This window comes from Mus caroli, unplaced genomic scaffold (assembly GCF_978045245.1).
Source record: "Mus caroli unplaced genomic scaffold, Mus_caroli_1 scaffold_13, whole genome shotgun sequence".
In the NCBI taxonomy this organism is placed as follows: Eukaryota; Metazoa; Chordata; class Mammalia; order Rodentia; family Muridae; genus Mus; species Mus caroli.
In genome coordinates, this window is record NW_028227268.1 from 51,148,605 (window position 1) to 51,219,941 (window position 71,337).

The 71,337-nt window shown below is 48.7% G+C and overlaps 1 protein-coding gene across 5 annotated transcripts; it reads right to left on the reverse strand.

Annotated features, from left to right (window-relative positions):
* Positions 1-2,201: 2,201 nt before the first annotated feature.
* Wscd1 (WSC domain sialate O sulfotransferase 1) lies at positions 2,202-41,473 on the reverse strand. Of its 5 annotated transcripts, none has more exons than XM_029484169.2 (9): positions 41,403-41,473; positions 31,309-31,997; positions 24,785-24,899; positions 22,890-23,074; positions 19,742-19,863; positions 8,471-8,630; positions 7,408-7,572; positions 3,928-4,128; positions 2,202-3,179 (listed from the first exon to the last, which is right to left on the reverse strand). In XM_029484169.2, the coding sequence occupies exons 2-9, from the start codon at positions 31,724-31,726 to the stop codon at positions 2,827-2,829; spliced, it is 1,719 nt and encodes a 572-aa protein (XP_029340029.1). In that variant the 5' UTR covers positions 31,727-31,997; positions 41,403-41,473; the 3' UTR covers positions 2,202-2,826. The 5 variants fall into 5 exon arrangements, with proteins under 5 accessions (XP_029340029.1, XP_021033566.1, XP_029340027.1 ...); XM_021177907.3 differs by lacking the exon at positions 41,403-41,473 and adding an exon at positions 40,604-40,670; XM_029484167.2 differs by lacking the exon at positions 41,403-41,473 and adding an exon at positions 40,200-40,421.
* Positions 41,474-71,337: the final 29,864 nt, after the last annotated feature.

The window sequence follows — 71,337 nt, forward strand, 5'->3', positions numbered from 1 at the left end:
CTGTTTTCTAAATGTGTTTATACTCATAGGCAAATGCTACTCTCAGTTTTGATTGGGAAACTACTTTGAAAGGTGACGAATAAAGAGACTCACAGCTGCTCAAGATATTGAGATTAAGTGATGGTTGTGTACTCAGCCCTAAGGAAGATGTTCAAACTACTTACCATCTCTAAGGATCAGAGAACAATTCAGAAGAGGAGATGGTAAGACTATAGGAACTGCAAGGTGGATGGAGGAACTATAGAGCTCCAAAATGCTGTCTTCTGCCATGACACAGACAATGGAATCATGATCTCACAGCTGCAGTGGTTGCTTACAATGGGTCAGTATAAGACTAGGCATGTTAATAAGTCAATCATAGATGGGTATGTGTCCCAAATGGCTCTACTCCTTCATGATGAACAATGGGATATTGATGGATTCCGAGGATGGTCAGATACTGTCTTTAGTTGTGTTCTCGTGGATGAGCTCACCATGAGCTCACCCAACAAACAGTCCCAAGCCTGTGGATTCACAGATGGCCCCGATTAAACTTAGTGGGTTACAAAACAAAATAAAAAGACATGGAAGTGGGAACAGGACTTATAGGCAGGTGGCAGAGAGTGATTTAAAAAGAATAGATTCTGCAGGAAGGACATGGAAGCTTAGAGGCAGCTGGGCGAGGCAGTTCTGTGTAATACCCCAACCCTATAGCCCCAGACAGGGACTCGAGCCCCCATGGTCTACATGATCTAGCCAGGGAGCAGGACTAGGTCTTCCCATGGCCATCCTCTCAACTGTCTACACTGCCGTTCCTTCTATACAGCTTTGCTTGGGTTGAGGGATACTTTCCTGGTGCCTTCCTAGAACACTATACCCTTCCAGAGTCACCTTACATGGAGAAGCCCTCCAGAGTTCAGGCTCACCCTGTCCTTCACCCTTGCACTCCCACTCCTGTACCTTGTTCCCAACCCACACCCATATCTGAGCCCAAGATATGCAGCAAATGTGACCCAAGTCATCTATGTTCAGAAGCAGTTATTTTGCCCTCCGGCTGGCAGGAAAGGTAAAAAGGCTGAGAGTGAAATCCATGTTTATGTCCCTCTTCTGTTCATATCTGCACTTAGGCTACTCCTTCACTTTACACGCACACTAAGGTCTCTAGGCCTCTGAGCCTCTGTACACGGGCACCTGTTGCTCTCCACCCACCTCTCCTTCTTAGCTGACACCATTCTCACTCAAAACCACCTCAAGGCTGCCATGAAGCGTTCTCTGATGATCCTGGGGATGTAGATCAGCTTTTCTGAGATCACACAACGCATATATTCCGCTGTGATGGGTTTCCCACTAGGACAACCCTACAGCTGGTGAGATGGGCAGGAAGGGGCAAGTGGGAGTTGTCACACCCACCTTCTTCCCTTTGAGCAGCAGAGGGCAGAGTGGAGGTGACCGAGTAAGACTGTATCAGTATTTTCCTATCCTTTGGTGAAAGAGAAGGACCAAGGTTGGGAAGCAAGGTTGGCTACAAAGATAAATACAGAGAGTGTAGCAGAGGTAGTAACATGGTAGTGGTGCCAGATTGAATGCATTTTCAGGGAGAGCTCTGTCAGCTAGGGAGAGGCAGCAGTATGCCAAGCTTCTCCAAGGGACACCTAGCACTTTTTTTTCTCTTTGTACAGACCAGCTAGCCTCAAATCCCCTACTTACTTGAACATGACTGTGAGCACTCGATTATACTGCTTCCAGCTCTCAAGTGCTCAGCATGTGGGTCGATGTCTCTGGGTGGCTTTCATAGAACTTTCTGTGTGACCTTCACAAGGCAGGGGCCTGCTAGCATGAGGGAAAACTGGTCCTAGTGGTCCCTGAGACTTACTGTTTAGGTTCTCCCCTGTCCACCACAAACCCCTCCTGCTGCATATGGTCTCCTGTTGAGCTTGGAGATCCCCAGAAGGCCAAGCCCCCATACCATCCTCTGGCCCTCGCTCCTTATGGGCAGGGCTTGATGCTCCAGTTTCCCAAAACAGTTGGACAAAGAAGCAAGTGGCCTGCTCTGAGCTGCTCTGATGTTGTTAGTTGAAAGAGACTAGCTGGGCTAAGCTAAATAGTAGTGGGTGTCCTAAAGTCACCTTTTGTGCTTGTTGGGGCTTGGGGGGCTCATGTTGCCACAATGTGGCCAGTTACCATCGACAGAGAAGAGAGAGGCAGAGACACAGTGTTTGCAGTGCCAGGATGTCACAGCACACACATTTATGGGATGTCAGACAAGCAGTCAGGGTCATACAGTACCCATCAGCAACAGTCTGTCTGTGCACCTCCAGTCCCCAGTGCACTACTCAGATCAATAGTGTCTCCCTAGCACAATATCCCAGAGCCAAGGGCCCCCAAAAGCCAATTTGTGCCCAATTGAGCCCAGGAAACCCAGGGCCTCCCAAAGCCTGGAGCGTGTGTGAGGCAGATAGCCAGTCTCTGGCACATTGTGTGTGTGTGTGTGTGTGTGTGTGTGTGTGTCCATTTCTGTCTGTGTGTGCAAAGCTGGGAGTGTCTGACCCACCCCACTCAAGTGGCTTAGGCACATTAAAATGGTCACTGTGAGAATGGGATGATGTTTAAGTGTGTCTGAGGATGCGGAAGTGTCTGGCAAGGAGTGTCCTGTGATGCACATCCCTCTGGGTAAGCCTTGTGCTGCCTCAGATCTCCTGCACACAAAGCAGCACCTTCAAGAACACCCTGCTGCCTGTGTGCCAGCCCCCATGCATCCCAGGGGTCCATGGATCAATGCACTAGAGCAGTGTTCAGCCCACTGATGTAACCGCATCTCAGCAGGAGCAGGAAATCAGGGTGGGCCTATCATCTGGGCACATACTCTCTGGGCAGCCCAGCCCAGTTGTGGTCACGCAAGGCCTGGTCCACTGTCCTGATATAGCCATTGATCAAGTCCTTCATCTCAGGGGTGAAGGGCTCCTGGTCATGAGGGCGCCGGCCACGCCGCCTGAAGCTGCCCTCTTTGTTGTTCTCCACACAGAGAAGCCGCTCCTCGCTCACGGACACATTGAGGAAAGCCACCATCTCCCGAAGTGTGGGCACCAGGCTGTGCCGCAGCTCCTCATAGTGCACGACCAGCAGCCGCTTCCCATACTTGAGCCAGTCTAGGACATGTGAGGACCACCAGGAGGCATAGCTATTCACAAAGTCTGGCCATTCTGGAGAGGGGAGAGAAGTATGAGTCAGGATTACCTCTCATGGCTGCTGGCTCTGTAGGGCCTGACTAGGAGCGGGGTGCTGCCAGTTTTAGACTTCTTACTGCCCACGGCTGACCCATTTGGGGATCCAGGGTGAATTCAGGGTTCTTATCAGGTTAGACTTGGAAGAGTCCTAGGTCTGCCTGGAAAACTGTGACCTTGGGTGCCAAGTTCAGATAAATAGTCTGCCATGTGACAAGCGAGAACTCTCTCTCCTATATGCTGTGAGTTCTTTGCCCTTTGCCCTGGGACTTTCCTGGACAGTGAGGAGTCTGGGTGAGCCTGTGGGACCTAGGGCTGATGCCATTGCAGGATAAAAGGATCAAAATCAGATGTCGACCCAAGCAATCCATCTCAAATCAGGACATATAACAGATATAACAGGATATATAATCCACCTCAAATCAGGGTGAAATAACACATATTAAAGTCCATAGACCCCAATATGATTGCAGAGCTGTCTCAGCTCTGTGCAAGCTCTAGTTGTACATGACTTCATCACACACCTGGGGGTGGATAGAGGAGATTTTTGGCCTGCCATCTGCATGGCAGTCATTTAAAAAAAAATCACACTGTGTGGACAGAGCAATCTTGGAGGAGCTGGGGAGGAAGTGTGAGCAGCCAGGCCTTCCAGAGCCAGGAATGTGTGTTCTGATCCTGCTTCACGCTGCCACATGTCGGTTCCCTGCCCAGGCCATCCATCCCTCACCTTTGCTCTTCCAGTTGCGGTCAGGGGCATAGCCCAAGTGTCCAGCGCATTTCCTGTTGAATTCAGCAACTAGGGACCGGTAGGGGTTCCGGATCAGCAGGATGGCCGAGTCAAACATCTCAATCTCTCTCCGGCCACTCTCGTGCGTCTTCACACAGATGGTGCGCCGGCTCCGCCAATGGTCCTTCTCACCCTTGAACCCTGCTCAGGAGGAATGAGAGGACCTCTGTGGAGGAAAGAACCCTCTCTCTCATATGAGGTGATCCTATCTATACAGTAACACAGGGACTTGGTGACATCCTGGGGGACAGGATGGGGACAGGAGAGGCCTCCACAGGAGTGACTCTTGTCTCAGGGAAAGTATGCACAGGAGGTTTCTTCTAATGAGAAAGATGTTCGTATCATCATGAGGCAAATTATTTCCTGAAGTCCCTAGGAGTCAAGGGGCGGGGTCCTGACCCTAGACCCAGAAGGTGACACACGTTGGACTTTCCTATTGTAAAGAATTTTATCCCGGGACTAGAGAGATGGCTCAGCGGTTCAGAGCTCTGGTTGTTCTTCCAGAGGACTCAGATTCAATTTCCAGCACCCACATAGCAGCTCACAAGTGTTTGTAATTCCTGTTCCAGGGCTTCTGATACCCTCACACAGACATATGGACAGACAAAATACCAATGAACATAAAAGTAAACTATACATAAAGATATCTTTAAAAAAGAATTTTGTTCCAGATGAAGACTGAGGCTCAGAGTCGGTGTGTGACCCGCACAATTTCACACAACATTCTGACAACTGTAGAGCTCTGTTCATATGCCCTTGGGTGTCCCTGTAAAGCCCCTATCTTCTAGCCACCTCTCACTGGAGACAAGGCAGCCATCATTGGTCAGTGGCTGACCTCATGCCATATCCTACCACAGGTTCCTGGATTATCATATGACTAGAGAGTCCCTTCTGTGGGCTCCAGGGCAGTTCTGTTGAAGGCGTTACCCACAGCATTTGAGGACCCACAACCCAGTATCCATGAATGGAGAGTTGTCCTCCAGACCAGCATCTCTGCTACCTGCATGCATCCTCCCTTGGCTCCTTAGTAAGTAAATACTGTGTACTCAGAACCTGAGTGACAACTGGTTGGAAAGACCAGACTGTACTCATTGGTCCCCAGAGACACAGGATTCCACAAGTTCTTATGGCTCCTCGTGCTGGACTTTTGATCATGTGATGGCTGATACTGTCAACTCAATATGCTTGGACTTGGCCAGGAAACAAACCTGAGGGTGGTAGGAAGGAATACCTGTGAGGGATTATGTAGCCCCTGGCCATGTCTGTGGGGGATTATCTTGACTGGGTTAATTGAGGGAAGAAGACCTACCCTAAAAGAAGGCGACACCATTCCCTGAACTGGGGTCCTAGACCCCACAAGAGAAGGAAACTGGCTCAGCACAAGCATTTGTTGCGTTTGTTCTTCCTGACCATGGATGGATACAGTGTGACCAGCCACTTCTGTCTCCTGCTCCCTTGACTACCCTGACGGACTCCATCTCAAATTGTCATCCAAATAAGCCCTTGCTCCCTTGAGTTGCTTTTGCCAGGTCACGTTGTCCCAACAACAGCAGGATAAATACAGAAGCACTAAAGGAATAAAAGCAGAGGCTATGGTCTAGAAGGTGGTGTGGCTCACATGCAGAGCCCAGAGGCTCAAGGGAAGAGAGCAGAAGAGACCACAGAATGGAATGCTATGGAAGGTCTTTCTGGAGAGGAGTTGCCTAGAGTTCCTGTCTCATAGGTCAGCCTCGTCCAGGACACCCAGCTCAGAGCACAGGCTCCATAAATTTCCACAAGCTTGGCTTAGAAGTTTTGGAAACAAGAGTCCAGATGCCCCTCTTTGGCAATGGTGGCAAGACACCCATTTCTACAACAGCAGGGCTTCCTGGTGCCTGGAAAATGCAACTCTTGAAACAGAAGTGAGGATTCTCACCAAAACTTGCTACTGCCATGGACCAAATACCAGAAGACTTTGCCTTGAGTGACCTTACCAAACATGCCAATTATGACTATGAATGTCAGGCTGCTGTCTGAGAGCCCACAGCCCAGGTGCCTCCTGGCAGCACTGAAGCCTGCTATTCCACACTTTGGCATCTGTCTACACGTACATCCAGGCAGCTGGTACAGGCCTTCAAGGCAAACATTGTAGGTCGTTGCAGCCCGGGTACAGGGGCCAACCAGACAAAGCAGGACCATGTGCTGAGCTGGCAACTGCCCCCATCCTTGTCCCATCTGCAGGCACCCCGAGCATCTCTGGAAGATAGGACTGGGTCACACATATGCACAACCAGTTTGAGAACTTGCTGCCAAGCATAGACACATCCATCCCTCTGGGTTGTTTTTGTTTCTGACAGTGTTGTAGGTTCAGCAAACCAAACTCCGGCTAAGAAACCCAGAGCAAATGTGCCACTTGACAGCTGAGAAATGCATTCTGCCAAATTTAGATGCCACTTGACTTGTCTGAGGGTCTTCCTTCTCAAGCAGCATGCAGACTTGGGCCATTTAAGTTAATTTACTCAGTATAACGAGGCCTCTTATTTCTCTAAGGGAAAGATTAGAAAACATACAGTTCTTGCCCATTTCTGGACCAATTTAAATAACTGCTTTTTTATTTTTTTTAAATGATGATGAGCTACCCCTTTGCCTAGGAAAAAAAAAGAACTAACAGATTAATGTTCACTCTTAATGACTAGGGGGTTATGGGAAAATCCTAGCATTCCAAGGAGGGCTGGTGTTGTGGATAATCCTGGTGCTGCTTGTATTTTGATGCTAGTTCCACTTTCCCAGGAGGAGCTTTGGATGAGGTGGAAATCTCATACACAGGTGCAAGTCATGCACACAGTGACTTCTTGTGAACCTTCTCCCCACCTTCACTTGTAAAATAAAGGCTAGAGCTGGTGATTGGGCAGGGGGAGGGAAGGTGGAGCTGAAAAGTTTGGGGGAGAAGGAGGAGAGGAGAGAAGAGAGGACAGGAAGAGAAGGAAGGAAGATGGAGGAAGAACAGGACGATCCAGATTCCACGTGGCTTTAACTAGTCACAGGTAGCTATGAATATCTTATAAAGGACGGATAATTACAGGACAACTTGTCTTACCTAGGTGGGCAATTTATGTCATTATCAATTGGCTCTGAAATTATTGTGTGGGCATCTTGTGAATTGAGAATTTACTGATATAAATCTTACTTCTAAATTACAAGCCTCTAGAGTTTTGATTTTACTGGGTTACTGGGATTTGAGGTGGCTGACCATAGTGGGCGGATGGCTGGGGATGTGAGCGGAATCTGCATCAAGAGAACCTCGAGATGGGCGGCCTCTGCTTGGTGCTAGTCATGGAGGCAGCGGGGTCACCAGGCCGGAGAGTAGCCAGCAATATCACAGGCTGGCTTGTGAGAGGGGTACGGCTTATCCCCACCCCCGCCACTGCAAGCCTGGCTTACCCTTGTTGTACAGGGTTCCATCGAAGTAGTAGCTTCCCGTGTAGAAGCCAGTGGCATGTTCGATCAGGTGCCTTGCCCATGTGTTCCCAGCTCCAGGGAAGCTTGACAGAGCCACAAACACCTTAGACTTGTTGGGCAGGAACTTCCTGTCTGTGCACCGGGTGTCTGAAAGTCCACAAGTCACCATGAAGTCCCCAACACTGTGATCTCAGATCCATTGTTGGAATCCTCTGGACAGGGACTGGTGATTAAGGGACCTGCCACCTATGCCTTGTTCGAAGGATCAGTGGCTGGTGATGTGATAAGGCCTCCCACCCCTGATGGCTGGGAATTGGGTGCTCTAGAGATCCTTGCCCCATTCTGTCTCTCTGGGATAGCCAAAACCTCTTGACAGAACACTGAGGACTCCAGATTCTGCTAGGGGAGGTGGACAGGGCTGTGTCTGGACCTAGCCATGCCACTGAAGTGCAATGAATTGAAGCTGAGTAATTTGAGTCCCACAACTGTGCTTATGTTCCTTCCCCAGAGCTGCTGACAGAAACGCTGGAGTATGATCCCTGAAGACATTGAAAAACAGTGGGAATGCTTCTCCTGGATGCCCCTCCCTATGAGGCAGCCATCCCCATCAGTCCCTAGGCCTCCCCATCAGTCCCTAGACCTTGCCATCAGAACTTAGTCCTCCCCACCAGTCCTTAGTCCTCCCCATCAGTCCCTAAGACCAGCACAGGCAATGTAATGACACCTCGGGGGAGTGCCAGCATATGGAGGCTTCTGAGATCTAAGTATTCTTTTTGTGGCTCTGAGTCTTAACCCTTGCATTATCCCACTGATCCTCCCTCTCTCTGCTCTTCCTCTCTGCCTCTTATGCTACCATTACCAAAGGCTCATATTTCCAAAAAGAGCCTGGTCTCATCCTACCTTCTCTCTCTCTCCCTACTCAGAGACTGGAAACTATATACCCTATACCCTGTGGTTGCACAGTCAGGCATACCTTTCCTTTCTAGCCTTAGAAGCTCAATGGACCTGTATCAGTGGCACAGTCCAGGAAGTATTCAGAGCTCACCTTGCACGGGTGTCTGGTAGACCTCACAGTAGCCAGGTAACCCTTGTGTCTCTGGGGCCTGACTGCACAGTGCTCCATCCACAGCATCCCGCAGGCTGAACTGGGGAGTAGGGTAAGCACAATAGCAATCCCAGCCTCGGAGGATGGCCAGAGGAAACTCCTGTGGAGAAGGAGAGGAGGAGTGTGAGGTGAAGAAGTGGCCTGTGCCTGTAGCTCAGGTGTGAGCTAGACGTGTGGAGGCGCTGCCACTCATATAGGGTCAGCAGGGATGACCACCAGGCTCTGTGTTCAAACCAGGGATAGTCAGCAGTGAGAGGTGACTTCTACCCTACAGGAGCTCAGAGTGGACGGTGACAAGCTGACAGTCACCACATTGCACGAGACATACCATGGGAGGAGAGGTGAACAAACTCCAGAAAACTGAGCAGGTCCTAGAACTGTGTCCCGGATGTGGCTTGGTATCTGACAGGAGTGGGAGGGTGGGTGAGGCTATCAGGGAAGAGAGAGATTTGCATGAGTGAAGATATCAGGGAAGAGATTCGCATGCATGTGCAAACTTGTGAGGACAGGAAGCCAGCTCTGCAGCCACGGGGCTCTGTGCCACACTGATAAGAGACCTCTTAGCTAGTGGTCCCACAGCCCAGTGGGGGCAGATCCCTATAGTCTTTTTTCCAAAGATAGAAGAGTAGAGAAACACAAGTCTTTTTCCTTTCTGACATGCTCAGATGATGGGGCCTTTCTGAAAATGGGAAGCCTCCGCCAGGCGAAGGGACTGGAAATACCTCCTTTGGAGGCACCAGCCATCTCTCAAGTGGGTTCTTGATCCTCTCTGGAGTGTTTGCATCATACAGCAGAGAGAACATTCTGAAGACCTGGATGTGAATTCTGGATCCCTTGGTGTGCAACAATGGATAAGATGCTGAGCTACTAGAATCTCACCATAGATCAAGGGTAATGAAATGTAACCGGTAGCCTGATGGGTAGATGAGCTGGGCCCCAATGCTTCAGCACGGTACCAGTAGGCATTCCACATAGGAATGGGCCATTTTTGGCTTCCTTATCCAGTTTAGTGTTAACCACAGCTTATTAAAAAAAACCCACCCACTTCCCTCACACATGTCTGTGAGCATCCACTATGTGCCAGGAGGTAGGTGGGACACTCAGCCCCACCCCCTCGTATCCCAAGGGGAGTGGCAGGCCTCTTAGGCACTGAGCCTGCATTAACAGAGGGAGGCAGTGGGTGGGTGTAGGATGGTGTTTGCAGAGAAGGGAGTTGGTGCTGCACAAACCTTTTTATTTTTTGCCCACAGCAAGAAATCTCATAAATAAATAAGGAAAATCAATAGCGTTTTCCGTGCGTGGCTTGGTAAAGCCGAGGAGCTGTGCGCTCGGTGTTAGACAAGAGATAGTGTTGCAGCCAGGGGAGGTGAAGCAGAGCCTAGGGGATACAGCCAAGAAGCAATGATGATTGCTGACCCTCCATGCAGAGTAGACCCTCTCCTCTGAACCCAGCAACCCCTGACCCCCACCCCCACCCTTCTTCATACCAGAATGGCACTGTGCTCACTGGCATAAGGGGCCAACAGATCCAATCATGTCTCTTGTGTAGATTCCACACTGGTTTATAGATGATAAGCCCCTTTGGTGGCTTGACTCTCATCACAACTCAGCCAGTTTTTCTGAAAGCAAGCTTCCCTGTGGGTGTGGCCCCTGAAGTTTCCACCGCCCCGCCCCCCCAGCACATCAGCATCCTGCCTTGTCCCTCAGTAGTACCTTCATCCCAGCAGGGACTCCCAGGACCCCCTGTTGCCCCTTGGAAGCATGCAGTAGTGTGGTGGTGTCCAGCTCCTTCCAGCACACATAGACTGTGAGGGTGGAGTTTCAGTTCAAATCTCCTTATACAGTTCATTAAAATGAAGCCATTAGGTTGGGATGGCCCTTTAACTGTGAATGGTTTCCTCACAGGCCAAAGCCCAGGAAAGACAAAAACCTAAAGACAAGCATCTAAGGATTGTAGGAGACGCAGGCCAGGAAGAGGGGCTTTAGGAGAAACCAAGGCTGTGGGTACCACCACCTGGTGGTTCCGGCTCTAGACTCCAGAGCTAGGTTAAGGTTAATATGTGTTGTTTAATCTGCCTGGTCAGTGGTGCTGATTCAGCAGCCTGAATCAGCTAAGACTACTCCTCAGCTATTGAGTCAGGCTCCCACCTCAGGGTCACTGCACCTGCTATCCCAACTGCCTGGAATGTCCCACCTCATACCCCCTCTCTCACTTTCTCCCAGCCACCATCTCAGGGAGGCCTTCTCTGTGTACCCCTTTCCAAACTGCAGTCCCCTCCCACCTTCTTCCTCACTGTGCATGGGTTCCTGATGAGACGCTCTCACCCCAAGTGCACAGCTTGGTCAGCCTTGACAGACAGACCTGGAGTCAGGCAGCATTTCCACCCACTTCAAGGTTCTACTGTCCTTTCTCCAACATCTTTCTCTCCCTCAACTTAAGCTTTCCATTACCAGAGATCAGCGGTATCTATTCTAGAGTGCCATATAAATAGAATCACCGGGTGCGTGATTTTGCGAGCCTGGCTTCTTTCATTCAGAAAACCATTCGTCTAGTCTGTCCTCGTTGCTTTACATGTTGGGAGCTTATTCCTTCTCCCTAGACCATACCATTCCACATGTGGATGGACTGTGTGTTGATGGCCATCTGAGCCATTACTCGATTTTAGCCTCTGTGAATTAAGCTGCTTTGAGGCATCTAAGGATGAAGATCTCATGTGCACGCCCCTGCCCTCCCCGCCTTGTTCTTCACCCATGTGCGTACCACCACACAGCATATTGCATACTTTACTTCTTTAACTGGCTTGTTGTCTGCCCCACTCGTAACAATGTGAACAGGGAAGGGATTTCCGTGTCCTGTGTGTGGCAATATCCTTGGGGTCTAAAACAGTATCTAGCGTGTGGCAGGAGTTTTAGTAAAAGTGTTTTATATATGAACAAATGAATGAATGAATGAACGAACAAATGAATGAATGAACATCCTTTTTAGATTCCACCAGCATTGAAAGCTCTTGGCAACTAACCATGTTGTACTTCTTCAGAGGGTATGAGGGAGGAGAAAGCGGCTATATCAGAGCAAGCCCTCCCAAGCCCAGGGCCCTGCTATCTCAGATTCCTGCTGAGGCCAGCAGTCTCTCTAGCCTAAGTGTTCTGCTGAGGCCCGTGGGCTTCGGGGCCTCCTCAGTGACACTGGTGCTGCGGTTCACTTCCATCGTCATATCCCAGGGCTGCCCATCTCATATGCCCATTGCTGCCCCCACCAGTGACCCAAACCTTTCTGCTTCCCTGAGTGGATTAAACTGTCAACTTTCCGAGTGTTTGCAGAGCAACGGGAGAGCTGCAGACAGTAATGCAGTTTTATTTACAACATAACCGCCTCGGCGACATCACTGGATTCTGAAAACACAGAACAATTTTCAGCCCCGTGGGATTTCGAGGACACGATTTCCATAAAAATTAAATATTGATGAATCTTATCTTTCTGCCAACTTCCCAGCTCTACCATGCCCCTGCCCCCACTCCAACCTTCAATGAGAGAAAAAGACGGAGGGATGGTGTGTGTGTGTGTGTAGGGAATTGAAAAAACCCAGGCAGAAAAAGTAAGCAGGAAAGCCAGAGCTGTGTGGGGCTGCTGGAGTCAAGCCGAGTAGGGAGAGCCAGTTAGGCCTGTATCCTAGGACACAGGATGATTCTGCACCTCTGGACATGAGCTAAGGTATCTGGGATGGGGACTCAGTAGGAGTGTGCACCAGGCAAGGATCAGGTCTTGAGACAGAACAGAGCTCTGTAGCTTGCCTGGAGCCATGAGCAAAGGCCTGGCCTCTGGCTGTAGGAATCTTCATTCACAAGAATGGGGTCTAAGGGCTGAAGTGATCTCTAGGTGCCTTTCAGAGAGTACTTAACAGCTGTAGTTTTGGGGGTGTAGGTACAGCTCAAAGAACAGTGCCAGAGGCTTCACCTGCAAGACCTCCAGCACTTTCTCAGTGCAAAGCCCTTTCCACATATCCAACCTCAAGATGCTGGCGGCTCACACTGAACTCCCTCCTATGCACACAGATAAATTTAAGCATGATGGCTTGGGGGAAGTCAGAGTGTCCCCAGGGGACCTACAGGTATCACTAGTATGGAATGGCTTTGGGAAGGCTTTGAGTCCATGGGAGATAGACAAATTAGACCAACTCCCAGAGAATACCTTCCATGAAAGTCAAACACCATCCAAGAGAGAGCTGGTGAAGATCCATCCAACCACCAGGAGCCTGGTATCCATCGACCAAGGCAAGATCTGGCTTCTCCCGAGTCAGTTTCTTAAATGTCCCACCATCTAAGGATCCAGGTTAAGCAATCACCATTGTCACAATCACTGCCTGCACAATGAGTTACTCAAGAGGCACCGCAAACATAAATCGAGACATCCCTGGATCCGTGACATCTTTGAGTAGGCATTCTCACCCCATTCCACACAAAAGGTGGAGGATTTAAGTGACAGGACCAGCCAGCATCACAAATGAGGATGTAGCCAGTAGGGCCTAAGACTCAAATGATCACAAGTTCAAGTCCTTCTCTGGACCAATTTGAGAAGGACAGAGCACAGTTGAGAAACATACCAAGAGTCTTCCATGCGTGCACCAATCACAAATCCTCAGCTCCCTTGTTAGCATAGTTCCAGGGAACAATTGTGAATGTGCTCATAGATAAGAAAAGAAAATAAAAAATACAAAAAAGAAAAAAAAAGGAGGCAGGTCTAAGATGGAACCATCCATAAAGTGCTTGCCTGGCAAGCATGGAGATGTGAGTTCCAGAACCCACATTTCAAAAGGGCAAATGGGGTGGTGCACACTTGCGATTCTAGACTTGGGGAGGGAGAGTCAGGTTGATCCCTGGCTGGGGCTTGCAGGCCAGCAAACTTAGCCTATGTAGCAAGTTCTAGGCCCGTGAGAGACCCTGTCTTAATAAAACCCAAGGTAGATGGCTCCTGAGGGATGATACCAAGGTTGTTCACTGGCTTCCAGGTCACGTGTGCACGCATGAGCTCCTGTGTGTGTGTGTGTGTGTGTGTGTGTGTGTGTGTGTGTGTGTGTGTGTGTAAGTGCATGCACACACACTCATATATACAAGACAAAAGACAGGAGAGAATGGAGGGAGGTAGGGAGGGTAAAGAGAGGGGAAAGGAATAGGGATGCAGAGAGAGGAGAGGGGAAAGGAAGGGGGACGGAGGGGAATGAAAGCCACACAGCCACAAAAATCACAGCACAGTGACAGAAATGCATAGGCCACAGTAAAGAGAAGATGAATGTAAGATGCAATGGCCCAATGTTTACATTAGAAAACAAAGTGCTTGCATATACAACTAGAATAATATCTAAAGACTGCGTATGTTTTTAACTGTTTTTTCTGATGCAATAAAGTTATAAATACGATTTATTTCTATTTTTCACACCTTCAACTTTTCTGTAACAGATACCTTTTTACCTTTGCAACCTCCTTAAACAATGAGAATTTTAAAATCACATACATGGTTCAACATCACAGGTTTTGTATAGACTTTTAGATGACTCTGCTTTGTGCAGTGCTAGGGATGGAACCAGGGTCTTATACATGCTAAGCAAGGGCTCTCTAAGTGAGTCGCATCCTTGGACCTTGCTCCTTTGAGATTACTGTATCATCCAGGCTAGTATTAAACTCACAATCAACCGGTCCCTGTACCTCTTGAGTGCTCAGATTGCAGATGTGTCTCACCCTGTGTAGCCTAAAGCACCATTCCCAAGTTGCTACTGGAAAGTACATATGCAACCCAGCAAAAGAAACTCCTTTTCTAATCAAGGCTCACAGATCCCAGACTCCCCACAGATGCTACTAGTGACAAAGACCCGAGTGCTGCACAGTTACTGGGGGTCTCCCTGGGGCAGGCCCTTCCCAGCCACTTGAGACGCAGGGGAATTTAGTCAGAGCAGGTAAACTGGGTGGAAACAGGTGCAGGGTCATGCCTGCCTTTCCAGTTTCCCAGGCATTACGACTTGGGGACAGCCACAGCTTAGTAACCTGCTGCAGACGGTGTCAGACTTCATTGCTTCCCATTTTAGAATTCTCACTCCCACTATAGTCTCTGCTCTTGCACACAAATATCAGTCTTCAAATTAATCACCCTAGACGGAACCAGCGCACAGCAAGTTATCTAACCTCCCCCACCCCGGCTGCTTCCCACCTTGTATGGAATGATGGAGGCATCAGGATTCTGAAAAGGAGCAGGCTTCCTTCTATCCAACAGGGATATCACAAATTACACAAGACCACCTTGCAGGGCTTTAAAAATGCACTACCTGGGGAGGGTGGAGAGATGGCTGAGTAGCTTAGAGCCCTTGCTGTTGTTCCAGAGGTCCCAAGTTCAGTTCCCAGCATCCACAGTGTGTGGCTCACAACTGTCTGTTAAGTACAGTAGGGGATCAGATGCCCTCTTCAGGCTTCTGTGGGTACTCACTCAGTGCACACAGCTAACTCAGACACACATAATTTTTAAAAAATATATTACTTTTTTCCCATGGTGTAGCCACTGGTAAGGAGCCCACGCTACCATAAACAAACCCTCGCTCAGGACCCTGAAAAGAACCCTAATGAAATTCACTGCGTCATCAACATAAAGATGTGAGAGCAGAAGAGATGCTAGGTGGCGAGAGAAAAGGGATCAACAGGAACAGGAGGGAAACAGGAGAAGGTGATGGGGTGCATTATTTGTACCGGGAAAATGGGGGAATGAAATCCATTATTATACATAATTAACGTATGCTAGTAAAAATGGATCATGAAGAGGCTGACTTTGCTCTCAAATGTTCTTCATCGTTCAGCCATCTTCCAGAATCTTCTTAAGTCCATGTTAGCTACTACGACAAACTAGGGATCTTTATCTATGAGGCCATAAAAAAAAAACGCTTGATCGCTTGATCGGATAGCTCGGAAGTGGGGGCGCTGCAGCGGGGACCTCGCTCCTCAACCTCCAAGCACCACCTCTCACACACCTCCTACTCTCACACCCTCTGGCTTAGCTCTGCCCCGCTGAACAGTCTGCTGTGAGCTCCCCACCCCAACTTGCTCCCCCAAATGTCTGGACACATTTTCAACGTCTGTAACACAGTGCACTCTATGGTTCTGGTAGACCTTGTCCATTCTCACTGCGTGTGGCATCTGAACTTATTTTCTGGCCCAGTGAAGAGGTGATGAGGTTGATGCTGGACAGTCCTGCCATGCCACTGCCACTGGACTGTCTAGGGAAGGAAGTCCTCGGTACAGCCAAGTGTGCCACTGCTGCTGTACCACCGCCCTCTCACCATGTACAGTAGAGAAGCCGGGATACGACTCCCTGCAGCAGCCATGGTCAGGCCAATTTCCAGTGTCTTCCCTACCCAGGCCTTCATGCTGAAAGTGGGATTCAGTACCATGGGGAAGGCACTGCTGTACATTCAAGTTGGCTCTCCAGGGCTGTGGGTCTTAGCTCCAGAGATCTTGGTCAGTGTGTGAAGTTTGAGTTGTGACCCTTGAGGGGAAAGCTGCTGTTGGCACCCCATGGTTGGAAGCTTGGGGTCCTTGCTAAATGTCCTATCAATGTTCCTGAAACAATGAAGTCTCCAAATCTCAAGAACCAAGGCTGAGGCCTTGGGTCCCATTATACCACCATGGAAGAGAGAGACAAAGGAGACAGGCTGGCATCCCGGAGAGCAGAGGTGTACTCTGATACATCCATCGATGGTGTTTCACTGGCTCTGTTCTGGCCACGGTTGGAATCCCTTACTCAAGAGCTCAATCATAGGCTGACCACTGCGGCAGCTTTGCCAAGCATCTCTGAAGCTGACCCTGAAGAATGTTGCCTCGGAGGAGGATCTATGGATCCTGGTCAGATCAACTCTCCACCCACATCACGCCTCCAGGGGATTTGGCTGGTGTAGCAGCTCTCACCCCTCCTCCATCAGCTCCACTCGCCTCTCTGGTCCAAAACATCCTGTCTACAGACTGAGTGTCATGCTACTCCTAGCGCCTCACCACCTACAACACCAGCAGCAGCTTCCTGTTTCCTGTTCTGGAAAATTAAAAGCCAAACAAAACCATACAAAACAACTCACTGAACATGAAGGTAGACATCCAAGACTCTTGCTAACTTTTCCCCACTCTCTCTGTCTTTCTCACTGACTCCCAGATGTCTCTTCTCCCAATGGACTGTCCACTTCCCTCGTCCATCTATCTACTTACACTGCCCTAAGTCCTCCAGGCCCTTCCCAGAAGTTGTGCTCCTCCTCGCCTTTAAGGAATCTCCATCTCCTTCAGACACTTGCCTCTCAGTCATGCACCTTGGCTCCCCACCAGCCATAAGCTTTCTCTACCTAGCCACGCACTGTGCCCCACTCATCGCTAGGCTCTGCTGGCACCCAGCACATGATTTTTACCGCTGTAAACACTCAGCCTATGCAATTTGGCCAAATCCTGCTAAATGTGGGTTGCTAAAAGCCATTTTCAACTTGAGCGCTGTTAAAGGTGACTCTACCACAGCTGCAAACCCCTGCAGCTCTCAACAATGAGACTCAAGGAAATGTCCCTTCCTGCTCTATCTGACCGGGGGCTGGGGCAAGAGATGAGTGGACTGATTCCCACGGTTGATGCTTTGAGGACATGGCCACGCCTGAGAACCGCAGGCACCTTTTCCATGTGGCTCTGATGAGCCATGCCTGCTGCAAACGCTAGAGCTAAGCCAGTAACTCGCCCTTGAGATGTATCTGCAGGGGAGTCAGACAAGGTGCTAAGGTGCAAAACGGCTTATGATACCGGGAGCCTGCGGGGATCTTCTGGCACACTCCACTGTAAAAGTGTAGCGATGTGGATTTGTGCCAGTAAATATGAAGGAGAGCTGAGAATAGCAAGGAGTTTCTCATCTTTAAATTATTGTCTGTAACCACCAGGCAGGGCTCTCTGGGCTGCCCACGGGGAGACACATCCAGAATACTGGAACATTTTCCTAGGACGCCCCCTCCCTAGAGGAGGAGAACCCTCCAAGAGTGGCTATGTCCCCTCCCACATCTCTGGAAGAGGTGTAAAGTTAGTACAACCTTTGCCAAGGGCAATCTGGCAGCCGAGACTGAATAACAAAGCTACCTCCTGAACCCAGCATTGCCTGGGAGAGTGTTTTGTTTTTGGTTTGGGGGGGGTTTTGGGTTTATTTTTTCCTTACAGATACACTCATACAAAATGACCTAAACATAGTCTTTGCGGCACTGTTTGTAAAAGCAAAAGACTAGACACAATCTAAAACCTGAACAGTAGGGGTTTGGTTAAATAAATTATAGGACATCTGTGAGGCTGGGAAAGACTGGAGTTCACTTTCTACACCCATATGGATTGATCTCTAAGGGATGGTGTGGTAGATCAGGGCCAGTTTGGAAGAGTGCAAGCACTGTGTGACCAGCAGCCCTGGGGTTTGTAATAGACCAGTCTAGGATGCAACTGTTTGAATATTCAGTTTCTGGAAACAGGCTGTGGGAAGCCAGGGCAAAGAGCTGCCTCCCAGGGAGAAGGCTGGGTGGAAGAGAGAGGGGTAGGAGAGAGCCCACTTGCCTTGGCATCTCTTTCCTGTGTCCTACAAAAAAGTGTTACTCAAACCTAACCCCGGGGTGTCCAAGCCCGCAGTCATGGCAACTGAACTTTCTCTTTTTCCAGTTCTTTTTGTCATCTCTCCCTCACCTTCTGTCGCAAGGAGAGGTTGCAGTGTGGAAAAGCACAGATGGTGGATTCAGGAGTCCTATCTCTGCCTGTGTACAAGCTTATCCCTCTGCAAACCTGAGCTGCCTCCTGCAGCTACCAGGGAGCTCGAGGAGGTCCCTTGCTGAGAAGATTAAAGCAGATAGGCTTTGGAAAGCCCCTGGCCCCTCCAAAGCAGGCTCTGCTTTTCTCTGGCTCTAAACCAGTGGCCTTCTACATTTTGGAGGAAGCTGGGGTTAGGGATCCTCTGGGGGAATGGCTCAGAATTTCAGGTGCTTTATTTCCTTCTAGCCACAGGCAGGGCTGGCACTTGTGTGGTTGTCCTTATTCCCTCCCCGACTGAAATCTGTTCCCACCATGAATAGGAGAAGAGAAAGTGGTTTCCCAGGCTGGATGCATAAACTGACCTCTGGGGTGACTGTAATGTGTGACCTATGGACCCTGATGGCAGTGGCTTTGAAAATGCCGGTGACACAAAGCAGAAGTACGTCATCAGTCAACAGTGTACTCAGGAGAGAGGATGCCTATAAAAGCTTTGTTAGTCTCCACCTTGCAAGGGAAGCATTTCCAGAGAAGCTGAGAAAGCAGGAAGAGGGCAGCACCCAGTGAGGCTGCAGGGGTGGGAGTGAGAGGATGTGGCCACTTCAGTTCACTGCAGCTGCCCCTGCTCCATCCACCCCAGCCCCCACTGTCATCATCATCACAGGCAATGCCCTCTCCTCCCCTTAGCTCTGTTTTGTCACGCTGTCAAAACCCACAGAGCATAGAGGCTACTGGGCCCTAGCACAACTGAATCAGCCCAGCTCCCAGCCCACCGTCACCTACAGTCACTTGCAAAAACACAGCACCCTCCACAGTTTGGAGATGACTGAATCCCAGCCTAATACCCCCCAAGCTCTGTGGACACACAGCTCCCTACCACACCTCACCCACTCCTGACTTTGAACTTTGCAATCCCCACCTGCCTTTGACAACTCCTCATCCCACCTCAGATTGAGTACACAGAGTGGGGACTGTGGTGCCCTGCCCAGCCCAGCCCTAACAGAGTTCCACTCCCTTCTGAAGCCTGGATTGAACCACCGGAGTGGTATGGCCCCTGCAGTCAGCCACAGCCCTCGGCACAGACAATAGAAAATCCATCAGCTGTCCGTAAGGGTTGAGCTGGCACCTCCCTGAGTTCAAATAAGGTCGATTTAACATGTGACGCTTGTGCCAAGAGTTTCCGTGCAGAAAGGCACACAGACACATTCTTTCAGCTTTACAATCTTCCCTAACCAGCCCCAAACCACAGTGGGTGCTACCAAAGAACTATCCTGTGTGATAGTAGATTTCTGGCCTGGCACAGCCCTCCTTCCTTGCCTCCCACCTGGGCTGTCAGAGAGGATGTGTCTGGTCGAGCATGCGCCCTGCCCATACTCTAAAGACCACTATGCACGCTTGTTGACTGAAGTATCACACAAAGGTAATAATTGTTCTTACTTTCTGGGAACAAAATCCAGAACACGTCTCCACAGTCATGTTGGCCTGTGTCATGGAGGAGGAGAAGGTGTGGGTGACGTTCTCAGGCAGTGGGAAGCACCCTCGGTAGGTGGCAGTGCGCCCTGCAGGGAAGGAAATGGGGTATCAATGAGAAGTGGCATCTGGGGTTGGCTTTGGGTTTTGCTACCTATGTGACGATACTCAGGAGGGGCAGAGATCACGCAAGAGAGAGGAGAGTAAAGGGTTCAGATGGGATTGAGCGAGCCTCTGAGAAAAACCCACACGGGAACCATGATCACCAGGGTCTCTGACAAAGGCTACGTGGCTGTAATGGCAAATTAAGGGATTGCTTTTCCTACCATATCTCTGGTTGCAGGGATGAGGGTAGGGGTGAGGGCAGGGGTGAGTAGATGCTTTTCTTGCCTTCATTTTCCATTTTACTTCATGATAGCTTCCACAGTAGGTGATCTGACAGGCTGATAGTCCGGAAAGTTCTATGATTCATGCATGAAGAAAAAAGTGGAGCTGCCTTCGTATCCACTGCCTCTTGCTGTGCTGCGACAGACAGAGCCCCCCGGAGCCTCCCAGCAGGGCTGCCCTCACTCCCACCTCGAACTTCTGCCTGGATTCTAGGAATACTCTGCAATCCTGTGTCACAAAGAAATCTTCTTGCCAAGTTGTTCTTCAACCTTCTGGTGGAAAAACTCAGCTCGCTCTTTGGTTCCCTTGGTACTGAGCAAACCTTCTGGAATGTTCCAGCACCAACTGCTTGGGGATAAGTTTCTTGAGATGGCATCTGATTCTCATCCCACGCTCCTCTTCATATAAGGTCTCCTGAGGCTTGGGATCGGCTCTCAAACTTGTTCTACCTGTCACATTTCCTAGCCAGCAGCACAAACTCTCCACAGCCTTGGGTAGCGTGGGAATAATTTTTTCTTATAAACAGTTAAATGTAGGTAAAATTTGGATGTGGAAGCCCATCCTGATTGACCACAGAGCAAGGGTTTGGGAATCAGTGCATAGAATTAGGAAGGCCACTTGTTGCAGAGAAAACAGCTAACATTGAGTCTTCAAAAACTGGGCTGTCCAACCTGTCACTAGCCCTGTGTCACAGACTAAAGGACCATTCCTCACTTATATCCTCAAATCTCTGATGACTGTTATGGAGACACTGTGTGTCCCAGTGCCAGCTGCTAACAGCTGTATCTCCTCATACACACCTGCTCAGGGATGGTGTGCCAGCCAAGGGCATTAGCATCCTGCCCCCGGAGACTCTGTGCCATCCTGTGCCAAGGTCAGGCCACAAAGAACAAAGACTGCATTCAGGCCACAGAGCTAAATCACTGGCATGGGACAGACACTGAGAGGCACATGGGAAGGAAGGGCCATCGGGGCAGACAGAGCATGGAGGAGAGTAACCAGTATTCTAGGGAGTCTAGGACATGCATGGCAGGGTGGTGGGACAATGCTGGCCATGAGACTCCAGAATGAAACTTTTCAGAAGGAGGCTGTGTGTGGTCCCTTGGCTCCCTGTGTGCAGCCTAAAAACACTGAAACACAGCAGGTGCCAAGGGGTGCTGAGTGAGTGAATGAATGAATGGGATGATGGGGTTCAGCATAACCTATAATAGGGGAAGCAACCCACGAGGCTTGGGAAGTCATGCAAGTGGTCTGTGCTCATCCCTATTATGACTGTAAGTGGATAATGCCAATAAGTGTAAACTGTTCTGTAGCCCCAGCTCTGTGTCCCCAGGTGAGAGAGAGCCTTGGGGCCATTTAGGGCAGAAGAACACTGTCCAAGGAAGACACTGATAAGGTGTGAGGACTGAGCCTGATCCCAACTGGAAGGTAAAAGAATGCTTTTGAATATGTCCCAGCAGCCGCAGTGCTGCAGTTAACAAAGGGTGGTCACCTGATCACCTCTGACAGCCTGTTAGCAGAGCTCCTGGAGAGGGCAGGAGAACGCAAAGGTCAGCCACACAGTTGGCTGCAGAAATGGCATCTCCGCCACTGCCAACATGAACCACAACAGCAGTTCCGGCCCACTCAAGACCAACGGCTGGCATGAATGACCAGACCATCTGTCCCTCGGCCAATCAGAAGGAAGCAGAGGCAAAACAGCTGTCTCCAACTTAGCGACTGAGCAGAGTGGGAAGCTGGGAGGGTGGCCCAGAGTCTACCTCAGGTCTGGTCCTGCTGGGGCTTGGGTGTGAGAGATCAGGGATCAGGTTAATCATCTGAAGTCAAAGAAATGAAAGATCTGAGAAGCTAGCATAAGCCAGTCCAGTCCTCAGGAAACCTGTGCAGGTGCCTAAGTGACAGGGTAACCTTCATGTCCGGCACATGCTAGGTACCAGTAGGTTTCTGCTGTGTTAATATACTCACTAGCAAATCCTTGAGCTCGTGTATATACAGTCAATGTCTTCCCTGCAGGGCACTGCCTCATCTAGCCCTCTTGGCTCCCAGGCACAAGTGCCGGAGGCAGGAAACACCTGAACAGCAGTCAGGAATGAACTCAGTCACTCTCCCTCTACTGTGGTCCTGTTCACAGTGGCTGTGGCCCGCCATGGTCCTCAGGCCTGGGCTAGTTCTTCTCAAGCTGTATAATTTGAATTGTTTGCTCATCTTTGGTGAGAGTTTATCGTGAAAACCTTCGATGTTGGCTGGCGTAGCTCTCCTGAGAGAGACTTTGTACTTGTTCCTCTAAGAACCTCCCAAACCCCAAAACTAACTTTTGTATTAACCGAGGCAGATGAACTCTCCAGTTATTCACAAATGCAGAGCTGTAGTTATACAGTCTCAAGTCTTCTGTCTCCTCAAACCAATTTCAGATGGTCCAGTCTACCACCCTATTGCTAGAGATCTAGCTCTATCCAGAGGAGTTAGAGAAGACTGGAACCCAGAGAAGAAGTGAAGCGAGCCCTCTGAAGCCACACAGCATGCCTTGCTTTCCTATTCAGTTCTGCAAAGGACAAGGGGAGGTATCTAGTCACAAAGCCAGGCAGTTAGGTTTGTATGGCCCTTACTCTCTATCTGCAGCATGCAAGGGGACAGTCAGGTGTGGGTGACAGAGAAAGAGGGAACAGATTCTGGCCTCTGGAGTGTGGGTTAGGTGAATGGGACATTGAGACGAGGTTGGTACACTCACGCTTCTTGGAGCCCGGCTGCTGCAGCCCCACGCTGTACACAGAGAGCCGCCGCACAGCCCCGCACATGGAGCCTTTCTCTCCCTTGCACTCCTGATTGCACTCCTTCAGGCTGACACGTGTGGCCGGCAGCCTATTCCCACAGTAGCACTCTGCACCAGCCTCCAAGCCAGCATAGACATAAGACCTGCAGGGACACAGAGTGTGGGTGAATCCAAGCTGGGCCCAGAGCTAAGGCTGGAGTCCAAACTATGGAGAGGTCAGAGTCAGGGGATGGTAGTTGGGTCTTTGGGATGGACTTGAAGTTGAAAAGAGGTCTGGGTGAGTGAACAGGGGCATGGCCTAAAGCAGTGGTTCCCAACCTGTGGGTTGTGACCCATTTGGGGGTCAAACAACCCTTTTACGGGGGTTGTATATCAGTATTCTACCTATCAGATATTTATATCACAACTCATAACATCAAAATTATAGTTATGGAGTAACAATGAAATAATTTTATGGTTAGAGGGGGTGTTTCACCACAACATGAGGAACTGTTATTAAAGGTTTGCAGCATTAGGAAGGTTGAGAATCACTGGCCTAGGGAATCAGGCTCCATCCAGAGTTAAAGGTCATTGAAGTGTAGGGATAATGTTTTCTTTGGAATAAACTATTTAACAACATTGATCTGTCTCATCAGGTTGGAGAATGAATTTCCATTCCATCTATGGCCTCAAGTTATAAAGGATTACACAGTGATGTGTGGGAACATGGTTCTCACGAGGTGTGCAGAGCTCTGAAGTACAGCATTTGCCCCTTGCTGTGGTGTGCACACTCACACAGATGACCTCAAGCTGCCTAAACACAGACCACAGGTGGAAATGTAAGTGTGCTCAGTGCCAGCACAGCACTGGCCTGATGCCCACACAACAGATGATCCTGTGTGGCCCTGTCGGCAGCCCCTTCTCCTCCTTATACTCACAGCATAATAGAACAACACGGGAAACAGAACCTGCAGGGTATCCTACAGGGCCACAGCTACTGTATGGGAAGAGCCCAGAGTGAAAGCCAGAGTAATGCAGTCCCATCCGGCTTCTGTCTCTCTACAGGAAGAGATGACAGATGTCGTCACTTGCTACCTCTGAGCCTCAGTTTCCTTAAATAGGAAGAGGCTAAAATGAGACATCGCCATCCTTATGTTCAGCCCCACCTTTCTCTGAGCTACCAAGCCTGGGGAAGGCAGGCCCTGTCATTGCTTTCTCCAGGTATAAAGTGGGAAATGAGTTATGACTACCTAAAAGAATAGGGTGGGACTTGACTTACAGAAAGAAATCGTAAACGAATCTATGGTGATTGAAATAGGTGAAGAGTGCCATGTGCTATGCTCTCTGCTTGTCTTCTGACATGAACACATACACACACGCACATGCACATATGAACACATATGCACATGTGCACTCGAGCACACACACGAGCTGTGATGGTCCTGTTAGAGACAGATGGCTGATCACCAGAAGGAAAGCTCATAGTATCTAGAAAGACAACTTCTGTTGTAAACACAAGGAGACATGGATTTTCTAACCGCTGGACTGGTACTCAACTTTATTTTAACTGAGGTCCATTTGTCCCTTTATTTCATTTTAAACAGATGAGTAAACTAGTTTTTGGTGGGTCTTCATCCTCATCTATAGCCTGCTCAAAGAACCCCCATGGGTCTCAGGGCATGTCCCTAGCACAGCAGGGATGGAAGCCAGGATAGCTGCTAGTGTGCTGATGCACTTTCTCCTGGAAATTAGAGTCTAATGCATGGAGGTGTAATGGCATCAGGATGGCCAACCAGCAACCATGATGTCCCTTGGTTCTGAGACGGTCTTCTAACCTCATGCTAGTGCTATCAACAGCCCAGCTTAACACTCACCGCTCAGCACAGGCATCCTGGCAGTGCGACACGGTCATCTTTCTCAAGTCGTAAAACACTGCTCCCTTCAGAGTTCTCTCCTGGCCCTCCTCACTGAAGCATCCCAGGTAATTGCCTGCAAGGTTGAAGCACAGCTGAGATCATAGGCCCAAGAGCTGGGGAGGGCCCTTGCCATGGGCTTCCATCCCTGGGAAAGTCTGCCCACCTGCTACCAGTGGGGAAAAGCTGGGATCTCCAGCCCTGCCTGGCCCATGTACTTCTCCAGAAAGTAGAGGGGATGAAGGCTCCTCTTCTACTTCCCCTCAGTACAAGAGCCAAGTGGGCAGCTGGGCAGCTTTCTGCTCCTTTGCTCAGTTAATGGCCTACTGTGTACATAGTTAACAGCCTACTGTGCACCCAGAGGTAATGCCAAGAACCCAGAGTCAGCCTGACTGCAGCTTGTCTCCACCACCCCTCTTTCCTATGCTTGGATCTGAGTTTTCAAAAAAAATATTATTCATTGTACGTATTGGCGGGGTACAGTGTGATGATAGATATGGGAATGATCAGATCAGGATAGCTGGCATTTTTACACATGAGTCCTTGCAACACTGGCTTAATGAATTCACCCTCCCTTCCCTTGCTAGGCACAGAGAGGCCTTCTGCCTCTACTATGGTCCCAAGACACAGATTTACCACCTGCACATGAGCCACAGAGAGCTTGGAATCCAGGGGAAGTCTGGAATTAGTTAACCTAAGAGTTCCCATAAGCAGAGGACTCTTTAAAACAAATCTGCCATGCTTTTCTAGCACTGGTAAACAGAGTCTGTCAGTTTTGAGGCAGGTGTCCACGTGGGAACTCATGCAGCCAAGTGACCGTGACACCCTCTGCCATACCCTCAGCACTTCTCCAGTCAGAGACACTTGGGGATGATTCCAGAGGGCAGTGTCACGATTGATCCGAGCACGCAGACACCAGTGGGAGTTGCTGGTAGCCCTACCCTGTCACTGACAGGAAGGAGATGCCTCCCAGACTTGCAGAGAAACTTGGAGAATGTGAGCGCAGCCCCCAAGCGTGTAAATGTCACACGCATCACTGTTTTGAAGAAATGGCATTTGGGAATTTGCAAACACACTCTCACATGGTCTGCGAACTGGGAAGGCACATCTGCAACCGCTATGTTGGGGACTGGATAGGACACCTGCACTGGGGCTGCACACAGCCTATGTGTGCTCTTGCTGCTCAGCACCTCTGAAACCATACCAGGAGTGTGCACCAGGAGCACAGGGCTCTTTAGCAGCCTCGTGGCTTCACAGGGCTGGCGGAAGAAGAGTGAGGTCATGATTCCTCAGAAGGAATAGTGGCTTCTGCTGCAGGGCAAGGGGAGGGGCGCCCCACCATTCATTCCTGAAGCAGGGAGGGGCTCCTCTGTCTGTGAGTGTAAAGGCTGCTTTGGAGTATGCTGGATCATCTCAATTGTCATGCCTCAGTCTCCCCAACTGTTAGGTAGGTGCATGTGCGCCTTTGCTCTGGATTAGTTCCCTCCTCTCATTTTGCCAGAGCTTTTCATCTATCCTAAAGCCGGAATCCTTCCCCTAACACTTCGGGTCTCAGGACTCTAAAATGTTGTCTTAAAAATACAAGCAAGCTAATCACTGGAATAGTCAGCCACACCCCAGCCATCAACTTGCTGTTAAAAATCTTCTAAACCTGAAGCCTCCTAGAGGGTAGGGACAATATCTTTACTCCAAGGGACTCATCAGGGTTAGACATAATATTGTTATCACTTATCTGGAAACTGGGTCACAGCTCCTACAAACCAGACTGGTAGTCCCAAGGCCTTGGGTGTAAGAGCAGAGGAGCCCCTCCACAAGGAGGGTGGACCAGCTGGCTACACCCTGATCCGAGTCTCAGGGGTCTGAATTCCTAGAGCAGATGACAACCATGAGAACAGGATGTTGCACCACCCAGGGCTCCAGGGAATCTCAGGTCAGAAGATGCCAGTACGAGGAAGCCAACAGTCACTTTCTTCCATATGGTCCCTTCTAAACTCCATGCCTCCTGAGGTCACCTCCATGGAGGGTTGAGCATCAATACATGTGTGCTAAGCACAGGCACCTGCTCCCAGGTAGGAGGCTGCTTCCCTGGTATGGATCTCTGTAAACTCTCTCTCCCTTTCATGAGTCTCAATGCCCTTGAATCCATTATATACGGCTGCAGAAAAAAAACCCACCGAGAGCAGTGGGCATGAATTATTCTCTGCCCATCTACTTTGCAAAAGAAAAGCAGTGTCTGAGAAATTTCCAATGTGTTGGTTGATACAGAAAAAAAGCCCATCATAGCTTTCAACTAAACAGTCCAAACACAAGGAGGCACAAGGCTCAAAAGGCTTGGTCAAGCCTTGCCAAAGCTGGGATAGAGCGAGCGTCCCTATTTCTGAGAATAAGATAGTGGAGATTCAAATTCCTGCTCTGCCAGGACAGGCCTATGTGACCTGGGATGTGCAGGTCCCCCTCTCTACGATGCAGGCTCCCCATCTACAAAATGGGGACACGGTATCAATTCCAGAAGCCGGAGGTTGTGAGAATTCCACAAGATAAGGCATGTCCAACATTGAACAAATGGCTGGGAGTGTCAGGTACCAGGAGCGACTGTTTTATGTTTAAGAGTTCATTTTTAATAATGAAGAGCTCTCAGTTACTTTACAGCCCCTGGAACTCAGGTCCTTCATTGTTAAAGTGGCGAGAGCACTGCTTACATCAGTAGGCTCTTTGAAGATTAAATTAAACAAGACAAGACGACAGATGGACATCTACACACAATGGTGCTCCATACATAACAGATGTTCAAATAAATAACATCTATTATTATTCTGATCCTATACTCTAACCTGGGACCTACTGGGGCAGTGAATCAGTAAATATTAGCTGAATAATTAGCACATTAATAGAAGAGAGGAAAACAATGGTTTCAACAGCCAGGCTGAAAGAAGTGGCTGACTACCCAGCATCCCTGTCTGACCAGCGGGCAGAAGAAGCCCCCACCCCAGCCCCAGTATCCAGCAGCCCCCATCTTGGGGTGCAGCCAGGGTTTGAGACACGGATGGGCCCTCTGGGTTGTGGGGGAGCAGAGGAGCCTTTTGTCACTTAACATAACAAATGACTTTTCTAAATCCCTGACAGAGGCAAGAATGTGCAGGAAAGCAAGAACTTTCGAGGGATGTGCTGGGACGCTCCTGAGGCGGATTTATTACTTTGGGCTGAAACGAAGGCGATGCATTACCGCCTGTGACTCTGCATCTGTTCATTTGCACATCAGAATGGACAAGTCGTGAGGCTATTAACGATGGCTTTGGAGATATTGGAATGTCTTTGGAAATTACTATCAATAAAAAAACAAACTGGCTATGGAGAAGTTACTATTTTTTCCCTAGTAAACTTACTGACATTTTATTCCATTATGGATGTTGTCCAAGGTATAATGAAATGCGCAGTGATTGATGGAGACTCCTGCAGCTTCCGTGGCTTGCAGGATCCCTTTCAGGGGATGGCGGGCTGCCCGGGCTGCAAAGAGATGCTCGCTTTGTCTGCAGTCCTAGCAGCTGGTCTAGGGCTACACTGTGAGGCACTCTCTAGACCAAGGAGGTTGCTTGGCCATGCAGGGCCAGCGAGTTCCCTAAGAGAAAGGCGCAGGGGTTCCTAGGCCAGTATTCTGCCTTCCTCTGGGCTCTCTTCAAGCATATCACCACGTCTCCCTCAGACACTGCTCTTTTAGAGTTTGTAGGGAGACCAACTTTATCTTTAAAATCCTGAAGATTAAAAATATTTAATCTCCCATGGTGTGATAGTGCCCATTGACCATTCAAAGTCCTCACTGCCATGCCCTGGGCCTGGACCTTGGATGCTGCATTGTACAACAGAGTGACAAGAGTTAACCCTTTATTTGTTTGGTAATTGGGGTACTCCAGAAATCACGAACAGGGGCTATCAACAGGTAAGGAGAATCAATAGGTATTTTTATTCATACCCAAAACCATATTGTTGGATAGCAGCTGATTACTGTCCTGCTTACATCTAACTGTGATTTCTCCTGCTTTTATAGGAGCCCTTCCACCACTACTGTGTCTTTGGAGATAACTAAATGGTTACCTTGGACATAATATATGTATGGCCAGACCCTGATTACCAGGCCACTTAGTCAGCTTCTCTGAAGACCAGCTATAAGAAGGTCTTCTCTACCTCAAGCTCCATGCCATGCCTTACTCATCCTTCAGGAAGTCTGTGCAGTAGTTATCTGGAAACATAACTGACTCCACCCCAGACAGAGCACTCAAGGGTCCAATGCAAAACACATATGGGGACTAATGCATAGTGAGCACATATTGAACACTAATGGTCCTCAATAAATAAGGGTAGGGAGAAATGAAGAGAAGACTCTAGGTCAATTTGTCCAAGGTCATAGAGCCATGAAGTGGCAATAGAAAGGGGGAACTCAGCTCTGTCTTCAGCAAAGATGCACTTCACAAAACTTCCTCTCAGGAAACCCACGGGCCCTCTCCTGGTCATTGGCACTTTAGTCTAAATTAATTACCCTAGTAATGTCTGCTTAGAGACCCAGTTTCTTGGTGTGTTGGAGAGATTACAGAAGGCACACACACATAAAATGAGCTATATCATCAGTCCCTCTGTCTCATTACATATAGGCCATGCTAAAGAACTCACTGCGAGGAAAATAGGCTGGATGACGTCTGGTCTAAAATGCATCCTTCCCTGGAGACAAGAACCCACAGCCTTCTAGTCTTTCCTTTGTTGGGCCCATTGAGTCATTTCCCCAAGGCAAAAGAAGCTTGGGTTTATTATTCTCAGAATAAATCAAGGATTGGGGATGTGACTCAGCTGTGGAGGATGTGCCTAGTACCCCAAGGTCTGAGATCTGAGTTCCAGCAGCACACAGATCAATCAATCAACCAACCAACCAAATCTTAGGCCTTCCCTACCCTAGGTCTGATGCTCCACTTACCTCATCTCCTACAGTCTTCTACTTAGCCTTCTAGGCTAATAACCCTGTATACTATGCTTAATACTCTGTGTGCTATGCTTAGTACTGTATGTGCTCTGCTTAGTACTGTATGTGCTCTGCTTAGTACTCTATGCTAAGTGCACTATGCTTATTACTCATGACAGGTGCCCTATAGACTATGCTCGATATTCTGTTTAGTAATCCATGCACTTTATTTTAGTGCATTTATTTTAGCACCACCTCCTCTAATGACCTAGGGCACAGGACCAAATAAGTTGGTGAGAGGATGATCAGAGAGGACTGAGCTCGGCTGCCACCCAGGCACACCTTTAACACTCACTGTGTGCTCTCCAGGCACCCAGCATGTTCCCTGGGCCCTGCAGAGAGAATCTACGGAACTCAGTGCAAAGAGCACCAGGCCAGAGTAGAGCATCTTGACTTGGGAGTCCCAGCAGTACGAAGATTTATCCCATCACCCCCCACCCCCAGGCCTGCCACTCCAGGGTGCCCCGAGATGTGTGTTCTGCTTTGCCTCCATGCCCTCCTCCTCAAGCAGGTTCCCTCAGCCTGCTCCTGCTCCAGGGTACACATTTCCCGGCTGCCTTCCTTCCTGGCCTTCCTGCTACTCCCCAGCCAGGGTTTCCTGGGGTCACCGCCCAGATCTACTCAACATCTGAGTTCTGGCTTCAGGCTTAGGGTCTAGAGACCCCAAACTGCGAGAATAATCTCGTCCATTCACTTGGCTTTCCCACACCTCAGTGTCTTCCTTTTGAACTGCGGAAGTGACAGCGTCAGACGTAGCAGCTTCACAACAAAGCGGCACTGGTAGACAAGCCATTTTTACTAAAGTGATAATAGCTTTCAGTTAGAGAGCAAAGTGATACATTTGCCTAGTGGTTCTTGGCTTATGAGTACACCAGGATGGCCTAGAGCAACAATTTGCAACCCCCTTTGGGGGTTGAATGACTCCATTACAGGGATCATATCCCAGATACTCTGCCTATCAGGTATTTACATTACTCTTGAAAAAAGTATCAAAATTACAGTCACGAAGTAGCAGTGAAATAATTTTGTGGTTGGGGGTCACCATACCATGAGGTACTGTTTTAAAGGTCACAGCAGTAGGAAAGTTGAAAACCAGACTCAGTAGATACAGGGATTGCTGGTGGCAACCAAAGTAGGAGATTCTGTTTTGTTAGATGTATTAAGGACCTAGGACTGTACAGCCACCAGTTCCCACAGGCAGCAGCTGCTGCTCTGGGACCACCCTTAACACCCTGTGACACGCTGCTCCAAGATACTTCAATACATTTGCACAGTAAACCTGGGGTCAATGTCTCTGTCTCTACCTGAGAGGACCCAGAGACAGGTGACATAATCAAAGTCACCCAGGAAGCCGTGACTGAGGCAAGATCAAAGTCAGAGCTCTGGGGGACAATATCACACCCTTCAGTTACCACAGGGCCAAGAAAAGAGACAATGAGTAAAACCCTGAGCAGACTTGTGGCAGAAGCAGAAAAGCTACCTCTGTTATGGTTGGCTGGTCCAGAGGCCTCCGGACCCAGGGTGGGAGGCCCCTGCGGGTCACTGGTGAGGTGGTGGAGCCAACGCCGCCGCAGTGAGCTGCGGTTCCTCCGGGGCCAGCGGATTCCGGGTGCTAGTCGGGCCAGAGGACTCCTTAGTGTGTCCACATCAAGTAGTAGGTCAGGACTACTGTGGGGATCACGAAGGCTCCTGCCGTCCAGTAGACCCACACCCAGTGCCACGGTGGCCACTGGTAAGGCCTGCAGGCTGCCGGGAGCCCGGAGGGCCTGTGGGAGGGCCACTCTGGCCCGCTGCAGGAGCAGCAGGCTGCCGGTCATCAGGTAGGCGGCCGTGAGGAAGAGGAGCAGGAACTGTGTTCTTCGGAGAAACTTCTGGAGTCTGAAGAAAGGTTTGGCCATGCCCCTGGGCAGCAGGGCTCCCAGCTGGAGCCTGGGGACGGCTCCTAGCACCTGGGCAGGAGGGACGCCAGGGCCTCCAAGGGCATCATCCCAGCATCCTGACTCTTGACACCGGTGGTGTCAGCACACTTGTGGGCTTCTGTCCCTGTGGGTTTCAAATGTCACCATCACTTCTCTGTGGCAGCCACAAGCCCCTTGTTGGTAGCTTCTGCCCAGGGGTCACCATTTTTCCCATTCCTTAGCTCTCCTGGCTCTCGTCAGTCTCAGGAACCTAGAAAAGTGGAGAAATAACAGTAAGGCGAAACAGGACTCATCCCTCTCTTCCCGGGCCAGGGTACTCCCCAGCCCTATGACCGATTTATCAAAGGGGTAAGCTCTGGGTCAGGAACACTGGACAAAGGGTTCAGATCCTACTTCTGCTGCTGGCCAGCTGTGTGACACTAGAGAAATTGCTGAACCTCTCTGGGCTTCAGCTCCCTCATCTGTGATATGAGGATGATACTGGTTTGGACAGTGGCAATGAAGGTCCAGTAATGATAATAGCAATAAGGCGGAGGAAGGAAGCAACCATGGCTTCCACTGAGTCCTCAGTGACCACTCAGCAAAGTGAGTTACAAAGTCACATCATTGTACTCTCATCAATATAGTGGGCTAGATATTGTACTGTCCCCACTATACAGAGTGAGAAAAAGAAAGGAAGAGTAACTTCCGGAAATGCCACAGCTGGCAAACACAAGAGCCAACATTCCAATGTCTCTCTCGAGGTCTGTTTTCTCAACTACTATACAGCGCGGCCTGAAACATAGCTTTACTATATAGCACAAGGATGCCCCACACAGGCAGGTGTATGCTGGAGGTACTTAATAAATACATACAGTGAGCTGCCTCCCTGTGATGCCATGAAGCTGTGATCCATATTCTGGGAGCAGCTTCTACAGAGGTTGGTTGGTCATTGACTCTCACCAAGACAGAGGCAGGCTTGCATGGTGCTCATGTTAATGTTAAGCTGTGGTTCCCACTGGCGGCATCTCTAAAGTAGCTATTACGGTGGTGGGGGCACTGCAGCTGCCAGGAGCTGGGCTGCTGTGTGAGGAGGGCCCTGAGCACAAGGACAGGCTTGTCCCAGAAGAAAGGACCCTGGAAGCGTGACTAAGCCGCTGGCCGTAACTAACATGGTGAGGGCAGCGTTTCAATGGCTGTTCTGTGCACAGGCACGGCCTGCTGGGTGTGAGAAGAAAGACAATGTTTTGGCTCTGGGGCCCAGCATTTCAGGCTGCAAGGAGGCTGGGGGCCCAGCAGACCATCCAAGAGCACCCAGACCAGCCTGAGCCTTCCTGATTAAGTTCTGAGAGCTAAGAGGGCTGAAACCTTGAGGAGGCTAGGGGTATGGTTACACAGGTCCTCATCAGCAAACGGCAGTGGAACCCAGCTGAGTGGGGAGGACTTTGCAGATGGTCTCAGAGCTTTTCCTTTCTGTCTAAACTGGTATGTCGCCAGACCCACCCCTGCCAGCCTCAGATTTGTAAAACCACAGAGAAAATCCCACGAAATCCGGACTGATCTGTCTGCCCCCAGCTTGGACTCCTCCAATCCACAGCACACAGGCTGCTGGGGCGAACCTCCTTAACACGCGAATTTGATCAGGGCTGGTGTTCTTTCTGCTTAAAACCTCTTTTCAATAGCTCCCCAGAGCTTGGGGATAAACTGCAAGCGCCTTAGCATGGCACACAAGGTCTTCTTGTGGTCCAACCCACAGAGGCTCTCAATGCCTCACTATCTCAGTATCTCCAACATGCACACATATAACATATGCACTCTGTGACTGCAGCAGGGCCTCCTGTATCCAGTGTCCCTGCCTCTGTTTCCTCCCTCTGTCTGGTTAATCTATGTATGACCCCTAAGGTTTAGCACTAATGTCACTTCCTCCAACCTTTCCCTGATCACATCCACCCACAGAGAAGGAGAGGCTCCCTGGTTCCCAACAGTCTGTGCTGAGTCCATCCCAGCATGCAGCATGCACCATTTTGGTGCAATTAACATTGTCTATCTACTTGTCGATCATCCCCAAAGGACTCTGATCAACTCAAGTAGATGCCATCCCCTATTTACTTTTTTCACTGTCACCCAGCATGAAGCCTGGCACAAAGTGACACCTCAGTTGTCTTTGCCAGTGGGATACATACACACACACACACACACACACACACACACACACACACACACACATATATATATATATATATATATATATATATGACAAAAGAACTATATGACAAAAGAACTCTAACAGCAGAAGTATGCTCTTGAGGGGTTTGAGAGCAGCCAAACTTCAAACTCCATTCAACCAGAGCTGAGAGGAAGCCTGAACTAGACAGAAGATGCTGAGCAACATGTGGGCCACCACTGGTCTCAGCATCACAGAGCTGATGTGTAAGATGTACTTGGATTATCAAGAACCCCTAAATGTCTGATCTTTCCTGTGCTTTAAGAAGGTTCTCTGGTACGTTTACAGAAGGGTTCTGGATGCAGGAGATCCTACTAGTATAAAATCCTAAAACCCAAGTAACAGTCGAAAGGTTAGCACATCTGCTGTGGAGAGAAAGTTTCTGGTCTAGGTGGGTGATGGTCCCACCCCTGTAGCCGTGCACTGTGGCTTGGCAAAAATCTGGCCACTTTTCATCTCTGCTGGACTGGAAGTCCAGTGGCTGGCCCTCTGTACCCCAGAGCCATCAGGCCTTCCTTATAGCAAACCTAATCCCAAGTAAGGACCTTAGACTCCTTGTCTGCACATGGGTAAATGGGAATGGTTGCCTAGACTGTGACACACACACACACACACACACACACACACACACACTGGCTATGAATGCCACAGAGGCCCACAGGAGCTGCTGGAGGATGGACACACAGCAGGTGTTCCCAGGAAACAGTCTCCTTCCTCCTGGGCCTCCTATTCCCAGAATGGGCCCAACAGCCTCCTCTTGCTTGAAGTTGATCTAACTGCTGTTGGCAACTGCTTAATTTTCAGTGACACCATTTATTAGGCCCTTGCAGTGTGAATAAATAGATTAGATGGCCTGTGTACCTCATGAGCCCCTGGATCCTCATGGGAGGCAGACGGCCTGCTTCCTGTCAGTTGAGAACTGTCCCCATACCTGACTAGAGAGTCAGTATTCACACCCAGACCATCTGCTCCTAGAGCTGTCCTGTGGCCCCAAATCTCCCTGCCCCTTTTCCCACTTGAGTTCTGGCTCTGCACGTGGTTAAGATTTTTTCTTAAAAACTTAGTGTGTCTCCATCATGGGTTTGAAACTATGCCAGGCAGAAGCTCCTCCTGTTCTGACCTTTCCAGTCAAACCTAAGAGGCACTGCCACGAGCAGGCTCTAAGACTGCCTTTGAGCTCTTTCCCCTCTTCTGGGAATCTTCCACCTCCCCTGAATCTTGCTTCACAGCTGACTTTCCTGATCTGGAACCCTTAGTAAGGGACTGTTGAGCATACTCCCTGTCCCAGAACCTCCACTTGAGGCTCTGTCCAGCTTGGATAAATGTCCATCTGCCACCTTGCTCAGTGTTCTCTACATCCTTGGAAATATTTTAGGGCTTAGGGAAAGGAGTCCCTGAGATAGCCCAGGAATGAGAGGAGAATAATTGAACCGAGACTTCAGGAGTCTCAGAGAAGAAAAGCAAGTTCCTAGTGCAAGGGGGACTCAAAACCTTGGCTCCAGAAGAGGGCAGGTAGCACCTACCTGTGGGCCAGGTTGGGGTGGGAGCAATAGGAGAGCTCACAGAAAGAGGAAGGGAAAAGACAGGAGAGGAGGGCTAGCTAGGACTGGCCCTTAGGGTTCAGTCATGTGACTCCACCTCCCTTCTACCTTCTGGCTAGCAATGAAATGCATTAATGCGAGAGCAAATGATCAGTGCTCCCCACACAGATCTTAGCCACTGTGGCCATCAAGGGTGACTCAAAGCTGTCTGCACATAAGGCGGCATCCTAAAGACAAAACACAAAGTCTGACAGGCTGCTCCTCAGGCAAGATAAGGACCTATGCTGCAGCTGCTCAGAGTCCCAGTCATTGACCAACTAAAAGCCAGCAGCTCTAAGCGTTGGAACCTCAGTGAAACTACAAGTGGGGCTGGGCTGCGGGTGTTCTCCCACCCCTCACTTCACCTTCTCCATCCTCTGATGCTCCGTTCAGTGCTCACCCCCTGAAGCCCATCCCTCTCCCAGAGGCTATGCCCTCCCAGCATCTCAAGAAAGCATCTATCCTAGTGCATAGCACTAGTTATGCTACAGCTTGCAGGGGCCATGGGACAAGGAGGAACTGATCCAAACGCCTCCATAGTCACTCAGTGTCTTGGCTTCATCTCACACCCAGCCTCCTCCCTCCCTCAGACTACTCATTACAGAATCCTATGTCCAAACCAGTGTCCCTGGTCAGCATGGGATGTTTCAAAGCTTCCTGAGGGTGCATGTTAGTCAGCCAGCCAGGGATGCTCTGCCCAATTCACAGACCTGAAATACTTCCCCACCCTCAAAGTTCAGCTCAATAACACTTCCTCCTTAAAACCTCCTCAACTCCTGAAGCAGAGTGGTTCTGTGGTACTGACAGAGAGGCTAGATACATGGTGACCTGTGGCTGGGCTTGGGTTCTACTTTGAGTCTGCCTGTGAATATCTTTACATTGTCTCTCAGCCTGCAAGCCACTCCCAGGCATTGTCAGTATCTCTGATGGCTTCCGGGAATACTGCCCTCACTCCAGGGTCACCTGCACTCCTGGTCTGCAGCTGAAAAGGGGGGAGGTAAAATACCCACAAAACACAAACCTGCAGACCCTTGCTGAAATGGGGTAAGGGCTCCATTTTTGAAGAGGCAAAAACTCTTTGAACTTCAGAACTCAAGGGAAAAAATAAAAAAACAAATGAATCTGGGGGCTTGGGGAGATAGCTCAGTGACCAAAGTGCTCTCTTGGAAAGCATGAAATCCCCAGCGTTCTGGCGAAAGCCAAGCACGGCCATGCTTCTATAACCCCAGTGTTGGAGAGGTGGAGAGAGGTAGATCCCAGAGACTTGCTGACCAGAGAGAGAGAGAGAGAGAGAGAGAGAGAGAGAGAGAGAGAGAGAGAGAGAGCGCAGCCTCAGCATTCTGGAGGTAGAGGCTGGCCTGGTCTGCCAAACGAGTTTCAACCAGCCAGGGTTGTAGCAAACCCTATATCAAACAAAACAAACAAAACCCAAACACAATAATGTGGAGAACAACTGAGAAGACTGCCTAACATTGACTTCTGGCCTCTGCAGATGCTTGCACACACTGATGTGCACACACACACACACACACACACATACCCCACGGCCACATACAAAGTTTCTTTAAAAGTATAAAACATAAGAGTTAATTAGATTTATCATTTCATATTATATACATAGGCCCAATGTCACAGGGTAGCCTTTTAAAATATAACATGATGATCTGTCAATCACAAATGGTAAGAATAGCATTGCTAAGGTCAAATTCCATTCAATGCAAATAAGTATATAACCTTCAGTGGACTCAAGGCTGAAGTCCTTATGAACACTAAAGTTATAGATGTCACATTAGAGGTTATATGTGGTTTCACATACAACCAAGTGTGTGACATGAATGAACAGATAAACAAATGACTGAGTGATCTTCCCACAGGCCCATGACGTTAATTTATAAGTCATTATCACTGTTACATAGAGGCAAAAGGTAAAACACTGGGGGCTAATTAACTGGAACAGAGATAAATGGCTAGTGCTAGTCGGAACTCCAGCTTTCTGATTCCAAGTGTGTGGCATCACTTGGCTGTCACATGGCCCCAGTGTCAGATGGAGTGCCACATGCAGCTTGGATTTCCTCCTCTCTATTTGGTTGACCCAGGGCCCAATCCCTCACAGCACAGCCAGTCACAACCCCTTCAAATCAGCACCCTACTTGGTTCATCTCCCTCCATGATTCTTCCATTGACGGTGAGTCCCTGAGCTTGGTCTTGAGCCTTGTGCAGAACGCAACAGGTTAAGTAAGTGTTACAACGTATTTCAGGGACTTGGATAAGTCTGGATAGGTGAGTCGGTTAGCCCTGTCTTTCTCTGGTTCCTTTCTTGCCAAAGGACAGGGACTCGAGTTATGGAAGATGGCCCAGACACCTTGTGCATCCCTGTCCTTCCTTACTCTTGGTCTCTTCAGACCAAGGCAGTCATCTTCTGGGAGGGAGCTCCCATCCCAGCGAAGAGGAAGAGCCTTGATACAGAGGCACACAGCATTGTAAGATTTGCAGAACGAATCCAGCCCAATTGCCATTCACTTCTATTCCATCCAAAAGAAAGTACACGTGTAGAGTTTCTCCCTGACCATGGCCCCTCAAAGGGACACATAGGGATTGTGTTTTAGATACAGGTTGACATGGTGGCTATTGAAATCAAGGTGTGGAGAAATTAGGGAAGAGAGAGAGAAAACAAAATTATGAGGTCCAGAGAAAGATTAGGTCATGCCCCCCAAATAAGCAGTGCTGACCTCCAGACCAGCCTGGGTCAGATACTGGGATGCCACCTGTGAGTATGACTCCCACTCCTGTTGTATGGACATAGACCCCCAAGGTTTAAATGCTGAGCTGCCCCCAAGTACTTGGTCTTAATTTCAAAGAGAGCTGGTCTCAGGAAAACTGGCCAGGACAGAGCCAGATGGGAGTACAAGCCCGGAGTATCTGCAAAGAGAAGTGCAGCTCTCCCATCAGACCCTGCTCACATATGGCTCAGCCTGGACCTGGAGGCTGTGGGTTCCCAGGCTCTGCTCAGTGACTCTACAAGAACCATCTGTGAGACTCGCTGACTACCGCTGCAGTCTTTGGGCTGTACTAGCCAGGCTGAGGCTCACATTTAGCAGCAGGCCAAATGATGGCCCAGAAGGTGCCACCTACTGTGGGAGGCAGATAGAAGAAAAGGACAGGGGTCTCATCTTCTGTCTAAATCCAAGTTGTTCTCCACTTCTGGCCAAAGCATAGGACAGTACTGTCTATGCCAGGGACTTCAGTGCCTGTTGAAAAGAGGGAATCTCCTCACCCCAAGATAAGTTTCCTCCAAAGATCTATGGGACAATTTTGGGATGGCTGGGAGTAGTCATGATGTCAGGGAGATAAGGGGACAGTTGCACCCACTACCCCCAGCTTGGTAGCTGGCCAAGCTGCCCTCAACCACTAGAAAGGAAGATGCCTGGCTCTTCCCTGAACCTGGGGGCTTAGCAGCCCCTCCCCACAGGCATCTTCTTGGGGGATTTCAGTTAAGAATATATGTGTGGTAGGAGGTCATGCTTGAAAGAAACCAAACCTACACAAAGAAAGCTCTCCCTAGCTCTCTGGCCAGCACGTGTAGTCATTCAGTTAGATAGCCACCAAGTGAGGATACTGTCGACAGAAAGAGCCACCCAGCCCAGCATAAGGCTCCTCTTATTCTTACAATCCCTACAGTCCTCACTTCCCGTATCTGATGTTGAGGTCCTGACCCCCACGTATGGGTTCCTACCAAAGCTGGTCCGGGTGTCTCCGTAGACATAAGAATACTGTCCCCGCAACAGGAGAGAAGAGGTGACAAAAGTACAGGGGAGTACCGAGTTTGTCCATTCTGTCTGGAAAGTAGCCTACAGCCTACGACGGAGAGTGAGGGCCGGGTCCCAAGGTAGGGCTGTGGGTGCTGGAAATTGCCTATCTGTCAGCAAGCAGATGGGGCAGAGGTCCTCTTCCCATTCGGACTCCCCGTGGACTAGCTGGTAGGACTAAGACAATCAGCGGAGCACAGACACCCAGAAAAGCAGTTAGACAGGTTACCCTGAAGCAGCTGACCCAGCCAGGGATGCTTCTGACTAGCAAAGAAAAACAGCACACAGAGCATCCAGCCACGAGTCTCCATCCACACCTTAGAAAGATGCAAAGCGCGACACCGGGTAATTTCTTCCAACAAAATACATACGTTTCTGTTTTGCCTCTGCCTGTGTTCAAGTTCATCAAGAGACCGGAGAAAACCCTTCACTGACCGGAAGCCTGGCTTGGGAATGGAACGAGAGAGGGGGAGCAGCTTCTGACGAACGTCTCCACCTAGGAGGGAGGCTAAATCCTGCACCCCAAATCCTGCCCTCAGCCCGACCAGGGACTCAGACCGGACGTCCCCGGGCTCCTGGCGGAGAAGCGGCTGGTGCAACTGCCTGTGCACATCCAGCCAAGACCAGACGTGGTGAGATGCTACCCACACATCCGCCACGGTCCTGGCGCGCCGGCCCCGGGAAGGCGCCTCGCCAGCGCGCCCTGCGCCCCAGCAGGTGCAACCCCGAGCCCCCAGCAGGTGCAACCCCGCGCGCTCCCAGTCGCATCTACACAAACTTGTTTGCCCGGGGCGGGGGTAGATCCGGCTCGCAGCCCGTGCTAGGTAGGGTCCTGGCTGGGAGACCTCGAAGACAGGACTCACCCAGCGATCACCGCCGGCTGGGGCACCCGCCTTCCGGGGCGCCAAGCCCGCAGCCCGCAGTGCCCAAAGCTCAGACGCCTGTAGCAAGCGCACCCGCGCTCCCAGGCCCGCGTCGCGCAGCTCCCCGAGGCTGCGGACTTCCGCGCTGAGCAGTGGCGGAGCGGGCGGGCGCCCAGCTGAGCCGCGGGCGCGGAGTACAGTGAGTGGCGGGCGCAGAGCGGGCGAGCGGGCGCCCGGTCTGCACATGCTCACTCGCGCGGCCCGGGGACAGCGGCCGGCCTCCGCCGGGTCCTAGAGGCTTCCGCGCACCCCCTTCTTCTAGGCTCCCAGGAAGGGTCGCAGCTTGGCTTCGTGGCGGGAGGTTTGTGGGTGATCTGTCCGGGCTTGCGAGACAACGCACATACCGCGGGTGACACGCACTACTCGCCACCGCCAAGACAAGACGTTGACCACTCTGTTGCACCCGCCCAGCCACAGCCGACCACTGCAGCCTAGCCGGCTCTAGCACGCACCATGGTGCTTACACCAGACGCACACAGGAATACACTGGGCTTCGCCACTCGCAGCAGTACGCCGCCACACTCAGATGCAGACGTGGTGGCAGACGCACAGTGGCTGATACAAATACACACTGAATCACCAGACACCCACACTCACACACTCTCTGCTCTGCTCCACTCACTCAGAAGCAAGCTAGGACACGGACAGGTGCACCCACATACAGAGTCACACAATTTGTACCACTCTAATGTAAATACCCAGACACACACTGGATTACTGTCCCATACTGGGGGAGCTAGGCACATTCACCTAACTCTCCTTGACACACAGCCACTCAGAAACAAGCACTTGCTAGAAACACACACACACAATTTGAAACAGTACCACAGAATTACAAAATGGCAAAGATACTCACACCATCTCCTTACACACCTGGGGTTCTGCCAGCAGCTTATCACTCTGCCCGCATTGACACAGGGGGACAGACCTTCTTGATATAGAGTGTAAAGGGACATTGCCTCACTGGTACACACACATACACACACACAAAACACAGAGAGAGGGGGGGCACATAGGTCTATATACAGCCCTCCTTTTAAATAAAGGCTTACCCTACTGGGAAGCTCCGCTCCCCCTTTCGAAGCCCCCAAGTCACAGCATCTACCCTGCTCTTCCTTAAACAACAGTGGGTATAGTTCTCACCCAAGACTGACAGCCAAGATGTTCTTGGAGGCTGCTGTATGCTGGGGACAGGATGAGAGGAGGCATCAGGAGCAGGTGGCAGTGTCTCTAACGGACTTCCTGAATGGAAGTTTTTTACTTCCAACTTCCGCTAGGGGCAGAGTTGCTCAGCCACTCAGAGAAGTGGGCTTTCAACAGGTGCAGGGCAGCAGTGGGACTTGGAAGGGGACCAGTAGAAAGCTTCTGGCGGTGCAGTGGAAAGGCACCCTGGTGGGGAAAGGGCTTGTTGAAGTATACACAGAAGAGTCTTGGGTCTGGGAATGAAGGTTGAACTCTTTGGAGCCTTGGGAGTTTTGGGTAGGAGCATAGGGATTTTGTGCTATCTCAGCATTCCAGGCCTGCAAAGAAAGTATCCTCTGCATAGCCTTTAATCATTGTTATCAGCTGTAACTCAATGAATCCTCTTACAATGTTGTCTTGTGTTTGAACCCTCTTTAGGACTGACTGCATAATTTATAGGGTCCAGTGGCAAACAAACAAACAAACAAACAAATTATCCAAGACACAAAGGTGTAATTTTAAAACAGAGTTTAGGGTTATTGGGAAACACTCTTGTGTCTTGCACAGGCCATAAGTCCATGAAGTCACCCATGACCCTCTTATATCCTTTGTCACACTTAATAGTTATGACAAACTACCTTCATTTGCATCCACTTCAAAGACAATGTTCTTGATGCACAAAAGGAGATGGTTGCCCAAGGGTTTGCAGTGAGGACAGCCCTGAGAATCTCCAGATGCATTCCTCGGGATTCTGGGCACTGCTCTGCAGCTGCTGCTACTTGGGAGGAGATGTCACCTAGAACAGCAGCCACCTGAGATGTGGAGCTGAGTTGTCTGTGTGAAGTGTGTGAAGGGTGGAGGGGATGTTAAGGGAAGAGTCCCGTGTCTGACTGCACCTGCAACGTGCAGCACGCCAAGAAGCACCTCCTGGTCTCCAGGTAGGTATGCCTGCCAACTTGACAAGAGACACTAAGAAAGGAGGTACAAGGAGGAACCCATAGAGTAGCGAGTTGAGAAGGGCATGGGAAAGGCAGTTTGGGTGTCAAAATGGGCATGAGTAGTTCTGTGTTGGAATAAAGCCTTCCTCTTTAGCACTGGTTGCAGATAAAGGTTCAGAAAGCCAGCTTGGGTAGCCCTGATAGCAACACCCTTTTCAAACCATGCCAAGCCCCTCCCTGTGCCTAGATCTCCTTGCCACATAGCTCAGATCCACTGGTAGTTCGCTCCATATCACTTCCTCCCATATGTCAAAGGCATCCTAATGCCCCATGGACTTCTATGGTGGTCCCACAACAGTGTTGACACAGATCCAGCTGCTCCTGAGTAATGCAGCCACCCCTGCTTCCCCTACAAGGCTAAGTAAGACTAAGAATTAAAATAGTCTCAGCTCGCACTACTCCTGTCTCTCTGGGTTTGCCTGTTTATTCCATCTGTCCCTGTTTGTGGACTTTAATCATTAGATCCCAAGTATATGTGTTGCCTTCAAACTTAAAGCCAGATCCTGGGGTTTTCCTCTCCCCTCCCCTGCCCACCTCTCCCCTTCCCTTTCCTCCCTTTCCTTTGGCTGGCCTCTCCTCCTTTCTCCTTTCATGTCACTGAGAGTGACGCCCATCCTGTGTTAGATTCCTGTTGAATACTGGACACTGCTGATTCAGTCCACTACAGAAGCATCTGGCATGGAAAGCTGGACAAGGAACGCCCCCTCCCCACCCCCAATCTGGACCAATATGTGTGTACACAAAGCAGCACCGGACATAGCATGCGATCTATTTTTGTAAATATTCCATGCAAGGGTTTTTCCTGAGGAGCAGAAGTGCCACATGCTGTTCAGTGTTACCCAGGCCCCCAGGTTTGTAGTGTCTGCCCCTTCTCCAAGTGGCTCATTGTCCAGGAGGCCAAAGGAAGTCCAGCTAGAGCACCCGCCCACTGTCCACTCCCCAGTCCTCAAAGATTGATTGCTCTTTCACTTTACATCTTTGCTGGCTCATTGTCCTTTCTTTAACCTTCAAAGGCCCCACAGCTAGAATTTGAGCCCCCCAGATAGCCAGGGGGAGTTTCTCTCATATAGAGCTATTGCATCCATAATCCTTAGTGCATGCTCATTCAACACTCATTAAGATTTATTTATTTGTGAGATAGTTTTACTTCATAGTACAGACTTGCTTGGAACTTACCCTATAATCCAAGTTAGTCTTGAATTCACCAGCAATCCTCCTGCCTCAGTCTCCCAAGTGTAGAGGTAGTGTTCTCAACCTGTGGGTCACAACCCCTTTGGGGGTCAAACCACCCTTTCACAGGTGTTCCATATCAATATCTGCATTTACCACATATTGACATTACAATTCATAACAGTAGCTAAATTATAGTTATGAAGTAGCAATGAAACAATTTTATGGTTGGGGGTTTACCACAACATGAGGTTGTATTAAAGGGTCACAGTACTGGGAATGTTGAAGACCACAGTGCAAAAGTTATAGGTGTGAACCAGTTTGTTGGTTAACACTATAAAGTTTATAAGCTCTCAAATCACCCAGCAATGTCCCTGGGCATACCTGTGAGGAATTATCTAGAGTAATTCTCTGGTCCTGGCTGTGTACAATTATCAAAATGATCTTGAGATGAGAAGACACGTTTTCAGTATGGGCGATGCCATCCTACCAGACAGAACAGTTATACAGAAAGGAGTAAGTGATCTGAGCACTGTATTCAGTGTTCTCTGCTAACTAAAATTGATACCATGACTCCATCTGCCTCAGGTTCCTGCTGACATAGCTTCTCCATCATGAAGAACTGTATGCCTCCAAACTGTGAGCCAAAATAAATCCCTTCTTCCTTGAGTTGCTTTTGTTCCATATTTTGTCTTAGTGGCAAGACAAGCCACCATGCCTGTCTCAAGTGTAATCAATTTCTAAGGTTCAATATGTGCAACATGACATTTTCCAGGAACCCTGGTAGGTCCCTAATGGATGCTGTATTTCTTCTGAAGAACTCAAGAAACTGCCTATTCTTGCTCTGGTTGCAGATATCTCTGTTGGTCCCCAGCCATCTTCTGATTGGCTCCCAGAGTCAACTAACCACCAGCGTGACCCTAGAGAAAAGGGGGATACTCACTCTATGGTATCCACATGTTGGGGTGGAGGTTGTGCCAAAATGAGAAACCAGTGCCCGTCAGCACTTGGAGCACTTGTTCGTGTCTGAATGCTTTCCTCTTTACCCATGCAGCTATTGCTCCACTGCTCTGGCCTTTAAGGTCCTGTGAGGACTGAGAGTCCTCAAGCAGCCTGTGAAGGTTGCCTTTACTCCCGTACATCTTCTGAGGATGTGACCTTCAAGGATGGGGAGACTCTTTGAGAACATCTCCAAAGAGAAGACCCAATTTCCTTTCTCCCTTCTAGTTTTTCTCACGGTGCCATGAGTGCTTCATGCTGTACCTTCAGCAGCGAGACTGGAGGCTGGCTCGAGTCGGCACTTTGCTGGGCTGAAAGTATTGATTTGCTTTCTCCTGTGAATGCAGCAGTGACTTAAATGTGCCTCTGCAAAGATACCAGCTACACACAGATGGCAACTGCACCCCCTGCAGAGATGGGCCTGCAGAAGGCAGAGCTGTGGGGGTGTGCAACAGGGCAGCAAGCCTGTGCCTGCCTGGCATCAGGCAGCCTCCCTCAGTGCTGGTCTGACGATTCCCAGAGAAGCTGGATTCCCAAGACATGGATCAGAAACCCCAGAAAGTTACAGAAATCCAGAGGTGTGAAAGAGGTGTGAAAGGGCACAATGCAAAAGATTTCTTTGGTTGGCGTGATCTGAGAAGGCTATTGTACTGGCTGGTTTTGTGTGTCAACTTGACACAGGCTGGAGTTATCACACAGAAAGGAGCTTCAGTTGGGGAAGTGCCTCCATGAGATCCAGCTGTGGGGCATTTTCTCAATTAGTGATCAAGGGGTAGAGGCCCCTTGTGGGTGGGACCATTCCTGGGCTGGTAGTCTTGGATTCTATAAGAGAGCAGGCTGAGCAAGCCAGGGGAAGCAAGCCAGTAAGGAACATCCCTCCATGGCCTCTGCATCAGCTCCTGCTTCCTGACCTGCTTGAGTTCCAGTTCTGACTTCCTTGGTGATGAATATCAGTATGGAAGTGTAAGTTGAATAAACTCTTTCCTCCCCAACTTGCTTCTTGGTCATGATGTTTGTGCAGGAATAGAAACCCTGACTAAGACAGCTATGTTGCCTGGTACAAGCCATGTCTCTGGATCCCAGTGTCTAGATGAGGAAAGTGTATTGCTTCTCTCAGAGGTAGTGTTTTAGTTTAGTTTGTTTTGCTTTCATTCCCACTAGCACAGTATCTAGTCTGCAGCTCAAAGATCTTAGAGCAATTCCACTGTCAGTCTTACCATTTAAGAATACTTTTCTTTGCCGAGCAGTGGTGGTGCACGCCTTTAATCCCAGCACTTGGGAGGCAGAGGCAGGCAGATTTCTGAGTTCAAGGCCAGCCTGGTTTACAAAGTGAGTTCCAGGACAGCCAGGGCTACACAGAGAAACCCTGTCTCGAAAAATAAAGGGGAAAAAAAGAAAAAAATAATAATACTTTTCTTTGAGGCTATGACTGCTCCAGCTTGTGTTATCTCTGATGGACCCAGGAAAAGTCAACCGAGGACCTTCTAGAAAGGATTAGTGGTTCTAGATCCCACTGAGCATGTTAAAGATTCACAGAAGAGTTCACAATAGTAACATCGGCTAGAGTTTGGAAGGAGTTGTTCTACATCTCGTGGATGACTTTGAGGAGTTTAAGACAACAGTAGTGGTAGCTGTGGTAGGAAAAGTAAGAGTTAGGCAATGAGAACTGGGCAAGGAGCTCGAGGATGGACAGAATTTTTCCACTCTCATGATGAATGACACAGTTTCTCCAGATGGAATCTGCTCTGGTGACCATGATGTGAACACTGCTGAAATGACCAGGGATCTAGAATGTCACATCACCCTGGCTGACAGGCAGAGGTGGGATGAAAGAGGATTTGCTCTGCTTTGGAAGGAAATTCTCCTGTGGGGGAAACACTAAGGCATCATGGTGCAGGCTGCAACATGGGGAAATGTTTGATGCCCAGGTTGTGCTTCTAGAAGAGTACAGAAGTAAGAGACCCTCTGATGATTCTTCCAAGTCCCCATCCCAGCACGGAACCTAACAGCACAGCATGTACTGGAATGAGAGTCCTTAGATGGGGGTTACAGATGTCTGGTTCCATCTTCTATTTTGTAAAGGCAGAAACTGGGTGAGTCAGAGGAATGGAAAGCCATGAAGAACCACAACGTGCCAGCGTGGGCTGGAGTAGGCATGAAGTCCATGGTGTCAGCTGTCAGCTAGAAGGTATAAAGCTAGCAAGCAAGCCCTGGTACAAGCGGATGGTGCAAGTGCCTCCACCCTGTTTTTCTCTCTCTGCCTATCCTGTCTGCCCATCAGACACTGATACTTAAAGAAGCAGCAGCTCGGCTTTGTCCCGCTTTTATAGATTTCCCTGTAAGTCTGTCACCGAAGGCCTTGAACCTGCAAATGATCTCAATTAAGCTACTGGCATACTTCTCGCATACAGCACTGGTATAAAAGACCAGGTTTCAATTTTTGAATAAGTTAAAGCTCACAGTCAAGTTGCACAGAGAATGGGATTCTCCCATACCTCCATTCATTTTCCCCGTGGCCAGCATCTTGTATTTCTATGGTTGCTTTTGTCAGAACTGAGACCTTGGCTGACATTGGTACATGGCTGGTAGCTAAACTCTGAACTTAATTTGGATCTCACCAGTTTCTCCATTAACATCCCTTTTCTGCCCCAGGGTGCCATGCAGGGTTGCAGAACTCTACGAGCTGTCTTGTCTGCCCAGTGAGTGTCCTCTGTTGATGGTTTCTCATGGTGCCTGGGCTTTGCATGACCTTGACAGTCTCAGGACCACTGTTCAGGCAGAATATACTTCAAGCTTATTGCAAATCACTGGGTATCTCAAACTAAGGTGGTTGTAGAAGCTCCTGGCATCATGTGCCCATAGACACTGCCTCTCAAAGCATAAGGCTCTGGCTCCAGGAAGGGAGAGCACGACAATGACTTGAGAAAAGGCAGGGAAAAAATGCTTCCACAGAAGAGGTTCTAACAGAATCAGGGAGGGCAGATGGCTGGAAGTTGAAATAATATTCTGGAGATATCAAGTTCTGAATGTGCCACTGGCAGATTATCAAGAGACAGAGCCAGGATACGGGGCCACGTCTTCATTTCCCATGCCTCCTGCATCCCAGGCATCTTTAGGACACAGGTGGGGATACTCATTCTTTCCCTGTCTCCTCTGCATCTTATGTGACCCAGGGATACTGGGGGGCCTTGTGATAGGAAGAGCAGCTCTCCCCAGCCTTCATGTCTAACTCTGAGCCTTCACTCCCCGTGGAAAGATCCATCCATTTCCTTAGTGATGGGGGCTCATGTTTTTTCTGTGTATCTACCTGTAGTCCTCCCTCCATGAATACTTCCTCCTCAAGTCTCCTACCTGTGAAAGACTTCTCCTAGTGGACCAGGGAGATGTCCCCACTCCATCCCTCCCTCAGACATCTAATTGACTATAACAGAAATTGTCCCCTTCTTCTCTAATGCTAGTCAGAGGCTAGCCACTCCTTCCTGATTCCAGTCCAGAGAAATTTCCTCATCTTTCTCCACACTCTGTAGTGGGGTCACTCTGCTCTCTTCAGCCACATGAGGCTCCAATATCCTCCACTCCCAACTTGTTCCCTGTCTCATCCACAGGTTCCTCTTCCTTTCTCATTCATAAGGATGATCCTGAAAGTTTTGTCCCTGATCCTCTTTTCTGTTTGCTTTTCTACACTAGACCTATTCTCTTCTCTGCTTCAACTCTACCTTCAGCCACAGCTGGCTACCCAGGGTCCCTTCTAGAAGGTTAACTGGCTTCTAATACCTCTCATCCCTAACCTTGCAGCAAGCCTCCCTTTTCTGTCCCTGAGCATCTTCTATCCCCTGAATGCCTTCCCTGGAATCATGGCTCTACCATCCTCCAATGGCCTGACGTAAACTCCGGAGTGTTAGCTTTCGTATTTCCTTCTCTTTTGCCCATTATCTCATCCATTAGTATACCCCTAAACCCTATTTGGATACCTGGCACCTCAAAGACCTCTCCAAGGTGCTGCCTGATCAATATGGATGGGGACTTGACAATTCCCATGAACCCATGTGGTGCTTTCACTGTGCACAGGTAAACTCAGCCTCAAAGGCTGGGCATCCAAGGCCTTTGACCCCCAAGCTCATCTGAAGTGGAAACTTAAGAATTCTTTGAAAAGTTGGTTGGATGGTGTTTTGCTGGGGCAAAAACAAGAAGGAATGTTTTGTTAAAGTGGACATGAGTGTGAAAGGCTAAGGCAGACTTGTGAAGGAATGTTTCGCTGAAGCAGACACAGGAAAGATGATGTTCTGCAAAAACAAGCAAGTGAAAGGACACGTGATGGAGGATTCTTTGTTAACGACACACGTGTAGTAGTCATTGTGTAGTTGAACTGCATTTGTCAGGATGCTGTAGAGAGAGAGATGCACCAAAAAAAACTTCTGGTGGTATGCTGCAGTTTGTTGCCACTTCCAAGGACTCAGACTGATTGGATGCATGTGCTGAGGCGAGACCCATTGTGAGGCAAGGAACATGGAGGACACGTGATGTCTGGAGGGTACGTATAGGACTCCATTGAAGTGACAGAGACAGAGCTTGGCTTGCTGGTACAGCTAGCTGTGCAACACTTGTGGGTCTCATTTCTTCTCTGATCTTCACTTCCCTGAAAGAGAACTTCTCCTGGTGTCCCTCTGGGTCTCTCCTGCTGACTTGAACGGAAGCTCAGGCCTGGCTGTCTCTGCTAGGTAATGTCACCACCACTGTTGCTAACCCAACTCTACTGAACTGGACTGCTGGTATATCTGTGAGGTGTTTGTGAGTGGATTGAGCTGCCCCTGCCTGCAAATCTGTGAACTGACCTGCTGATTTCCAGACAACACAGATGGGAGTGGCTGGAAAGAACCTTTCTAAATAGGTCCACTTCCACCATATCCTTTCTTTTCCACTACTTGTGGTGGGTGGTGGGCTACAAGGAAGGTTAAAGCATTTAAGAACCATCATTAAAAATAGGATTTGAAAAAGTTAAAGTTACACTCATCCTCTTTAGTCCCTAACCACAGAATCCTGTGTCCTTTTTTTCATTTTCTTTGAAACAGCTCACGATGCATGATATCCATTTCTCACACTTTAACCCCCTGCTCCTTCGGCCTGAAATCCCATTTCTGCACTGTCTTGATCTCTGAGACTTTCATCTTTCAGGGTCCTGGGACACATTTATATCTCCATCTTATATATAAACCCTACAAGATTCTATACCTGCAATTAAATCTCTGCTTCTCTGTCAGGGTTTTGATGGTTTCATGCTTAGGCTAAAAACCAAGATGGAGAGAGATACAGATATCAATGCAAGGAGAAATGAGGTGTATGTGTGCATCTGTGTGTTGTACAGATTCAGTGTATGTGTGGGCGCACATGTGTGCTTGCATTGTGTGTGTGTGCACGTGTGCGTGTGTGTGTGTGTGTGTGTGTGTGTGTTGTAGTTGGTGCCGGTCTTTCTATTTGATTTCTCCTCATGAAGATAGGAGGTGTGTTATTAGTTAGGACGAATCTGTGGATTGCTGGGTTCTATGAAAGGTGTTTTCATGTCATTTTATTTAACTCTCCCCAACACTTTATGCAATGCATGCTGTTTGAATTCCTCTGTGCAGACGAGAAAATTGCAGCTCACAGGAGAGGGGCTAAGTGACTAAGCCAAGACCGCACAACTAGAAAGTAGAAATGCTGTGTAACAATTAATGTGACTATGAATGTATGTAGGAAATTAATACAATGGCAGTTTTTCTAAAAGCTAACTAGTTTCCAAGTAACGACACGACATACACACACACAAAAAAAAACGTTATGCCTACAAATGTTGGGAGTAGAGCGTTTGTGTATTTGGATCCAAAGGATCCTTTCCCTATGTGTTCAGCCTTAGTTGCCGTGTTTATCCACATGCTTACACCCCCAGTCCCATCACCACTGCCGCACAAAGGGATCCTTGTGGCAACTCCAGAGAAACCTCGAGCTCACTCCCTGTGTAGTTAGCTTTCAGGCAACGCAAACATCTTCCTCCCCATTCCCCCACCAATCTCAGATTGGGAAAGAACTTCAAGGGAAAAAGGACAGCTGAGTTTTTACTAACCAAGGGCATGCCAATGTCACTGCCAGTGTACAAAGGACCTGGAGGAGGGAGCTACTGGTCTCTCAGAGGTCACTGAGCTGTTCTCTGCACAAGCTGTTCTCTGGGAAGAAGGAGAGAGGAGCTGCTGAAGGAAGGCATGCATGCGGCTCCTGCTTCATATCCACCAGGTACCCAACCCTAGGCAAGCAGAAGCTACCCCACAGCTGAACATAAAGATGCTTGCCCGAGAGGAGCCTGCCCCTCCATTTCCCCTCTGACTTCTCTGTGTTCCCTCTGCTTTTCCCCAGAACAACAGGGAAAGGCAGTAAGGATGAGTGGAAAGGAGGTGGCTGAGGCCGTCCTAGGGTTACAGCAGACCAGGCGACTCTGCTACTCCAGAACCACATGACAGTGTGTCCTCTGCCAAGTGTCTTCTCCTAGGGAGAAGCTCCCTCCTCCAGGTCCTTTGTACACAGGCTTTGTCTCCTCACCTGAAAGATGAGGAGCATGAAGATTAAAGGGAAGGGGGTTGGTCGGGTCCTTGGCACTCACTATACTGCCAGCCTAATGTGTGTGACTTTACTTGTTTCTATTCTTGTGAACATTGTATCCTACTTGTTGGCTTTATTTTCATTTGGAAACCTGCTAATTAACGTCTACTTCTGACCTTAGGCTGCCTTCCTGGAAGAGAATTGCCGGGTTCACAGCACCTGCTCCCTTGCAACCTAGGGCTGCATCTGCAGAGATGGGACACATGGACAACATGTCTGTCCATAGCTGGTGCTGCAAGGATCTCCCCTCTCTCTATTCCTGCCCACACAGGATTATATATGAGGCAGAGATGGGTTCTCAGTGCTGCTGTGAGATTTGAGCACCTGCTGGGTACAGAACTGATAGTGGGCGATGGCTGGTGGCAGACAAGGGACCTGGGGACACAGAATGTGTCTGTGTTAATTTGGGAGAGCCTTCTGGTCTTGCTTTCATTAGCCTGGGCAGTCCAGAAGAGAAAGAAACACATTTTAAAGGAAAAACAGATTTAGCGAACATTTACAGTAAAAACTGTCTGGAAAATGAATTTTTTTTCTTTTTTATTGTGTGTGTATGCGGCGCTCTCTCTCTCTCTCTCTCTCTCTCTCTCTCTCTCTCTCTCTCTCCCTTTCCCTCTCCCCTCCTCCCTCTCTCTCTCTCTCTCTCTCTCTCCCTTTCCCTCTCCCCTCCTCCCTCTCTCTCTCTCTCTCTCTCTCTCTCTCTCTCTCTCTCTCTCTCTCTCTCTCTCTCTCTCTCTCTCTTGTGTGTGTGTGTATGTGTGTGTGTGTGTAGATAATGTTTGGTGTGTGGGAGTCTATTCTTTCTTTCTACCACATGTGTCTGGGGATTGAAGTCGAGTCATGGGACTTAGTGGCAAGCATCCTCACTGCTGGACATCTCCCTGGTTCATGGGAGTGATTTTAGAGTGATTCAAGAAGGTGTGGGCCAGGTAGAAATGGGGAAAAATTACTGTGTTCCCAATGGAGGACAGCTGTGGCCTGAAGGCAGACCAGGAAACAGTAGGGGATTTGAGTTCCTCCCTGAGCCTAGAGCCTCAGCATGCCTCATGATAGTGGACAGGAGCCATGATCTGGAAAAGGGAAGGATGGTGGGTCCTGAATATCATTCCTGGGCCTGTCTGACTGTTGCCATGACAACCAGTTGTGGGGCACATGAAGAAATACCTTTTGCTTTTATATGAGGGTGATTCTCACAGTCTCAGGCTGAGTTTGGGACCAATATCTCAGGCACCTGCTTTTCCCCATGAGGGTTTCTTGGGTTAGGAGCAGTTTCAACATCTCAGTGACAAAGCCCTGGGGTATGGGCACAAGGCCTCACTTGGTGTAGGTCAGGAATGACAGGGCTCCTGTGTAAGGTCAGACTCTCTGGCCAGTTTCTACCCAGTTCTATCTGCCCTGCAAGGAGCAGGGAAATGAGAAGTGACAGAAGGTGCCAGAAATCACCAAGACTCTGTCACCTTGATTTGCAGGTAGACAGAACTGCTCTTAGTGAATAAGGCACTTCAGAGACACCGTGTTCCTGAAGGATCTGCCTGAGACAAGCAAGACTATGGTTCAAGTCCCTACTCTGTCTCTGTGCCACCTGCTCCTCTCACCCACCTCTGCCATACCCCCTTCACCTGGCTCAGCTGTTTCCTGGAACACCCCTCCCCTGCTGCCACTGTCCCTGTCCCATGTGGCTGTCAGCCACAGTCTCCTATCTTCAGAACTTCTTTAAACATCATCACAGCCCTCTTTTATTATCCATAAAAACATCTGGCTTTTCTGTGGCAAACCCCAAATACCCTTTTACCCATCTTGAGGACCAGTCCCCTAGGAATAAATAACTCTCCATTGTTTGTTTGTTTTTTTTTAAGATAACCTTTACAGAGCTTGCTTATAATAACATCTAACAATTATGGGGTCAGACTCCCAGGAATAATGAATTACTCCATCTGTGTTCCATGTCTTTGTTGCCTTTTATTTTCACTGACAGATTGAGAGGTTTTTGGGCTGCAGCATCTATCTCCAAACGGCACTCTGTCGCTTTCTGAAACCGGTTAGACAGTGCCCTGCTTGTTACATGACAGACCTGGGAAGCAAATGTTCCAGAGGGAGACATTGGAGAAAAAGAATTTCATCTTGTATGTAGGCATTTACAATAGTCCCTTCCTAGTACAGCCCACCTCACCCCCAATGTTTTTGCTACCTTTACTTAAGACATGACTCTCAGCCCTGCATTAAATTTGCTGAAACCTGGATTGAGTTTTTTTCAATCTAATCAGATAGAGGCATAAGTGTGTATATACACAGATGCGTACACATGCTGTGTCATGCATACACATACAGGCATGTGCACCCATGCATATATAAAAATACACATATGCATGTTGGAGCTGTTCAGCGGTTGAACAGGAGCAGACAAGCTAAGGCACATACCCATGTGCATGGTATAAAAGTTACATGAGTACATGTGCCCCCACAGGCTTGTACACATGTATGCACACATGCATGTACATGCTCCTTTGCTTATGTGCTCATTGTCATCCTGACACGACTGTATGTGACATTTTTTTTCTTGCTACAGTGGTTTGGACCTTCTGGTTTTGGTTTTTCCCTCCTCAACTCAAGTCCTGGGCCCTCAGGGTCGAGGCAGTCACAGCACCTAGTTTCGACACTAGTGGGCACTGTAGCCAGGGAGGAAGCAAGACCTAATGCTGACTCTGCCGCTGCTGCTGTGCCATAGGACATGGCCAGGATTCTGCTCCTCTCTGAAGCTCAGCTTCCCCCAGGCCACAGTGGGTATGAGCCAGCAAGGGCAGGTGCTGCCTTTTCTCAGCTTTTGAGATCCCAGGGGGAGTAGGCTCAGGTGCCTCCGGAGGGGGCAGTCACAGACCACTCTAATTCCTGCCACAGCCAGCACATCTCTGTCTCCCAACCCAGCTTATTTACGATGCTTTTAGCTCCAAGCGGACCCACTTCCAAATTCTTGCCCCAGACATAAATTACCTTAAAGGCCCGATTTGTATCACTGTGGTTGGATGGCACCTAACCAGAAAGCACTCTGACTTCTCAGCAGCTTCAATCCAGGCATCTCTATGGAATTTTTTTTTCTTTTCTTTCAACCCTAATTGAGCATTTCAGAAAGGGGGAGGGCGTCGAAATTTTTCAATAGGTTTCATTTTTAGGGAAAGCAATTTTGACTTATTAGGCACTGTTGGCTTCAAAAAAAATGTGCTCACTAATGACTTCTATTTAAATATTTTCCTCCAGCTGAGACACTTTAAAAAATATATGGTGTTAATGGATTCAACATTCCCTAAATGAGGATTTTCCCACTGTGGCCTCTGAACTTTCTTGGCCAGGTCGTCTCCAGTGATAAGAAAGTACCAAGCAGGCCACATGAAAACACTTTCTATTGGAAATCCCTGGAGGATAGTCGATGGCCAACTTCTCCTCTTTGTAGCGATTGCAGCCATTTATGCTTTGCTACCTGGAGGTACAAGTTGAGATAGGATTCCCCTGGCTGCCTGTCCCTACAGGTTTAAGTCCAAGATACTGAGTTCATGGAGAAAGCCCCAGCTTCCTTTACCTTAGATCCTTCTTCTCACTACAGCACCTCTCAAGGTCCAGGCAAGAAGATGTGGTGTTGAAAGTGCTCCAAACTCCTGTCTGTCTTCATAAAGTGGGACTGGTTTGGACTCATGGGTCATAGCACCAAGAGGCCCACAACTGCTTCCATCTTCAAATTCTCATGGGGGTGGCAAGTGAAGTCTCTCACTCTCAATCTTCACTGGGTTCTGCACATCTCATAACTGCTCCCTTGGCCAGGCTCAGGGTTCTTCATGACCCCCATCTTCCTCTATCTGTATACGCAAAGCCCAGCCCTACTGTTTGTAGTTCACACGATAGACTTTGGGAAGGGTATAGTGGTGGACAGGAGAGAAGGCAAAGCCTAGGGCCTGAATGACATCAGAGACCAGAGCATCAACATAAGCACGGACAACCAAAAAAATCCATCCGAAAAACAAAACAAAACAAAACAAAAAAATGCAGACATCTTATCCCTGCTTCCTAAGTTGTCGCAAAGCCTGAGGGACAACAGGAGAGTGCATGGAAGCGGCTAGCACAGGCGGACTGGTTGACACTGTCTGGCACTGTTGCGGTGCCTTCAAGACTGATTTCAAACTGACTCTTTATGAGGCCTTTCCTAGCTGTCTGGACTCCTTCCCGTCCAGGTAGCTGGCTCCTGTCTGTGTTCCCCAGCCTCCTTTCCTGTCAGTACTACAATTACATCAGTGTGTAGCAACTGTCTGCCAGGAGAGCTTAAGATCACTTTTGTTTGCGAGCGCCAGGAGCTCACTCCTACTTGGGCCAAGAGAGGGAGCCTCCTTAGAAAAAGGGCATCTCATAGAAGGAAGGCTGAAAAAATTGCCTGGCCTTAGTGAGCCTGGAAGCCTCCGGAGGTACAGGATGCACCCGCCTCCATCTAGGTTCTTGCACTCAGTCTTCTTCATGGCTCCCTTCCTCCTCCCTCTCTGCCCTCTTCCTTTCTCTTGCCCTCTCTGCTCCTTGGCCCCCTTCCCTTGTTCTGATTCCTCTCATCAGTTGCCTTTTCATGGCCTTCTGATTCTAGACACTGCAAAGCCAATCCCCTCCTGACTCAGTTTCTGGCGAAGGCCTAAAGGATCCCAGTGGCTTAGGTCTCATCAACAACAGGCAGGCCAATGTTGCCCGCCAGCCTGCCAATCCCGCTACACCTGCTGCTCTCCACACCAGTCTACCTTCCCTTGAAGAACCACAAACCTGCATCTTTGCCGTTTACAGTATCCAGTCCATGCCTAGACTATAAATTGACTTTGAATATGGGAAGCTATTAATGATGGAGGAGGGCTTGACTTCTAACCTGGAACGTAGCTTGATCTCCTAGCTACTGTGCTTCTTGTGGGAACCCAGTGTGTGAGGCTTCTTCAGAGACACTCCTGATGACCTTTTCTTTAGCCCCCTCCCCAATTAAATCTGGGCTCAATCTTCCTGCATATGCAGTGTGCTGCTTCAGGATTTAAGTTGATTTCCACAGGAGGGAACCTGCTCACTCAACAGAATCTATACTCTCGGAAATTATTAAAGGAGCAGAATTAAATTCACTGGGGTCAGAGGTCCAGGAATGCTGGAAATGCAATCCCAGCAGAACTGCAGTTAATTGGCACCCAGGAACATATTGGGGGACCAGAAATGCAGCTGAACTGTGTGCGTTCTGAGACCAAAGCCAGTGACAGACCCTCCTCCCCTGGTATGGCCCCCGAACTCACAGCCAGTTGGTGTTTGAGTGGCCTTCAGGACAATCTGCCCCTCCCTTGCATCTTTGCAGAACAGGATTTTCTCCTTTACAGAAAGGAGAAAATGGCATGTGGGGTTGGATTACTCAGATGAAGAACCTGAAACAGAACTATCCCTGCTTCTAGGAAGCAGCTTCATCTTCCCCTTCCTGAGTCCTGTCACTGACAGCATCAAGAATGGCTTAGAAGGAATGCCTTCTCCCCTTTCTTGGTTTCCACATGGCAGGCTTTTAAAAGCTCCCTCTAGTCTCTCTCTGCCTCTGTCCTCTCAGGAACGAGCTTGCTGAAGGCAGTGGGTGCTAAGCTGTTCCAGGTAGCAGACCCAAGTGAGGTCTTTCAGCCTGGCTCAATACGTGATATAGAGACCTCCATCTTTGCTCTTCTTTCAACTTGTTCGAACACAAGGTTGCACATACAGGTGCTATTTGCTGATGTGGGCTGCTCAGAAGCACCAGTTTTTGCAGCAAAGGTCAAAAGCTACAAATATCTTCTAAAGTCAACATACTGCTTGGTCTGAGTCACAACCTTCCAGTCTTTAACACAAGAGCCATTAAAGAAAAATCACAAAACTGCAAGGCACAACTGTGCCCTCCTTCCAGCCTTGAGCAGGCTGAATCAGACCTTGTCTGTCTGACCTAGGTAAAGTCTTTTGTCCTGCCATCTGCAGCTTCCTGCAAGAAGCCACTACCTGCTGAGCAGCTGAGCTTGTCTTCCTGATGAGATCCTGACAAAGCAACAAGATCCTGGCATAGTGGGGGATGGGTTCTCCCCATTTAAAAATCAGACCCTAGAATTAAAGTTGAGGCTTGATTAGAACTTTGTCTTGGCTTGTTATTTCTCTCGCTGTCCTTCCTACCCATCCCCAGCTTTCCTTTCAGGAACCCAGGAACCTGTGGCCACTGGTGGCTACACACAACTGGTCTAAATTCAAGCTTTTAGAAACAAAGGTCAAAGGTCTTCCCAGGTGTTATGGTTGAATAGCAAATGTCCTCAAAGCCCCAAGTGTTTGTCACTGGCGCCATCTTCGGCCACCACTGGGGAGATGGGCCCTAGTAAGATGTCTTCTGGCCATGTCAGGATGTGCCTTTGAAACTGAAGGAACGCTCCATCCTCCTGTTTCTCTCTGCTTCGTGACCACCATGATGTGAGCAGATTGCTTCACCGTGTATTCCTTCCATTCTGCACAGCCTTGCTGCAGGCAAAAAAACAATAACGCCCATGAAATCCCAGAAATTATGAGACAAAACGAAGATTTTTTTTCCTTTTTAAGTTGATAACCACAAGTATTTTATTACAGTGACAAAAGGCTGGCAGACAGGACACACAGCCACCACCTGCTCTTTTTTCTTTTTCTTTTTCTTTTTCTTTTTTTCTTTTTCTTTTTCTTTTCCTTTTTCTTTTTCTTTTCCTCTTCCTTTTCCTTTTCCTTTCCTTTTCCTTTTTCTTTCTCTTTTTCTTTTCATACTCAAAATTGGCTCCTGAAACCCAGTTTTGTTTCCGTTAGTGCCCTGAAGGTTTAGAAACTCTGGGCAAATCCTTAATAAACTATACTGCACTGCCCCTCTTTAGGTTCTGAACACACTGGAAAATGAAAAAGTCAAAACAGAGGCCAAAATGTCAGGCTATGTGACTGCTGGAGACTAGGTGGAGAGTGTGGCCGTGTGCCTGCTAGACAACTGTGTTGCTAGCACTAAACCCTGAAGCTGGCACACATCTTCACCATGGGAGACTGTGCCAGATTGCAGCAAGCTTCTACATGGGGAGGGAGGGTCACGCCTGAGAGAGACTTGAAACTGGGAGAAGTTGAGGAAAGCTACTGTTCTCTCTCTCTCTCTCTCTCTCTCTCTCTCTCTGTGTGTGTGTGTGTGTGTGTGGTGTGTGTGTGTGTGTGTGTGTGTGTGTGTGTGTGTGTGTGTGTGTGTGTGTGTGTGTGTGTGTGTGTGTGTGTGTGTGTGTGTGTGTGTGTGTGTGTGGTGTGTGTGTGTGTGTGTGTGTGTGTGTGTGTGTGTGTACATTCCTGGGTACCACATACATCTATGTGTGCAGGTCCATGAAGGACAACAGCCAACATTGGATATCTTTTTGCATTTCTTTCCACCTTATCTGTCGAGTTAGGTCTCTCATGGGACCTAGGGCTAACTGACTGGGCCACAGTGGCTGAAGGTAGCCTCGGGGATCCTCTTGTCTCTGCCTTTTGACACTAAGATTACAGGTGCAGGTGCCACATGTAGCCTTTTCTGTGGGTGCTAGGGATTCAAACTCAGGTCCTTGTGTTAATTTGGCAGGCATCTTACTGACAGAGCCATCTCCCCAGACTCAGCTTTTGTCTTTTGTGGTTAGACTTGAGCCCTAGTGGAGGGGCAAAGACCAGCAGAGAACATGCTGTCATTCAGGGAGAGAGGGAGAGAGGGAGAGAGGGAGAGAGGGAGAGAGGGAGAGAGGGAGAGAGGGAGAGAGGGAGAGAGGGAGAGAGGGAGAGAGGGAGAGAGTCCCTGGGGACCAGGGTTTCCCAACCACCTTAACCAGGGCATCATTCCTTCTTCTTTCTTGCTCACTAAACAGTGACTAAGTCCTGTTGCCTTCACATTTGCTTTCTAAGTAAGCCTCTGACCTGTCTTCCCTGTAGCATACAATTGACACTGGTCCGCCGTTCTCTCTGTGCCCCAGGAGAAAGCAATAACCACTTCATTTGCTGCCCCCTTCCACTCTAAGTCCAATCTTCATCAAGCAGAATACACCTAGGATGAACGTCTGGTCACCTGGGTTTCCTTCTTAGGATCTTCTGCTTTCTACAGCTCTGCCTTCATCTCCACCCTTCCCCGACTCCGCCCCAGTTCCTCATCATATGGTCCCGTTACAGTGGTCTCCCTCTCTGGACCTCCAAAGTATCCTGTCTTTCATTCTCTAGAAGCTTTAAGATGTGTAGTTTGGGGCTGGAGACATGGCTCAGTGGTAAAGAGCACTTCCAGAGGTCCTGAGTTCAAATCCCAGCAACCACATGGTGGCTCACAACCATCTGTAACAAGACCTGATTCCCTCCTCTGGTGTCTGAAGACAGCTACAGTGTACTTACATATAATAAATAAAATAAATCTTAAAAAAAAAAGATGTTTAGTTTGTTCTGTTGCTTTATGTCCTTGGTTTTCATTTACTTTTTCACCTGGAAATTTTAAAAAATCTTTCAAGGTAAAAAAAGAAAATGTAGGAAGCTGGGCATGGTGGCGCACACCTTTAATCTCAGCACTTGGGAGGCAAAGGCAGGTGAATTTCTGAGTTCAAGGTCAGCCTGGTCTACAGAGTGAGTTCCAGGACAACCAGGTCTATACAGAGAAACCCTGTCTCAAAAAAACAAAAGAAAAAAAAAGGTAGGAAGTCCTAGTCGTATGGTTTGAGTCAGAAATGTCTCCCACAAGCATGGCCCCTCTGTCGCCAGCTGGTGACACAATTTAGGGAGGTCATGTGGAATTGGGACCCAGATAGCAGAAATGGTAGCAAAATACCCCCAAGTCCTGTGAATTATTGGTTAAGTGAATGAAGTGAATATTCAAATAAAACAATGTAGGCGCCTACAGTGAGAGATGTGGCTGTGGGCAGTCCTGCCCGGCCAGCTGTCAGCAGAGCTCCCCAGAGAATTGGGTCCACAGTTTGAGAGCCTGTGCAGAGACAGCACTGCACAGATTTCTGGAAATGCTGAAGGAACTGGAAAAGATATGACACTCTGTCTTCATAAAGTGTGTCTTAAATGTCTGCCAGGCTGTCATGGGACTGAGGAAACAGACCTATTCTGGAATCCCCACCTAACCCCTGGAATGGTATTCCATAAGGCAAATTTCGTCACCATTTAAAAATTTAAAACCTCTATGCTCTGTACACCAGTCATGCAGAAGGTACTTGGCAAGTTTTGATTATCCATTTAGTAGTTCTCACACCTGCCTGACAGAGGCACGACCCCTCCTGACACACACACACACACACACACACACACACACACACACGATAGGAAAGAGCACATGGGCTTTGCTCAGAGTCAGTTGTGAGAGGATGAACCAGGACAAACACTTAGGAGCAGCTCATTGCAGAGCCTGCACTATTAGGAGCTGGCCCCAGGGGATACATGTCACCTGTAAAGTAGTGAGTTCCCATTCCTGTACGTGTTCAGTGAAAGGCTCGATCCATCTCTTAGCTGAGAAGAGAGAATAGAAAGTGCTTGGGAGGCAGCCGAATGGCACTGTGAACTGAAGGCCCTCTGATCCTGGGCTGCGAGCTCACCTATTCTTGTTATCCTAGTATCATAAAGGTTATTACAGCAATGGCTTTAAGTAAGATCTACCTGTCCTTGGGTGTTCAGTGTTTAAAGAACTCGCTATGGTACAAATCTCCAGAACCCATTCCTGCGCATTAGCCTAGTGGTCATGGTAGTTTACCTGTCATTCCAACCTCAGAAGGAGGGCCCAGAACAAGCTGGCTATCTAGACTAAGCATTTTGGTGAGCTCTGAGTTTGATTGAGAGACCCTTCTCAAGGAATATGGAAGTGAGCTTGAGAGTGATTCCTGACATCAATCTCAGCCCTCTATATGGATGTGTTTACATGTGTGCATATAACCCCATAGTACATATGCCTACATATAGGAAATATGAATACATATGCAATACACACATAAAAACACATGGAAGGGGGATGGGGTCCTACCTGTTCTCTAGGCTGTCCCTACATAGTAGACCACATCTAGATCCTACTCTACAAAACATTCCAAAACTTCCAGTAACCTCTCTATAAAATGGTACTTTGATTAGTGATGTCTGTCAAGAGCACAGAGTAGTAGTTAGTAGATCCTTGCCACCCATTTGTCACCCTTGTTTGCTCCAGAACATACATTTAAGCTCTAAAGAGGCATAATTGGATAATAGCGGTAAAGTCACATGCATGGAAGACGAGACCAGAGAACATCCTCTTAGAGCCAGAAAACGGATTAATTTCAACATGGAGATTTGCAGCCATCCAGATTCCAATTCCCCACATTACTCAGCTTGCTTCCTTGTGGGCCTGTCCTTTAATTAGGAGGCTCTGCAAACACTTCAAAGCTAAGCAGCTCCCTAGCCCAGTGCCTGTCCCTGCCAGCTCCCAACCTCCCCCCCAGCAGCACCCCAGAGAGTCAGACTGGATTTTGATCACACAAATCAGGATGTATGTTTCCCACTGTGAAATAAATAGCCATCCCCCAACCACATCTTTATCCCTGAAGCCAATTAGAGGCACAGCTGGCTTCCCAAGCAGAACTGGGAGGGAGCCACTCTGTCTCATCTTCACCTTGGTGCCAAAGCGATGCTATAGCCATACATCTTCTTTGGCCTGGCCTCCAGAAAATCAGGGTTTTTGTTTTGAACAAATGACCCACAGAGGGCTTTGTGACACCCTTGAAAGTCCAGTGACACATCCTCTTACTGATGCCTCAGATTTAACATGGCGGGGCTTGGAGACTGGTCTACTCAGGTTCAAAGGATAATTCTACCATGAACTTGCTGTGATGCTTTGGATAAGTGGCTTAATCCATCTGAGCTCACCTTTATTTCTGAAATAGGAATGATATTAAAACCCTCATGATCCTTTTGTCAAGACGATTTCTCTTTCTTCATCCCTCCCACCCTCCTGAACAAACCCCTATTCTGCGCATCCTTTCCCAGCTCCTGCGAGGCTTCATTCAAGCCTCAATGGCTTTCCTCCATCTAAGGTTTCTTCTGTCTGGCTACATAGAAGTCAGTTTCTTGGACTGGGTGTATAATAAGCCAGAGGGGCTGCTGCCTGGAGTTGTCCCAATCTCTACCTGTGCAGGGACATTAAGTTACCCTTGGGGCAGTTTCCTCCATTCTCCAGCAGAACTCCCAAAAGGGGGAGGGAGAGAGTTTGCTATCCCTGAAGGAAGGACAAGCATTTTGCCCAGCCACACCTCTCAGTAGAGCAGAGCTGGGAAGAAAGGGGCAGTTAGAGTTCTCTTGAGAGGAAATGGTTCATGAACTCAACTTCCTCTTCATACCTGTAGTTCAGGGTCCCAGTCTGAGGGGTCTAGACAGGATCTGTTGGAAGTCAGAAAGAGCAGGTGAGAGCTGGACTCAAGCCCCAGCATGGACTGAAGGCCTGTTTGGCCAGGGAGAATGTGGTAGGAAATCGTTCTTTCAGGGAAATGTGCCCCGAAGACACTTCTGCAGTGGAAGTGAAGCTTCCCCTCTGGAACCAAGGACTCTCCTCAGCCTGCTGAGAACAGAACTGGTCCACACAGCTTCCATTAGCCAACCACATGTGGCTATTTAAGGTTAAAATCAAATTAATTAAAACGAAATAAACTTGAACATTTAGTCCTTCAGTCATGACTGGCCACGTTTCAGGGGCTCAATTGCCGGATGTGGTTAGTGGTTAGAGGGGTATGGAGTGGCAGTGTGCTCACTGCAGTGGAAGGCCTATCTGCTCTCACAATGTCCAGGTGACTGTGTGTGTGTGTGTGTGTGTGTGTGTGTGTGTGTGTGTATCATGCCTTATTTAATGCTTAGCACTATCACTGGGCTTCCTCCTAGAGCAGTGTGTGTGTTTATGTGTGTTTGTGTGTGTTGTGTGTATGTGTGTATCATGCTTTATTTAATGCTTAGCACTATCACTGGGCATCCTCCTAGAGCAGTGTGTGTGTTTGTGTGTGTTGGGTGTGTATCATGCCTTATTTAATGCTTAGCACTATCACTGGGCTTCCTCCTAGAGCAGTGGTTCTCTACCTTCCTAATGCTGAAACCCTTCAATACAGTTACTCATGTGGTGATCCCCAACCATAAAATTATATTGTTGCTACTTCATAACTATACATTTGCTACTGTTATGAATCATAATGTAAAGCTTCCCAATACTCTCTTAAGTGACCCTCCAAATGCACAGGTTGAGAACAGTTGTCCTAGAAGACACTGCTGGCAGGTGGTGGTGGTGGATGTATCCCTTCCCCCAGCCAAACAACCCAAACCCCTCTAGATAGAGGCAGCTGTCCTTTTAGGTAGTGCAGAATCACCCCAGGTGAGCACGGTTGTAGGGCTTACACCCCATAGACAGACCCACAGTTGGGCTGAATTCATTTCCTTCTGGGCCTGAAGGGAGGAACAACTGAGAACACAGCTGCCCCATGCAAGGGGACTGAGCCAGTGTCCCAGACAGTTCACAGACAATGGGAATCAGTTCATCAACAAGGGGCTAAGAGCCCTTGTAATCTATTCATTTCCCCCAAACACCCTCTCTGAGCCCTGTTGCACTGGGAACTAAATCTTCAGCATGTGATCTGTTGGGGTTGGAACACCAACTCCACTATCGTGTGAGCTCTGCTGAGCATCGTCAGTGTCCTGAGCCTCAGTTGCTTCATCTGCAATGTAGACGTATTACGTCCCGTGTGAGGTTACTGGTAAGGAAATGGATGCAGACAGCATCTACCTATCTAGAACCCCTCGAGTGCAGCTGGCTGACATCCCTGAATGCTATCACTGGTGTAGGGGCTCAGTTCCTCCTGTTCAACTGATGGGTAGAATGTGCCCTCTCTGGAGCATCAGACTCTACCTGGGGTGGACTGTCACTTGGCCAGTGACTCTAGCTATCACAGGATCGAATGACCTGAGCCCCAGGACATACTGTGTTCCTCAGGCCTCTTGGTCCATTCAGCTTACCTTGGAAAGATATCTAATACCTCATGCCAAATGAAAAACAACCCCAGAGACTGGAGGTAACCATGGCAACTGTCTTCTAAACTGGATTATTGTTACTTTATCAGAAAGTTCCCTTCCTTCAGTGTCCCGATGCCCCAAAGTTGGATGAATTTTTAAATGTGGTTTTATTGTATCTTGGAGCTAAATCTTTTCTGCGTGCAGCAGAGACCTGTCCTCAAATCACGATGAAAGCTGACAGGAGACTAGGATTTTTTTTCAAAGCTTGCCTTTCTTCTCCACTGCAACCACAACCACTGCTGCCATCGACCAGAGCACAATAACCTTCTGTGCCAAAGGGCTAACGTCACACTTTCCGCTGGTCACTCATTGGCTGAGAACAGATGTTGGTCACCTACATTTACGAAACGAGTCTGAATGGGGGATATAATAACCACAGCAAGTATAAGCAGGGCTGTCTCCACCCTCTTCCTGTGGCTGACCACCTCCATCTCCCAGATTCCTTTAGGCTGCTGCATCTGCTGGCCTAGAAGGAGCAGCAGACTATGGGGTCCTGACACAGAGACCTGACACACTGTTTCTGCAGCTGATGGATCAGGACACTGAGCAGAGATGAGTACACGAGTGGATGAAGCCATTCTGGGCTGTTTTAGCAGTGGATGACAAGTAAGGCCCCTTCCTCTTTGGTTTCCAGGTTCCAGAGTCTGTCTGATGAGGTTAGCCGACTAAGCTCAGAGCCCACGGACTAGCTGTGTCTTACTAGCGCTCCGTGACTTAATGAATGTACTGGCTCTGCTAATTAATTCCTTGCTGTGTCTCTTGCAAGTTTTAGATGACAGAATGATTATTGGAGTTCATTATAGGCTACACAGTGCTCCTAAGTGCATGGAAATGTGAGGGTCTCACTGGATGGTAATAAGAAAGGTCACCAGCAGTTTGCCTGCTTCACCAGCTAAATGGCCTACAAACCCGGCCTAGCTCAGGTTGGCTCCTTCAGGTCAGCCCTACCACAAAACTGAAATAAACTCTTCTATCCTTAAGCTGATTTGACAGATGTTTCATTACAGAAATAAGAAAAGTAACAAATACAGAGACCATTTGTGAAATAATCTGTTCCTGGGGAAAATGGCCAGGCTTGTGCTAACCTTTATCTTTAGTCCTAAGCTTAATCTTAACCCTAAGACCTAGCTCTATCCTTAACCCTAAACCTAACCTCATCCACCCCTAATTTCAGAGCCTTTACAGGAGACATTTGCTTTCTACTGATGGAAGGTGAGTCCCTGGACAGTGGAAAAGAAGAACAGGATAAGACAGGAGCTCTGGCAGGTCCTAGGACAGTAGCTACTGGGAGAGAAGTGTCACACAGTTCCACAGGCTGCTCATGGTGGGGACAATGGGTACAAGACATCTTCTAGCAACTGTGCAGATGGATGCCCTCAGTCTAGACTCAGTGCCAAGGGAAGTGAGCTGGCACACTAATCCTCCCCTATTTAGGGGTCTCCCCTTCTCAGAGAAGGAATTGCTGCTTTCTGGTCTTCCCAGCTGAAACTCAAATACTCACCCTGGCCTGTCCTCTCCCGGTAATGCCTCAGAGTTCATTCTTGGGCCCTGTGGCCCCACCTCTGTCTCTCTTTTTCTCCAGAAAACCCTTCTCAGGTCTCAAGCCCAGGCTTCTGAGAGAGTTGGAAACGGGGTAGCTGAGAGCAAGGCTGGCACAGCTAGGGGACAGAGAGCTGTGGGAGGGGTCTGGAGAAGACAGAAGAGGTGATGACATCATGTAGAGGGTTAATGGTCAGCCAGAAGAAGGCCTGGACCAGAAAGTCAGGGACCACTCCTTTTTAAGAGACATCTTGCTGACCTAACAAGGTCAGAAAACCGGTACATGGACTATCAGTGTCCATATTGTCCCCAAGTTGGCACCCGGAGAGCAGTGTCTTCATCCATGAGTGACAGTATTTTGGGCAAAAAAATGCCCTCACTGAATTAGAGGGGGTGGCCTTTTGATCCCCTATCCTGCTTCTCTGAGGGCCTCAACTTAGGTGGTCCATATTATAAGTACTGCTGAAAGACCAGACCTTCTGGAGCCCACAACAGGGACATTTCAGCACCAACTTTGACCAAAGGAAGAAGCAAAGCTGTTCAAAAGTTTCAAGCTACCCTGGAAAACTAGAACTTTCAAGAATCATGCTTTCCCACCACTGTGACCAAGATTGCCAACCCTGTTCCTCTACCCCGAGAACAGCTCCTTGTACCATCTGGCTGACTTGCACCTTAGCTCTCACCATTTCACTTCACACGACATTTCCACTTGCACAGTTGCACAGCCTGCTCTCTGGCCTCTTACCAACCTCCCAAACTGGACTCTCAAGTATCTACCTAAAGAGCACAGTGATGAGGATGATTATAAAATGATGATGATAATGATACTGATGAAGATAATTAAATTGATGATGATATTGATGATGATGATATCAGTGAAGACAAAAGCGGCCTTAGCATTAACTAGGGTATTGATACACATCAACCCTACACTAAGCACTTTTTGTGTTAGGTTCCCTTACTCCTTAAGTTAGCCCTAAGGCAGAGCTAGTATTATAAGTCCTGTTATAATTCAAATTCACCACCAAACTCATGTGTGGAAAATTATTAGCTACATGACTGTGTAACAGTCAGTGTTCAGTTGCTGTGAGAAAATAGTAAGGCAATTCCCTTAAACAAGACAGATTTATTTGGTCTCACGTTTTCAGAAGTTTCAATCTGTAGTTGTTTGGCTCTGATGTTTAGGGGGACTGAAGTTAGGCTGCCTATCCTGGCAAGAAGCCCATGTGACATAAAGTCATTCACCCAAAGAGGCCAGTAAGTAAAAAGAAAAAGGAAGGATTCAGGGTACCCATAGCCCAATCAAGGGCATGTCTACAGTAATATGACTTCTTTCCATTAGGCTTATCCTGTTAGTTTCATTTCTATAGCTGTGATAACCAACTCCCAACTCCTACCCAAAAAACCTAGAGGAGAAAGGGCTTAGGTTAGATCACAATTCCAGCTTATAATTATTCATAGAAGGAAAATCAGTGTCAAAAACTTAAAATAGTCATATCTTATCCAGGGTCAAGAACAAGATAGAACGAATGCATGTGTTCTTTTCAGGACTCAACTCCCTCTCTTATTTATTTGGCACAGGATCCTCTGCCTAAGGATTGGTGCTGCCTACAGTGGGCTAGGTCTTCCTACATCGATTAACATACTTCAATAGTCCCCCCCAGACATGATCTAGACAATCTCCCATTGAGAATCTTTCCAGATGATTCTAGACTGTGTCAAGTTGACAACTAAAATTGATCACCACAATGTCCTAAAGATTCTACTAATTCTCAGGCTGACGACCGAACTTTCAAAATGTAGGACTTTAGGGGACATTGAGGATCCAAGTTATATTAATGATGATATTGGGAGGTAGGACCTTCTGGCCTTGCAAGACTCTGGCCTCATGAGTGGGTTAGTGCTGCTGTATAAAGGGCTGTGGCAGCTAGTTCACCCTCTGCCTTCTGACTCATGAGTGTGCATAAGAAGACCAATGTCAGATAGCAGTACCTTGGTCTTGGCTTTTCTACCTTTGGAACTGTCGTTTATGTTAACCAGACTCTGATACTCCAGTACAGCAAGGAAAATGAACCAACACAACCCCTAATTTACACATGGGGGAGTTGAGTCTCACAGTAGTTGACTAATTGACTAGGGGCCATAGCTACTAAGCAAATCTGGGTTTTAAACTGATAACAGTGTGACTTTGCAGTCCTTATTCTTAATCCTTACATACTATCTGGTCCTCATGTCAGTGTCAAATTAGGTTTGTCTTGAGAGACAGTCTCAGAGAACTGAGGAATTGGTGAGATAAGAGCTGTTGAGAATGAATGAAAGGCTGTGGCAGACTTGCTTGACTGCTGGAGCTGGAAGAAGAACCCACTGAGGGTGGCAGGTGAACCGGTGAGGTTGGGAGATGAGAGTATGTTATGGAAGGGAGCATCATGTTGGGGATACAGGTAGATACATGAGGCAGAATGGAGATGATCGGGACAACCAGTATGGCTGTCAGCATCCCAGTACATGCCCAGCATGCTGTGCCTCTAACCTGTGTCATTGTGATCTTAATCAACCACAACAGCATGCTTTAGATGCTCTGACCAAATTTTGGTGTCCTTCTTGACACATCTTTCTTATCTATCTTATACCCTGGCCATTAGCAAACCCATTCAACTCTAGTTCCAAACTGTGGCTGGAGACTGGTTTTTCTTACCACTCTTCTGCCCCAATACTTTCTCCACTCATCACTTTGGCCTTAGAAAGCTGCAGGAGACTCTGAATTTGTCCTTGTGCCACAGGCTATTTCCACAGCAAACAAAAGGTGATGTCAGAGGATGGGGAGATGGCTCGGTAGAGAATAGGCATGGTGAATAGGCATGGTGACCCGAGTTTCATCCACACCATACATGTAAAGGGGAAAGGAAAATTGTGGGGAATTGCAGGCTGGTTCCCAGTCGAGCTGAGGTTTGAACCCCGATGGTCATAATTCACCTACATGACACGGTAGGTGTTCCCTCATGCTCCTGGAACTCCGGCCCCTGCCTAAGGTACCACCTCCCACAGAACCCACAAGAGAAGCATGGTCAGTAGTCATGTAAACAATGGCCCAAGTTTCTGACCTATTCAGGCTAAACTCCTCCCCAGTTACCTAGCAACAGTGAAGACCATAAAAAGGGGTGCTCAGCCCCCACCTTAGTCTCTTGCTCCTTTGTCCTCTCACCTCACACTTCTCTCTCCTCTTCCCTTTCTCTTTTTTTATATTTATATTTTTATTTTTATTATTATTTTTTTTGAGACAGGGTTTCTCTGTGTAGTCCTGGCTGTCCTGGAACTCACTCCGTATACCAGGCTGGCCTTGAACTCAGGGATCCACCTGCCTCTGCTTCCCAAGTGCTGGGATTAAAGGCATGTGCCACCATGCCTGGCCTTCCCTTTCTCTTTGTCTTCTTCTTTCCTCTCCTCTCTCCCTCTTTCTCTATCTTTCTAGCCTTTCCTTTCTCTCTCTCTCTCTCTCTCTCTCTCTCTCTCTCTCTCTCTCTCTCTCTCTCTCTCTCTCTCTCTCCCTCTCTCTCTCCCTCTCTCTCTCTCCCCATCCCCTTCCATCCTCTCTCCCCCCTGCATTTCTATAATAAAGCTCTTAAACCATAGAGAGTCTCTGCCCTTCAAGTTCTGCTGCGCACTCTGGTCAGTGTTGGGAACTTCTTCCCCTATTTCCTCTCTCCCAAAACCCTGGTGGTTTTTGCAAAGTAGCTTGGGGGAGGGGGGTCCCAGGCAGAGCTGCCCCTTGGCTACCCCCTGAAGAGTGAGATAGAGGAATGCCCACCCAAGGATGAATGGATAGGGTAGGTAGCAGCCCTCCCACGCCTGACTGACCAGAGAGAATAGGGAAACTTTGGTGGGGCGTTGGGCATCTTTTTCCTATCTCACTTCTCCCCGCCCCCCCGGGTCTCCCCCTTTTATTTTGTTCTCAACAGGAAATCACCCTGCACAATTTTCTCTTGACCTATGTGTGTACACATACATGCACACGAATCATGCACACACAGAATAGTAATAACAATGGTGATGATGATAGCAAAGGGAGATGAACTGTGCTATTCTCTCTCTCTCTCTCTCTCTCTCTCTCTCTCTCTCTCCCTCTCCCTCTCCCCCTCCCCCTCCCCCTCCCCCTCCCCCTCCCCCTCCCCCTCTCCCTCTCCCTCTCCCTCTCCCTCTCCCTCTCCCTCTCCCTCTCCCTCTCCCTCTCCCTCTCCCTCTCCCTCTCCCTCTCCCTCTCCCTCTCCCTCTCCCTCTCCCTCTCCCTCTCCCTCTCCTCCCTCTCCCTCTCCCTCTCCCTCTCCCTCTCCCTCTCCCTCTCCCTCTCCCTCTCCCTCTCCCTCTCCCTCTCCCTCTCCTCCCTCTCCCTCTCCCTCTCCCTCTCCCTCTCCCTCTCCCTCTCCCTCTCCCTCTCCCCTCCTCTCTCACACATACCACCAATGACTGGGAAGATGGCTTAGTTGGTAAAGTGCTTGTGATGCATGATTGAGGGCCTGAGTTTGACTCTCCAGCACTCACATAAAAAGCCAGGTGAGATGGCATGTATCACCCTAGCACTGAGTATGGGGATGTGGAGACAGGTAATCCCAGACTTTGCTGGCCCCAGTCTATCAATCAGTGAGTTCTGAGCTTAATGAGAGAGTCTGTCTCAAATATTAAGTTGTGAAGTAACAGTGGGAGACAGCCAATGTCAACTTCTGGGCTCCATGGCATAGCACACACACACACACACACACACACACAAACACACACACACACAAGCCTCCAATGGCTTTCATCAGAATAAGATAGTAATAAGCCTTCTATGGACCTGGGCAATTGGCATCTGCACCACCTTGCTTTCTTGATTTCTTTCTTTCTCCCTGCTGGTCACACTGCCTCTAGCTTTTCCTTGAACCCCAGCACATTCTTGCAACCCAACCCCCACTGCTGCACTTGTCCCTTGTCTGCTACCTGCATACCTCAGCTTCTCACTTCTTTCAGGGAGTCTCCACTCAGCCCCTCTTCCTCAGAAAACTCCTCTAGCTTCCTTTGCCTTTCCACAGTATTCCCCATGACCCCTTTCTTGCCATAACCTATTAAATATCACTAGCAAACATTCTACATGTTTGACTCTGAATTGCCCAAACTCTTTTTTTTAATTTTTTAATTTTTAATATTTTTATTACGTATTTTCTTCAATTACATTTCCAATGCTATCCCAAAAGTCCCCCATACCCCCCCCCCACTTCCCTACCCACCCATTCCCAATTGCCCAAACTCTTAAAACCAGAGACATTTTATTCTATTTTACAAATTACTTAGGGACAGAGTTAAAGATGAAAGGTTTGTTGGGAGGGAGGGAGACACAGGTTTGTGGAAAGGGATTTTGAGGTCCCAGTGTTCGATATTTGAAGGGGATGTATTCTGAGACAGACAAGCACACACCCAAGTGCTCATACATAGACACATGAGTTAATGTTTTCAAAATTTAAAAAAAATGAAAA

What these genes read in the sequence shown, in the direction of transcription:
- Wscd1 (XM_029484169.2), bottom strand. Translation starts at nt 31,726, where the DNA reads ATGGCCAAACCTTTCTTCAGACTCCAGAAGTTTCTCCGAAGAACACAG. An exon ending in CAGGATGCCTGTGCTGAGCG is followed by an intron (nt 23,075 to 24,784) that starts GTGAGTGTTAAG and finishes GTGTCCCTGCAG; the next exon opens with GTCTTATGTCTATGCTGGCT. An exon ending in CCGCAACTGGAAGAGCAAAG is followed by an intron (nt 3,180 to 3,927) that starts GTGAGGGATGGA and finishes TCCCCTCTCCAG; the next exon opens with AATGGCCAGACTTTGTGAAT.